The sequence below is a fragment of the Protopterus annectens genome, chromosome 11.part0 (assembly GCF_019279795.1).
Source record: "Protopterus annectens isolate FY-2018-M chromosome 11.part0, PAN1.0, whole genome shotgun sequence".
NCBI lineage: Eukaryota > Metazoa > Chordata > Ceratodontiformes > Protopteridae > Protopterus > Protopterus annectens.
The window spans coordinates 601,777,531-601,849,619 of record NC_056745.1 but is presented as its reverse complement, the minus strand read 5'-3'; positions in this window follow the sequence as shown (position 1 = coordinate 601,849,619).

Below are 72,089 nucleotides of genomic sequence, written 5' to 3'. Positions count from 1 at the left end.
TCCTGGTTTTGCAATTTCCCTTATGAAATCTAACAATGCTATTCAAACCATTGTTTAACCTAATCCATGCTTCTTTACAAATAAGATGGCACAAACTGCAATTGCCACATGAAGTGGCTGCTTTACAGATGTTAGTAGCCCTATCAACCTGTTCAAATAGTCTTTTAAAATTTTTACCCGTTTTATAGGTAAAAAAAGGTTTAAAGCCAACCACATCATAAACCTCTTTGTTTATTTTGAAAGTATTCCAATTGGCTCTAACTATATTAGTAAATGATTCAGAGAACATATTATATTCCATAACACAGGCCCCATAGAAGTTTTTTCCTTCCATCTTCCTTTCTATAGTCTTAGGAAGAGTTTGTCCCAACAAAGCCTTATATTTAGTCCCCCACCCTCTGTATACTTCATCCAATACTTCCTTTACCATCTCTGCAGGGTACCCCCTTTCCAAAATTTGTTTCCCTAGAAATATAAATTCATTAATCAAGTCATTAAACTCAGAAGTCATTCTTGCTACTCTTACAGCTTGACCTTTAATAAAACTTCTTTTTTCTGCCTGAGGGTGTTGACTAGTATAGTGAAAATAACTCTTGCACCAAGTATTTTTGCGATAAATTTTTTATTTGAATCCATTAAGTGTTTTAATAATTGTAGTGTCAAGATAATTAATGCTGTTTTCATTCCATGTGTGCGTAAAAGTGAAAAAAGGGGTACAACTGTTAAGGTAGTCCATAAATTTTTCCAAAATGCCTTTTGTTCCATCCCACAATATAAAAATATTGTCAAGGAACCTCAGGTACAGACTTATATTCTTATAGAAGGAACTGTGAAATACATACCTGTTTTCCCATTCCAACAATACTAGGTTGGCATATACGGGGGCACATGCTGCCCCCATTGCCACACCACTCACTTGTTGGTAATATTCTCCCTGGAAATGTATGTAGTTGTTATCCAGTATCACCTCCATAAGATCTAAAGTTAACAAAATGTTGTCTTTAGGAAGAGTAGAGTACGTGTGGAGACTGTCACCAAAGTATTCATGTCCTTCAATCCTGGGTATACTAGTAAAAAGATCTTTGACATCTATGGTCAGAAAACTACAACTTTCTGTCCATATGTCTTTAGTTAATTTACTTAAAAATTCTCACAAATCTTTTATAAGATGTACTATTTTAGCCACAATTTCTTTGGTGCAGTTATCAACATAAACTGCTAGAGGGTAGGTCTTTGAATTTTTTGCTGACACTATCGGTCTAAAAGGTGGTTCTCTAATAGATTTATGGATTTTGGGCACTCCAAAAATATTCGGGATAGTGGGATAGGTCTGCCTTAGATAATTATAAGTTTTGCTATCAATCCTATTGTCCCACAAATATTCCTCCAATAATGAGTCAGTTCTCCTGTATGCTATATATATATATATATATATATATATATATATATATATATATATGATTTTTTGAAACTGGAGAATATGTGGAGGTATCATGTAGAATATTCATAATGGCATTATTATATTTCTCTAACCCAAACAGTACAACCCCCCCTCCCTTATCAGGTTTCATAATGCGCAAAGTTCCTTGAGCTTGTAAATCATGTAATACATTCAGTTCATCTGTTGTTAAGTTAGAATGTCCTGCCTTCCATTTGTTTCTTGTATATTCCTCATAAATTTCCTCTGTAACTATTTTTTTCAAACATTAATAAAGCCGGATGGAGAGGTGGTTTGTATGTACTACTTCTCACCAACTCTGAGGGATCATAAATATTGTTATCTTTTTATTGTTAAACAAAATATTTAAATTAAACTTTCTAAGATACAGTTTAAAATATATTAAGAGATCAGCTATATCCCCATAATTTGATTTAACAAATTTAAATCCATTAGAAAAAAGAACAAAATGTTCCTTAATCAAAATGGTGGATGTGTAATTGAAAATTGTAAAGTCCCTGTATTGACTAAGGATACCTTCTGTGTCATCAACTACTGGTATTTCCCCTTCCTCTCTACCTTCTTCCACCCATAACTCATCCCATATGTGTCGCATATGTGGCATGGGTCTGAGGGATACCTCATCTTGTTTGCTAGTCACTCTGACCTTCTTGGTGCTAAAAAATTCTCATTTTGTTCAGGAAAAGAATCCAGTTCATTTAGGGGCCTATGAGTAACTATATCTCCTGATATATGTCTGTTCTATAGTTCCCACACAATGCTGTCATGATACACTGGCACTGTTCTTCAGCTCTAACCATTTCCTCTTCTTCTTCTTCTTCTTCCTGAGGTGCTAGAGCCCTGGGTAATTCCTTGAACTCTGTAATTCCCATTAACTTCCAGGTGTTCAGCCTAGTTTCTGTTGACCTTAGAACCTGCTCTGACCACTGGTTACAGATTATTGTGACTACCAATGGTTTATGTTGTGGGCTGACTGTTTTACTGGGGATGAATTTGCAATATCTGACTGTACCCCAACACCTTTCCTTACTAGTAGGAAGTTTACCTGACTTGCATGTCGGACACTCTTGTATGTGATCTTGTCACTGTCTCCCTTGCTGAACCATGTGTTGGCACCATTAAGCCATTTGCCATACCGAAATCTGGAATGGCTTCTCTTTCTTTGTGCCCCACCCATGTGGCCTCGGTCAGTCCTCATATCCTATTCTCTCTGTCTTCATGGGCATTCAGGTCCCCTATTATCCACACCAATTCCTGTTGTCCTGGCTTATCTAGTAGGTCCTACAACTGCTGTCTGAATGCACTCTTTCCCTCACTATCACAGCCCTGCTGTGAGGCATAGCCTGAGATTATGAACAGTGCTCTATCCTTGCACATGAGTTTGAGTGCCATGAGTTTGTCACTAGTTCTGATGACACCCTTCACTGCTGAGGTACGTACCTACCCAGCTGCAGTGTGTCGATATTAATGTACCTGCTCAGGTGTACATCTGCTTACATGACGGCACTTGCACAGCATGTTTGTTTAATTCTGTTACTTTATTTCTTTTTTACTTGTTTATTATGACAGTATGGTGGCTCAGTGTTTAAGAGCTCTGCTTCCAGGGTCTGGGGTTCAGTTCTGGCCTCCACTGACACCTTACAGGAAGCAGCACATTAACACCTCACAATGGTAATCCTCTGTGCTACCTCTCCAACAGCAGAGCATCACATGACTGGATTGAATGACATAAATAATATCTCAAGGTAAGTTTTAAGACTATGTGTGTGTCAGTTCAGGTCAGGCAGCAGCACAACTGACACAATATTTGTGTTTGTATAAGTACCCTGTGACATGCATGTTATACACATGTAGTCGTAACAGTTGGCATTTAAAACATGCATGTTATACACATGGAGCAGTAATAGCTGGCATTCAGAACATAACATGCATGTTATACACACGGAGCAGTAACAGCTGGCATTTAGAACATAACATGCATGTTATACACATGGAGCAGTAACAGCTGGCATTTAGAACATAACATGCATGTTATACACATGGAGCAGTAACAGCTGGCATTTAAACATAACATGCATGTTATACACATGGAGCTGTAACAGCTGGCATTTAGAACATAACATGCATGTTATACACATGGAACAGTAACTGCTGGCATTTAAAACATAACATGCATGTTATACACATGGAACAGTAACAGCTGGCATTTAGAACATAACATGCATGTTATACACATGGAGCAGTAACAGCTGGTATTTAGAACATAACATGCATGTTATACACATGGAGCAGTAACAGCTGGCATTTAGAACATAACATGCATGTTATACACATGGAGCAGTAACAGCTGGCATTTAGAACATAACATGCATGTTATACACATGGAGCAGTAACAGCTGGCATTTAGAACATAACATGCATGTTATACACATGGAGCAGTAACAGCTGGCATTTAGAACATAACATGCATGTTATACACATGGAACAGTAACAGTTGGCATTTAGAACATAACATGCATGTTATACACATGGAGCAGTAACAGCTGGCATTTAGAACATAACATGCATGTTATACACATGGAGCAGTAACAGCTGGCATTTAGAACATAAGTTTTAAAACTGTATCATGATTGATACAATAGAGGAAAATTGTTCACTGAAAATCATGAAATAAAATGGTTTGCAGAAACCACAAGAGCAGGTTCTGATACAGAACAAATTGTCCTGCAAAACAGAAGCTGTGTATAATCTTTGTCAACATTAAACACATTTTTTTCATTTTTCTACACAGTGTGTTGCATGAACTATCACCACCTCAGTCCCTTCAATATCACTCCCTTACCTTTTTTGACAGTTATGCCTAACTGTTACAGGCTTTTCTCATGCAATCCATTCATCCTTTGCCCAGATATACTTACCTCCCTTTGACATCTTCCATTCTCTCCCAAGTCTTCCTCACCAAACCATCTCCTGTTTTCCCGCACATGTGACAAACTACCATTTGTTCTGTTTGCCCTTTCTGCAATTGGTTCTGCAATTGGAGCTACTATGGCTTCTGCTCTGATATTGACATTTCATTGTCTGTCCCATAGTATGCATCCTACCACCTGCCTCAGACACACATTTATTTGTTTATTTATTAATTTAATTTATTTATTTTACATTTGCATACTGGGGGAAGTTTGACTGGGTTGTTGGATCATTTTCAGTGGAGGCCTGGGGAGAAAAGCTCCAAAGTATTATGACAAATACAAAAATTTTACAATTTTAACAGTGATACAGAGATTATAAGCATTTTATGACGTCAATTACATAAAGCAGTAACAGAGATACAAGGAAGGTACATTACAAAAAAGTAAAAAAATAAAAAATGCTCTGGTAAGAGAGCTACGGAGTGGATAAGTTATGACATAATGTGAGGCAGGATTACCAGTGAAAATCATAACACAGAGGCACGAAAGAAGACGCAAAAAAGCTTTACATCTACAGAGTAGGTAATAAAAATAGAGGTATATAACTGGAAAAAATGAGGTAGTGTAATTGCAGAAAAACATTATAAAGGGACAGAAAGCCAGGAAGGTTAGCCTGGCTTAGTGCAGGAGCAGAGCTAGGTGTTATTTAGGTGTTGTCTAAGCAGTATATTGAATTTAGATGAGTTAGTTGTATTGAATATGTTCTGATGCTTAATATTCCAAGGTGTTGATATTTTGTTAGAGTATAGGGAGTCACCATGGCTATTATAGGACTTGGTTACCTTCAGCAGGAGTTTCTGGGAGGACAGTTGGTATGGGGCTGAACAAGGTCCCTACGGGCTGCACAGTTATCTGGGTGATGCAGGGTAGAGTGTGCCAGTTCAACTTGATTAAGGGGGGGGGTAGATTATGAAGATCCAACCATTTAAGCTGGTGTAGGGCCGAGCAGTGGTGCAATCTGGATAGATAGCAGCAAATCAGGCTATTTTATTATAGCAGGACTTCAGGTTATTTCAGCCATATTTTCTTAGATTTGTAAACACTAGTGAAGTATATAAGAGGGTCGAGAGTAAGTGTGTTCTATAGATGGAATGTCTGGCGGTGTGAGTTAGAAAGGGCTTGATTCTATAAAGGGACCCTAACTTAAACTGGACCTTTTTATTACTAGTGCCATGAGGGTTTAAATTTAAGGTCATGGTCTATCATGACCCCAAGGAGCTTAGTGTGACTTACTGGTTCTATTAGTGTTCTGTTCGATGAGTAGATAGTGAAGGAGGGACAGTAGTTTGCTTTTTTGCTACTTGTGAAGAGCATAAGATTTGTTTTGCTGGGACTGAGAATGAGCTGACAGTCTGAAAGGAATTGTTCAGTATCTAGGAATGATTGTTGTTTTTTTTGGTGGGAGTTCAGTAAGAGAGGGAGCTGCACATATTAGCATGGAATCATCAGTATATTGGATTATGGATGCATGTTGAGTGACTGTACAGTTTGAAAAAATGGGGAAAAGGAGTGGACCAAGGACTGACCCTTGAGGTACTCCCACAGAGACTGGTACTACAGTTGAAAATTCATTTTGGCACTTGGCTACCTGTTGTTGGTCACTTCGATAGCTGGCGAACCAGGTGAGGGCAGATTGGGAAATGTTTAGGGCAGCTAGCTCATTGATAAGTTTCTGGTGTGAAAGATGGATGAGACAAGTAGTAAGTTGTTTCTATGCTGGTTGATTTTATTAATAACACCAACTAGCACTGTTGTTGTACTCTGTTTTAATCTAAAGCCATGTTGGAATGTGGACAGGAGGTTATGTTTTTGGAGATAGTCAAGTAATTATGAATGTACACATTTTTCAAGTATTTTTGCTATGGGTGAAAGAATAGCGATTGCTCTTTAATTAGTGAATTTTGTGGAGGTGCCATCTTTCTGGATGGGGATTATGTAAGAACCTTACAGAGTTTAGGGATGTATTTTTTTCTGTTATAGTTCGGTTGATTAAGATTGATATGGAGTAGGAGATGATGTCTGCAGCCAGTTTAAGGAATTCATAGTCAGCGGCAAGGGAAGGAGCTTTGAGTTTGGATAGGTGTTTTTTTTTATTACAGAAGTTTGCATCGGATTTGTGGAAAAGGAGTTGACCGTGTTTTATGAAGCTCTGATTGACAACATTTTCTAAGTTCCTGAGATATAATAATTTTAAATGATTTTCTAAAATTATTTTTCAAATAATCTCATCTATTTAGAGGGGGAATTTTATAAACAGCTGAAAGGATTTTTCAACAGAGGCAGCTTGTGCCCCCATACATGCAAACACGATAATGTGGATAGGGGAGACAGATTTTAGTTTTGTTTCTGTGCATGGGAGCTACTAGAATTATTATGATAAATGTCTATATGACATCATTAAATTTTGGAAAGACACCACAGATAAGGTTATTGAATTTATTGATTGCATCAATGCTACAACAAATGTTCTAAAACTTGCATATAAAACATAATATCAAGAGTATGAGCTATTTAGATGTCACTGTTTTAAAAGAAAATGACATATTTGCTACAATTTTTAAAAAAACCTGTGTTTATCTTTTCATTTCAGCAGTTCTCACTGCATTTATCACAAAAAAGACATTAAGTGATGCTATGTTTTAAAAGGAAAGAGTTCATATATTGTCCTTGAAAGGAGGTGTGAAGAAAAATGTCTTATTCACATCAGTGAAAACTTACTGTACCTAGGACAAGACAATCCCCGGGATTCATGAAGCTCGGCGCAAGGCCGGTGTAAGGCCTGCGCCTGCGGTGCAGAGAATAGTCGGCGTAGTAGCGCCATATGCATAGTAATGAGTGCGCGCCGCAACCACAGACACGTGCATAGTGTACGTGAGCGAGCCCAAGTAGGATGCGTCCGGAGGCGTGGCTAAGCCGGCAGGCGATGAGCAACCTAAAGTGCTGACTGCCACAGTCCGCCCATAATAGTAATAGCACCAGCCAGGGCCCGTGCAGAAGGAAACGCACACAGAGTATGCAACATAGTACCCGTCCCAACAAAACGGAGAAGCAAACACAACCCACGAAGCCCTAAGTGTACCCGTCCAAGGAACAAAGGATACGCGTAATACCGTGTTCGTCCCGCAATGCACTGTCAGTGGGCATACCCAGAGAAGGTGTACCGCAGCATGTCAGCACGCCGCACCGACATAGGAGTAGTGACTAAGGTTACCACCTGTCCCACTTTGCGAGGGGCAGTCCCTCTATGGGCAGTTGTGTCCCGATAAAAAATATTAAAAACGGCAAATGTCGTAAGATTGTAGGACATAATTATATCCCATATTTTATGTAATGGTTGCATAAAACAGTTATTTCCGTAACTAAAATACCTAAATGTCACAAGAAACAGAATAAGCAACTAAACTGCTACAAGAATAAGCTTTTATTTAGGCAAACAAGTTAAGTTCTATGCTTTGTACTGACCGTGGGTATGTGTCGGCCTGTAAAATCTGATGTGAGTCCCGAAAATGTCCCACCTTGGCCATTTGAAAAGGTGGCAACCCTAGTAGCGACATGGGCATGGTCACCAGGGTTACCAACTGTCCCACTTTGCTATGGACAGTCCCTCATTTGACAGTTGTGTCCCGCAAAAATCGAAAAATGGCAAATGACGTGAGATTTCGGACAAAAATATTCCCTCAATATACCTCTAATAGTAGCATAAAACATATATTTTGTATATGAAACACATACATGGCATAAGAAACAGAATAAGGAACCCAAATGCTACGAGAATAAGCATATATTATGGCAAAAAAGTGAAGTTCTGTCATCTCTACTTGCTGTGGGTATGTGTTGTCCTGCAAAATCCGATGTTTCCACAAAAGATGTCCCACTATGGGCATTGGAAAAGGTGGCAACCATAATGGTCACAAGCAGTAGTGAGAGTACACAGCCGGGTAGCCGTGTCGACATAACAACAGGAAGGAACCAAGATACCCTAAACACAGGCAAACATGTGCATAGCAACATGTACCACACCCAGCAACGTGGTCATCGCATACACAGGACGGCGTATGTCTAAGCGTAATATCCAGAAGCAGAACCCATGCATGCAAATGTAATACACAATAGCCCCATTATAGCATGTAAGTCCCACCCATGTACAACCGTGCACCCAACCCAGCTAGCAGCCTTGCGCAGCTACACACCTACACACAATGGGCTTACCTGAAATGTGGTAAGAAGTATCGTTTTAGGCAGTGCCACGCGGGCAAATATGTACACCACATGTCACCAACCCACCTCAGGTACAGATATGCAAATGGCTGCATGTGAATGTGTTGGCAGAATGTGTACATCCCACATGTGGTATGGACCCGTCCAAACCCTATAGGCTTGCACACGCCACGGTGCACATAACTGTACACATGTGGACAAGTCGGGATGTTGAACCACCGCACCGATGATTAGCTATGCAGACAAGTCAAACACATATAGCGGAACATGTGCCTACCAAACAGGACGTCCTAACAGGGTGCCACAGGCACAGAAGGGGAAGGTGGGACATCACATGTGGAGAGTAAGCGTTGCGGACGGCCAAACACCCACGCCAAGGTAAAGGACGGAACAACATGCATATGGCGGATGGATGTTGTTAGAAAAATATATATAGAAACACATATGAAGTGCCAGTTTAGAAGCAAAATACTATATAATGCATTGAATTGTACTGTACAATATGGCAGTAGAAATGATCATGCATGTAATTGGTGAAGCTTAGCTGCAGTGTGATCGAACTCTGACACTGGCAGTAACCAGTTCAGCAGGCTTATGTCTCTCAGCATTAATTATCTGCTGGGTTACAGAAAAATAAATGTATGTACATGTATATCTTCCTCCCTTCCACTGAGGAGGATGGCCTTGTGAGCTCTATCGAAGATAGAGTACAACTCCTTACCAGAGAGACAAAGGAACGTATTAAGAAATGAACTGACTATTGTATCGGAACAGTCCAGGGTCCTTGAAAGAGCAACAATTACAGAAGGACACTGTAATTGACCAGGTGCCTTGCAAGGCTGTGTTATTCTCATGGGAAAACATTTTAAAAGCATTATCTCAGCACCCTCGTATGAATAGAATATTGCGGACCATAGTGATGGAAATGCCCTGTGACTGACCACGTCAGTAAGGTGGGCAAAAGCTGATTGTAAACACTATATAAACAAATTGCTTCCTGTATAGAGTCAGACAAAACTCTTATACTTGTACTGTATAGTTTTTTGCCTCCCGGTGTACACTACTAAAACGTTGTGAACCTGAGCTTCCTGTGTTATTGACTGTCATTTAGAAAAGCCTACTGATTTCTACAGTCTGGTTTTAACAACTTATTTGACATTGTGGTCCTTCTTAGCTGGAATTCCCTTGGTAAGCTACAGGTCAGAGTGCATGTGTGGTTAGACATCTGCGCAGGAGAAGTTGCCTAAATGGTTCTTCTTGAGTGAAAAGACCTCCGACTGAATTGTTGTGTGTAAAGTGGCTGTCCACTGTCTGATCTGTGGCTGAAAAGCGGAAAACTGGATCCCAAGAAGAAAACGTGCAGTCATAAACGGGAGGCTCATGTAAGGAGAGTTTGCCTCTTTGTCTCTGTTGTAGATCAGGGACCAGGCTACATTGTGTTTCTGTTAACAGTTGTGATAGCAGGTCGAAGACCAATCCAAGTAGTTTTACATTTGGACATAGATCAGGGGAACACAGAGTAGAGTAAATAGTCATTGTAGACACTACAGTGGATACAGGGAAGGAGATACCATGTGGTATGAGAGAAGGGTTACGTAACAGTCGTTTAGAAGACATGGGAGATTAGTGCACTAAGAGATCGTGAGATCCGCGTTTGACGGGTGATGCGAAGTATATGCAATTGCAGAGAGCACATAATGTGAGATATTCTGCAAAATGGGGTAATAAATATGACATTGATGGTATATTAGACAAAATATCGTTAGTGAAACATTGGAATCACTTAAAATGTGACGCAGATGTTCTAGGGTTACCACCTGTCCCACTTTGCGAGGGACAGTCCCTCTTTGGCCAGTTGTGTCCTGCAAACAAACTGAACAAATGGCAAATGTCCTGATATCTTAGGACAAAAATATTTCCTATATTTTCTTTAATAGTAGCATAAAACAGTTATTTTGTATCTGAAACACCAAAATATTATAATAAACAGAATAAACAACTCAAATGCTACAAGAATAAGTTGCTATTCTGGCAAAAAGTAAATTGCTGTCCTGTGTACTGGCCGTGGGTATGTTTTGCCCTGCAAAATCCGCCGTTCCTAACACAAACGTCCCACTTTGGGCATTTGAAAAGGTGGCAACCCTAAGATGTGCAGGCTAAAAAACAGCGACAATTGGGTATCCCTCAAGCACATAGGTGGATTGAGGTAGTGAACCGAAGGGAACAGAAGACTAAAAATGCGAAAGCATCATCGTGAACAAAGAAGATAATAATACAGTAGTAGCGACCCCCCCCCCCCCCCCTCCGCTACCACATCCAGGCAATGAAGCGGGAGGGGAGGCTAGTCCCCACGTTATCCTGTGGCAACAGAGGTATCACAACGACCAATTGTAAGAGAAGCTATTGAAACCACATCCCGAACACGTAAAATACCTAGGGACACTCAACTAAGAAGAGAGTCACTAGAACAGAGTGAGGAAATCTGTCAATTAATTGAAGTACCGAACCCTCAGGCAGGACAGGAAGGCCAGGACCCAACTCCCTTAGTGTATAGACCGTGGACACCGGAAGATATCCGAAAGTCACAGAGGAATTCCCCATCCACAAAGTAATCACTATTCACCATGCAATACCCCTGTATCTCCTGATAGAAAAGCAAACGGGGAATGGCGGATGGTACAGGATTTACAAGCTGTAAATCATGTAATAATACCTAGGGTACCGATGGTGCCAGACCCACACACTATATTGAATGCTATGAACCCGCAACAGAAGTATCTTACCGTGGTACATATAAGCTATGCTTCTTTTTCAATACCTATACATCCAGATAGTCCGTATTGTTTAGCATTTACATTCAGGGTAACAGATACAGCCATACCCGGCTATCACAGGGATACTGTGAAAGTCCAACGATATTCGCACAGGAGATGGCTAGCAACATGCCGGGGTTTACTCCACCCGGGGGCAGTTAAGTTCTACTTTATGTGGATGATATCCTGCTTGCGGCCCCTACCCAGCAGCAATGTAGGGAAGATACAATAGCATTATTGAAATATTCAGCAGAACAGGGACATAAATTAAACAAGCATAAATTGCAACTACGGAGAATACAGGTCAAGTACCTGGGATATGTGGTATCCAAGGAGGGTAGAACATTAGATGACGATAGGAAGGCAGCAATTTCACAAGCACCCAAGCCAACTACCAAGAATGTCCTTCCTGGGCTGACTAACTTTTGTCGAAGCTGGTTACCAAACTATGCTTTTGAATCGGCTCTATTGTCTGCTTTAATCTTTAATACACCTATGGCAGCACAAGATATACTACACTAGATTCCAGTAGCAGAAACAGCTTTTTGCAGACTAAAACGATTGATAGCTTCAACATCTGTTTTAGGTCTCCTGAATAATCATAACAGATGTTTTCAGACTGTAGATTGTAAGCAGGGATATATGACGTCAGTCTTGACGCAACAGCATGGAAGTAAGCAATGCCCCATAGCTTACTACTCATCGCAGTTGGACCCAGTGGCATGGTCATTGCCACATTGTGTACAGGCAGTTGTTGCAGCAGCCATGGCAGTACAGGCCTCGGCATCAATGGTATTATTCCACCCTCTCACTGTGAGAGTGCCTCATGCAGTTGCGATAATTTTGCTGCAAGAGAAAATAGCATTCCTGACCCGTGCTAGACATCTTTCTTGTTTGACCATACCCCTGATTCAACATCATATGGTGGTTGAATGTTGTACAACATTAAACCCATCAACGTCACGTCCAACACCTGTGTATGGCACACCACACAGTTGCCTACAGGAAATGGAGCAAATAACTTTACCCAGACAGGATATTACTGATATATCCTTAGATGATGCAGAGGTGACAGTTTATGTGTACGGATCATGTAGAAAGAGTCCTACAGGAAAGAATCAAGTAGGTTATGCAGTAGTTATTGATAATGAGATTGTAGAAGCCCAACCCCTGCAGCATAACTTATCTGCTCAAGCAGCAGAATTGATAGCTTTAACACGTGCTTGCACTCTAGCGAAAAACAGATGTGTGGACATTTATACCGATAGTCAGTATGCTGTCTCTACAGTGCATGTTTATGCGCAGCAGTGGAAGAATAGGGGAATGATAACATCCACTGGTAAACCGATTAATCATGCGCAATTGATCTTGAATTTATTAGATCCCATTCAGTTACCTACTAAAGTGGCTAATTGTAAATGTGCAGCTCATACAAAGCAACAGGATAAGATTAGGAAAGGTAAGGCACGAGCTGATGCAGCTGCAAAACAAGCAGCCTCACACTCAGAAAGTGTCTTTTTGAATGAGGAATGACAATCCTCAGAGATTCTACATTTAGAAATGTTAGAAACAATGCAAACATCAACTACGAAAGCAGAAAAGCAGACGTGGGTAAGATGAGGAGCAATCCTTGAAGACGGACTGTACATCTCCAAAGTGAGAAAGCCAATATTAACGTCTAATTTATTCAGATATGCGGCTTTGTTGAGCCATGGGTAGAGCCATATCTCAACAGGGGGGATGGTACAGTTAGTTAACAGAATATTCCTAACATACGGAATTAGGAACCACATACAAACATTTTGAGCAGCGTGTCATATTTGCAGTAAACATCATGCACAGGGAGCATTTCAACCGAGCAGTGAGTTTCCCTACACCACCATATCCGTTCCATACTATTTGTATGGAGTTTATACAGCTGAATAAATGTGAAGGGAAGAAATACTGTTTAGTGATTATAGATATGTTATCAAAATGGGTAGAAGCATTTCCAACCAGGAATCCGGATGCAGCAACAGCGGCAAAGGTCCCAGTAAAATAAAGTATCCCTAGATCTGGCATACTGGAAAGAAGCTACAGTGACAATAGAACACATTTTGTGAACCAGACAATCCAGCAACCTGGGGGATTATTTGGGATTTCCTTGAATAATCATTGCACGTACAACCCACAGTCAGCATGACTGGTGGTGAGGTACAATGGGATCTCGAGAAATAAGTTGAGGAGGTTGATGAATGACACCCAGACGAATTGGATTTGCTGTCTACCTCTAGCATTGCTGAGCATGACAACAGTTCCAAATGTAAAGGGTTTGACCCCCTTTGAAGTAGTATTTGGAATGGCATATTATGTGCCACAGTGGAAAGCTGCCATGCCTGCAGAGCTGGAGGTCGATGGCTCATTAGCCAGTTACATGAGAGGATTGTTAACCAATAACACTGTTTTGCAGTTAAACTCTTTTTCAGATAAAGAGCAAGTGAAGCCAGACGGAGAGCTGACTCCAGTATCCTGGGTGTGTTTGACTGTTATCCAAACAAGTAACCGGACGAGTCCAACGTGGGAAGGTCCGTACCAGGTACTGTTGGCAATGCCTACTGCAGTAAAGTTTGCGGAAAGGTCGTCCTGGGTTCACCTGACCCTTTTCAAACCGGAAAAGAATATCCAGTCTGATTTACATGTTGTAGCCAATATACCATAGAGACAGAATCACCCGGGGCAGAGTGTATAACAATACAAAGCAACCCCAAAGACATTGGTTTACTGTCCTACTGATCATACACCTATTAACCATGTTTGTGGTGACTTTACTTTTGCTGGGATCTTTCCTGCATATAACTACACAGATACAAATAGTGAGACGTGATGAACTGGCCACAGATTGGCATCCAAACCTCAACACATACCTAGCCATGACGCGTGTGCATGTACAGACTATGAACATTTCAAATTGCTGGGTTTGTACTACCATACCTACATCATATGGAGGACTTCCGATGTATGCTGTCCCCTTGGGGATAGATTGAGACTTGTGAATATTTACCTTTTGATACAGGTTCTGTGAGATCACAGGACAAAGTGGCACTGTACTTACCTGTGACACAAAAAGGAATTGTTTGTTTTCATAAACATGATACAGTCCAAGTTGGTGGGAGTAATTGTAACATAACTGTGTCTTACAAATGTCATATAACAGCCAAAGATTACAGTACTAGTTGTAGCACCATTCATGATTTGTATTTAAGCTTAATGAGAACAACGTGGAAAGATGTGCAGAAACATCCTGAATTGTATAAACAGTTGTCTGTTATAGACAGGAAAATGTTACATGCAGAGTTAACCCGCATCAGTAGTAAAGTAGAATATTGTTATTTTGTTTGTGGAAAAAAAGCATATCAATGGTTACCTGAGAATTGGTCCGGCTTATCTGGCTCCAGCCATATGACATACTGCAGAATTGCCTCTGGGTACGAAACGAAATGTAAGAGATATAGCTCGAAGAACTGGGAACTCATTCGAGAAACCTACTAATCCAGTGGGTGAAATGGAAGCTGTTTGGAAAAATCATTCTTCTGCAAGAGATAAAGGAAAATTGACTCATATGGACTTGAGTGACAGTGTTATATCCTGGGCTGGAACAATCCCAGCTTATGGAGCAGTGAAATCAATCAGGGAACTGAGGAAGTTGTCAAAACCTCTCAAAGGAATGAGCAATGCAACTGTTCGCTCTCGAACTTGTGACTGATGAACTGAATGCAATGAGAACTGTTGTGCCACAAAATGTAATGGCTCATGACTGCACCCTGGCGGCGAGAAGTGGTACGTGCGCGCTTATCAAAGAAGACTGCTGTGTTTAAGTACCACATAATAAGCACGATATCAATGACCACCTAGAGGTAATACAGCAGGTATCAGCCATGGCGGAACCAGGCCCAAACCCACTGATGAACTATTTCCAGAAACCATTTGGTGGATGGGGTTCACTCATACTGAATATCTTGATTGCCATTTGTGTTGTTCTGCTCATATTGGGAGCATGTGTCTGTTGTGGGAAACCTTGTATGAAAGTATTAGTCAGGGACTCTGTTGACGTATCTGTAACCGAGACTATGTATCAAGACCTGGAGTGGGATTTGTTAATACCAAATGAAATCCTTTCTGAAATGTACAACAAATGACTTGCCTAGTTAAAAGTTCCAGAGAGGAAGAGGCTAGGGAATGAAATAATGTTGTATATGTTTCTGGATAGAATAGAAGCAATCAAAGGAGGGAGAATGTTAGAAAAATATATATTTAAACATATATGACGTGCTAGTTTAGAAGCAAATAGTGTATAATGCATATTATTCTATTTTACAATATGGCAGTAGAACTTATCATGCATGTAATTGCCTGTAGTGTAGCTGCAGTGTGATCGAACCCTGACCCTGGCAGTAACCAGTTCAGCAGGCGTAGGTCATTCAGCATTAATTATCTGCTGGGCTAGAGAATAATAAATGTATGTACATGTATATCTTTTATCCTTCCACTGAGGAGGATGGCCTTGTGAGCTCTATCGAAGATAGAGTACAGCTTCTCACCAGAGAGACAAAGGAACCTAGTAGGAAATGAACTGACTATTGTATCCGAACAGGCTTGGAACCTTGACAGAGCAGAATCTACAGAAGGACATTCTAATTGACTATGTGCCTCGCAAGGCTGTGCTATTCTCATGGGAAAACATTTAATAAGCATTACCTTAGCACCGTTGTAGGAATACAATATTGTGGACTATAGTGATGTAAATGCCCTGTGACTGACCACATCATTAAGGTGGGCAAAAGCTGATTGTAAACACAATACTCATACAGCTGTTTTGTGTATAGAGTCAGACAAAACTCAATACTTGTACTGCATAGTTATTTGCCTCCTGGTGCACACTATTAAAATGTTGTGAAACTGAGCTTCCTGTGTTATTGACTGTCATTTTGAAAAGCCTAATGCGTGTTACAGTCTGATTTAAACAACGTAATTGACAGATGTGTATGTCCTAGCATGGGAATAGGTCAAGCCAACCACCACAATCACCATGTGTACCACATACAAACAGCCAGTAACATGCAGTAGTAATGCATGAAGGCATACACGACTGTGGGAATAGCACAGGACATATGGCACGTGCCAAGTGCAGATGCGTGACACAAAACCCCAGGATGGGGCTCCCTGCAAAGAGGAACATGTGCCAACCACACCTCCCACAGATGTACCGGCAATGAAAACACATGCCAAATACACAGCAACACTACCGTCCAACCCACGCAAGAACGGAGGCTGGTCAAACACCACCATGAAGCGTGCACAAACAGGGACATGTGTAACCGTTGCCTTAACACCCCCCATAGGCCAAAGAAGAATAGAATGGACATATGCATGTAATGTTGTGAAGGATGTGTGGTAGTCCTCAGTATCACAGTGGTAGGGACACAGATACACTGTAATCAACCGTGACGTATGTGCACTGTAGACAGCATACCTGCAGGTAATACAGAGGACAATCACGTGCCACAGAAATATACACATGAGAAAGAGGATAGGGGATAGACAAGTGTAAATGGGACAAACTATGAATATAGGTTCATAGGTCCATAGGTACAGGGTAGGCTATCTACCCAAGTTCAGCCATAACCCTACACCATAGTTAGGATTCCTTTGCCAACCTTCCGGTCCGGAGATAAAATGCTTATGATATTGCCATACCTCTGTCAAACAGTGATAATGATGTAATCCCTGGCCTATATCTGCAATCCCCCATCCAACGGACAACATACCCCCGAACAAGGCTAGCAAGGATCTCTGCCTCACATGTACTGTGATGTAGATCCACAGCATAGTGAGTGTCTGGGTGACGTATGTGTCACTCCAACACATCCTATTAATGACCGCGTCAAGGTTCACGTCACCTGCCCTTGTGGTTCCGAGGGATGTAGATACAGTAGGTGAAGCATAGACATGACATATGGGTCGACATGGCCTCGTATGTCAGGCACAGGTCAACACTGAACAACAGGTATGTGACTGAATGGAGCAGGGGTCCTACAAGTGGGGCAGCATTACACAAATCCATGACACCCTGCATCTGTATGACAATTAACCTATGAGGCCTTCCCAGCTGCTGTAGGTGTCGGGTCAGATACCCTCCGAATGGGGCAATGTAGTCAATCATAGGTGTAACATGTAATGAGTACAAGGAGACAATGACCTACCCTGATCTAGATGTGAATCCCTACACAAACAGGTGGGCAATGTAGAAGTCCCACCGAACCACGATAGCAACGTGTGTGTTGAACGAATGGTGACCGACAACCTCTGTCCCCTGATCCCTGGTAATCACCCCTGCGCTCAGTGGACTGCCACCCATATGCTGGACAGGGGTGACCTAGTACTCCTCAACAGGTATGATGTTGCATTACCTTGCATTTAGCTGTAGGCCATGTCCCTGACAGCAGATATGCATATCTGGGAGGCCCCTTTGAAGGATATCCGTGTCAGATGTCCGTCCCACTATGGCACCTGTTTCGCAGTCATCTACAAACAATGTCACCCATAACACCCCTGTGTGTGCCTGTACTGTGGAAATGTAGATGTATAAGAGGAGTGGACCCAGGGAAGAGCCCCGTGGGACACCGCCTGCGACAGGCAGTAGGTCCGACATGCTGCCAGCAACTATGACCGCGTGGGCCATGTCACATAGCCAGTTTACAACCCATCCTGCGATGTACGTGTTCACATCCAAGCCGATGGGTTTATCAATGATACCTGAGGGGGGTAATGTGTTGAAGGCCTTTGCCAGGTCGAAGTAGGCTGTATGGACTGCAAGACCCCCATCAATGGCCTCGGTGACTGTCCCAAAAACGTCAACCATGCTTTAAATGCATGAACCGCCCCTGACCAAGCCAAACCGTGTTGGATGCAAAGTATGCAGGTCCCCTATGCCTTCATCTACGAGCCGCAGTATGATCCCTTCCCATGTCTTTGCAGATAGGTCTCCTCATGGTAATGGGACAGTAATAACCAGGGTCAGTGGAGGCATTGGCCCTGTGACGTGGGACTACAGTCGCCGTGCGACACAACCAGATGCGTTACCGAGGTGAGGCTACAAAGAAACAGCTGTCCTAACTGTGGGTCTAATTCCTCAATGAGATCGTGGAGTACACAGTCGGGTCACCAGCTGGTCTCATGGATGCTATGTTCACTACCCTGGAGAGAGCATGTCCCACCCGTGCGTCACAGAACATTTGGGGACCACAAACCGCCGGTACAGACATCTCTTCATGTGGGGGGGAGGGTGTGGAGATGTCCTCACTGAACCTGTCAGCCTGTATTTTGGCAATGTGTGTATGTTGAGTAAACTCCACATCATCGTGAACCCAGTCAGAGCATATGTGGGAGTGACCTCCCAGGTGTCCAGCATAGCAAATGAAGGCTGTATGATTGTCAGCCAGGTCCATGTAGATATATCTGTGGAACGTGCCCCGGACCATGTCATGACAGCCTGTAGCTCTACACATATAATGACCAAGGGTGTCATACCTCACAAGGTGTCTGCTCTGCCTTGTAGTAGCCACCTCCTCTTGTTGTACAGCTTGTGTATGGCTGGGGTACACCACACTGGATGCTTAGCATTGGTACAATGAACCACAGTTGGGTAAGGGAATGCCTGATCCATGCAGTCCTGTAGGTACCGGTAGACGGCATATGTAAGTGATGCAGTGGCTGCAGTACTGTTGACCACTGGCTCAGGGTCCTTAAAGGAGACCACAGTAGTGTTCAGAATTGTGAATTCTGCCTTTGAGAAAGCCATGTGTATGGTAACCGGCAACACCCACAGCAACGGATGTCAATAGCAGAAGCCATTGTCCAAATAACATAGATTAACTTCGGCATGGCAATATGTATTATCATACATGTATTGACACGTGTCTGCTAATTACACTTGCAAATGGCCGGTAAGACCGGGCTAAAGTGCCCGTGATTTACCTAGTCTGGAGGTGTCGTTCCAACAATAAAGTGGCGATACTTCCCAACCAGGACCTCTGGGGATCAATTAAAGCGGTTGTTAACCTGCAACATTGGATGTACACCATTTGGTTCCGGTCTCGGAAAACATGGTTTCCGTAGCACTATACACTATGGGTAGTCAAGCAGACATCCACGATTGGTGAACACACAGCAGCAGTCAAACCCACTGGCCACACGGACACAGTCCGACAAGCTCTACACTTTACATATGCACATTGGTGTCCATTGTAGGACCCAAAAATTTTCCCGTACGGAATGCGTGCCAGCCTCCGTCATCACCCACGTGAACAGATTGTCGTGACCACGTCACAGCTACACATATGCACCGCAAGCGTGTTCAATGTTGATGATAGCTGTCCATGAAATGCAGCACATATGCACAGAGATCCCCAGGGTACCGAGTCCATAGAAGTGCGTCCACATCACAGTCCCGCACACATGAAGGATGTGTAATGGGTACTGTCGACTGTTGCAGTCAAGGGATCCTGGGTATGTAGAAACAGGGCTCGGTGTCATTTGGCAGGTAATCCTTTGTCCCACCCCGTGGGAGGGATGTGGGCGTAGCACCTGCCTTACTCCCCACTAATAATGCAAAGCATCCACCGGAGAATGCTAAATGCAGGTGTGAAATGTGTACAGCCCTATACCAGTGTCCAGTAGGCAATTCTCATGGATGGACAAGCGTATGACCAAGATGGCACCCACAACTGCAAACCCAGTGGAATTACACAGCCGCGGTAAGGCATAACACAGGAAATATACATAGGGACTACAGTTGACATTCCCCATACAAAGTTGGACCGCCGTGCAAACACCGGCGTACACAGCACTCAATCTGCCAGCAACAAAATGGGGAGCACTCGCTACCATACTGCGGAACAGATGGGCGACCAGTGGAACACATACTAATGGCACACCAACAACGTCAACTAGGATATGTAAACTATGGTGTTCCCACCTATGAAGAAAACATGCTTCAATGAATACATAGGGGATCAACATGTTCCGGTGGTGTTATGTTGAAAATACAGTGACGGATATGTTCTATTGGGACGTCTGAGGTTTATTTGAAGCAGTTGCTAACCTGCATCTTTGGATGTACACCATTTGTTCACAGTTCTAAATCACCTGGTTACGTAGCACCACGTAGAATGGGTAGTCAAACAGACATCCGCGATTGGGGAACATACAGCAGCAGTCAAAAGCACTGGCCAGTTGGACACAGTCCAGCAACATCTAACTTTACATATGCACATTGGTGTCCATTGAAGGACCCAAAAATACCTTCTCACAGAACTCACTCCAGCCGTCTCCGAACAACAGACGATGCTATAGCCATGACTACGGCACAGTTAGACATATGCACCACCAGCGTGTTTAAGGTTGATGACAAGTGTCCATGAAATGCAGGACATATAAACAGAAATACCCAGATCGACGTGTCCATACATGTGCGTCCACATCCCAGTCCCGCACGCATGAAGGATGTGTAATGGGTACTGTTGAGGGTTGCAGCCATGGGATCTTGGGTATGCAGAAATGGGGCTCTGTGTTGTCTGGCAGATAATCCGTTGTCCCGCCCCGTGGGAGGGACGTGGGCGTAGTACCTGCCTTACTCCCCACTAATAATGCAAAGCATCCACCGGAGAATGCTAAATGCAGGTGTGAAATGTGTACAGCCCTATACCAGTGTCCAGTAGGCAATTCACATGGATGGACAAGCGTACGACCAAGATGGCACCCATAACTGCAAACCCGGTGGAATTACACTGCCGCAGTAAGGCATTACACAGGTAATACACATAGGGACTACACTTGACATTCCCCATACAAAAAACACAGAGAACCAGCTGAGAAAGTCCAAAGCAAAATTGAGGTACTGTAGAAACGGTCAGTGAACACTCAGAGCCCACCAGGAATTCAATGCAGTCACCATAGTTTATTGAAGCGCTTTTTGTCTGCTTCATAAGCAGACTTCTTCAGAATACATACAATGCAGTTCAACCTACTACATTTAAAACCCTTAATTGGTCAGTAAATTAGATCTGCTAAGTATTAATTAAATGCCTTAAAGGCAAACAAGCTAAAAAACTTTACTTGGGTTACAGATTCCACACAGTGAGTAAATCAGACATTGCTTCAAAAAGTATATTTTTCATAGAAAAATAAAAATATATGTATAGATATGAAAGAAGAACCAACATAATGTTTTCCAAATGTCTGAGTGTATAAGCTACATATATATGTTCTAGGGATTGTGCCAATATATTAAAAGAACTAGAGACACCTAGTAATATAAATGAACCATAATATATAGAGATAAACCTTATGATTATGACTAATGTAAAATATATCAATGAAATGTAAAGATTCACAATGTGGTAAAGTAAATATTCATTTAGAAGGTTAGTTAAATAAATCAATTCAGACATCCTTGTCAAAATACTAAAACAAGGCCAGCGAGGTGCTCTGCCTCACATGTACTGGGATTTTGTTCCACAGCATAGTGAGTGTCTGGGTGATGAATCTGTCCCACCAGCACGTTCTATTAATGACAGTGTCAAGGTGTACGTTACCTGCCCTTGTGGTTCTGAGGGATCTAGATTCTTTAGGTGAAGCATAGTCATCAAATCTGGGTTCAACATGGCCTTGTATGCCAGGCACAGGTCACCTCTGGGCAAGTGGTATGCGACTGAATAGAGCTGGAATCCTTTCAGTCGGTCAGCATAACACATATTCCTGAGACCCTGCATCCGTTTGTCGATGAACTGTTGGGGCCTTTCCAGCTGCTGCAGGTGTCGGGTCAGATACATTCTGAACGGGGCATTGTACTCAATCATAGGTCTAATGAGTGATGAGTACAAGGGGACAATGACCTCCCGTGATCTAGATGTGAATCCCTTCATGATCAGGTGGGCAATGTAGAAGGTCTACCTAACTACATTAGCAACGTGTGTGTCGAACGAATGGTTACCGACAACCCGGGTCCCCAGATCCCTGGTAACTCCCTCTGTGCTCAGTGGATTGCCACCTATATGGTAGCTAGGGGTAACCTTGTTCTTCCCGAAGGGTATGACTATGCATTTCCCGGCATTTAGCTGTAGGCCATGTCTCTGGCACCAGTTATCCATATCTGTGAGGCCCTTCTGAAGGATATCTGTGTCAGATGTGTGTCCAACTATGGCACCCAGTTTGCAGTCATCTGCAGACATTGTCAGCCATAACCCCCCTGTGTTTGCTTGTACTTTGGAAATGTAGATGCTGAAAAATAGTGGACCCAGGACTGAGCCCCGTGGGACACCACCTGTGACCGGCTGTAAGTATGACATGGCGCCAGCAACTATGACCGTGTGGGTTCTGTCACTTAGCCAGTTTGCAACCCATCTGGCGATGTATGTATTTACATTCAAGCTGACGGGTTTATCAATGATACCTGAGGGGGTATTGTGTCGAAGGCCTTTGCCAGGTCGAGGTAGGCTGTATGGACTGCTTTACCCTCATCAATGGCCTTGGTGACTGATCCTAAAAAGTCAAACACGTTTAAAAGGCATGATCTGCCTTTGACCAAGCCAAACTGGGTTGGATCCAAAGTATGCAAGTCCCCTATGTCTTTATCTATGAGTTCCATTATGATCCTTCTCCATGGCTTTGCAGATAAGGCTTGTCAAGCTAATGGGATGGTAATTACCAGGGTCAGTGGAGGCACCATCCTTGTGAAGTGGGACTACAGTCGCCTTGTGCCACTACTTGGGTACGTATCCTGAGGTGAGGCTAAGATTAAACAGCTGTCCTAACTGTGGGTTTAATTCCCCATTGAGTTCATGGAGTACACAGCTGGGACACCATCTGGTCCCATGGATGCTGTGTTTACTGCCTTGGAGAGAGCATTTCCCACCTGTGCGTTACAGATGTTCCAGGATCTACAATCCTCTGGTATAGATATCTCTCCATGTGGGGGAGTTAGCACCGAACCTGTCAGCCAGTATGTTGGCGATGTGTGTAGGTTCAGTCATCTTCACATCATTCTGAACCCAGTCTGAGCATATCTGGGAGTGTCCTCCCAGGTGTCCAACATAGCTAAAGAAGGCCTTATGATTGTCTGTCGAGTCCTTGTTGATTTCTCTGTTGAATTTCCCCTGGATGATTTCATGACAGCTTGTAGTTCTTCACATATAATGAGCAAGGGTGTCTTACCTTACAAGTATTCCATTCTATCTTGTAGTAGCTACCTCCTGTCATTGTAGAGCTTGTTCATGGCTGGGGTCCACCAGACTGGATGCTTGGCTTTGGTACAAAGAGTCTCAGTTTTGTATGGGATTGCCTGATCCATGCAGTCCTGTAGGTGCTGGTGGAAGACATATGTACGTGATTCAGCGGTTTGAGTAATGTTTACCACTGGCTCAGGGGCCTTAAAGGAGACCACAGTAGTGTTCAGAAGTGTGAATTTGGCTTTTGAGAAAGGCATATGTATGGTAACTGGCACCACCCACAGCATTGTATGCCAATAGCAGAAGCTATTGTAGGTTGTCCAAACACACGTGTCCGTACACATGGAACATCATAGCAATAAACCACGCCCGGATGTGGGTAATGCTAGATATACCCACGGCAGACGTGGCGCGTTCCCGAGTCTGACGCCCAAGGGATCACACACATAGCCGGCCTTAGGCATAGGCCAACTAGGCAGCCGCCTAGGGTGCCGCTCTACTCGGGGCACCTTTCCAGCCTTTATTTGGTGTAGGTAGACCAGGACGGGGGTAGCGGGTGATGTGGTGGTGGCACCATGGAGTCCTTCTGCCTAGGGCACCACTTGACCTAAGGCCACTCTTGCCGTGGGTAAATACAGCAGTACCCACACCCAGACGCGGGCCATTGCTAGTATGCCATATCATCTATGGAAAGAAACCATATATTCCCAGACATAATGGCACAGCATAATGCCTGTCCGCGCCAAGCGCAGACATACGGCACCAGCGGTGCGGACGTACTGCGCGAGATGTCCGTTACCAATGTCGACACTGTCTCGCTCTGTGAAACAAAGTCAACATAGCGATTCAGTACTAAACAGCGACGGAGAGCCCGATGTCCCCGTTGCTGAGCTGTTCAACCTGTTCCGCCATGTTAAATGTGTGTAGCAGAGCGGGACTGGCCCAAACTAAGCAACGGACATGTCCGTGGCTCAGTGAAAGCTGTCACGCAATGTTAAACCCATGTAATATAGCGAGACAGGTTATAAATACCGAGGGTTAGTAATGGAAATAGGTCCGTTCGACCAGACCGTGTGCAATTACTATAACAAGATCTACAATGCGCCCGGCCAATCAGCACACGGTTAGGAATAATGGGGGGGGGACATGGTATCATAGACACGGACAAACCGTGCCCATGTGACTCATCTAACATTCGTACACAGTCAGGGCAGTTCCGTACACTGGGCGGACAAGACCAAACCCAAAGCACCACAGGAACACCCTGACAATCGAAGGCCTGTATGCGTAGGGGATATAAGCCCCTGTGATCTGAACATCCCTGCGGTCACGACATATGTATCCTGGGCCATGAGCGGGAGGGAATAAGGAATGTTTAACATGTAGTACCGCACCTTTCCCAGCAGGAGAATGGATGCCTGTGGCGATGCGTGAGTGCGGGGGTGGGGTGGGGGATATGTAAATGTAGCTAAGTACCACGGGTTTGCATATTAATGAGAACAAACAGCTAACAGGTAGTCGTCACAGTAAACGGCAAACGTGAATGCAGTCCCGTTTGAATTATGACTATAGAACATATAAATGTGAGCGTGTAATGCGTCCATGCTGCAAAGACTGTTACATGTATAAAGGTGTAGTGCGTTCCGCACACATCCGTCAACGGATCAGAGATATGTTACCGGAATAGTCACAACTAACACAGACCACGTAACCACACAGACCCAGTAAACATATGTAAACAGAATACGGATATGCATGTGCGCCTGCACGTAACCCACAATTAGGAAATGCAAGTGCGCGTGTGCATGTGTGATCCACTCGAAGCAGGGAAGTTTAAGGATGTGTCCTCCACGTCAACCAGACATGTCTCAAAAATGTCAGCCTCTGAATGTATGGAATCAGGCAATGCCATGTAAAGTACCATTAGAAATAGTGAGAAACACACGCTATGTGATGAGACAAACATAGAATGTGGATAGAATAACGTATGTTTTAGTAGTATGGATTGATGACAGTTATGCATCAGTAACCCGACCCACTTGTCAGAAGGTGCCCCCGTACGAATTGCGTTCAGTTGGCTCACACTTGTTGACCGGGCTAGGCTAGCTGGATATATGTCCAGTGTCAGCAGAGGCCCGTGGAGAAATGCTCCACACACAATAATAGCACAACATACCAAAGTACTCATATATGTAACCAAAAAAGAACAACAATAGAAAGTGTCCTGAAAGGACTGGTTACACACAGATCCCAGGCGACAGACAGATATATGGCCAGTGGAAGCACATCACAATTATGGGATCAGGTCCTAAAGAAGCAAGAAGGTCACACATGACACGCCAGCGAATTGCCAGATAGACACTGGTCAATGTAACACACAGCAAGATTAAGGGCCAACCAGCCGTACACCATGCCAGAACCTGTACAGTGGAAAGGTATGGCATGGTAATTGATGTGTGTACACAGGTAATCCACAGACAGTAACAAAGAAAGGTATGAAACGAGGGGTTCACATGTATATATCTACACACAGCAGTCCGGCCCGTATATATGGCGCATGGACATAGATTTGTCACTTGAAAACAAGATGTAAACAACTACAGTTTATTCCATTTCATATTGATATAGTTATAATACAGTCATATTCATATGTAACATTGTGACTCTTATTTACATTCATATTTATACAAAATATGCTTTAATTGTACTTATTGATTCCATGCTTTGGAATCGTAATGCAACAATTATACACATTGATATACAATATCATGATCAACACACTACATTCTAAGGTTTACTCACAACAATTATCAACTATGTTTCAATATACTGATTGTATTGACCAATATTGTAGTTATATTAACACATTGTTGTTGTATTATTGTTTCCATTAAGTAATGTATGCAACACTGACTTGTATATGTCACGTTATCTTCAAGACATGGAGCACTGTCCACTTAACTATGAGCAGGTTTATTGATTAATTGACTTTAAACTGACTCTGAAGGAAGTGTATAAGGGACGACTATCTAATGTATTTCGTACTCCGACGATGCCCCATGTTAGTGGGTGAAAGAGCTCAGTATCTTTTGACTGTGGAGTGTATCGTTTTTGTCATTGTCTGTTTTGGCCTGATATATGTTCAATAATGTCTTTTATGAAGATGACCAGGACTCAAGGTTTGCTGTATTTCCGCTTACTGGCACGTGGATATAGATAGGCCAAGTAATACATAATATGGGTAGTCAAACAGACATCCGCGATTGGGGAACATACAGCAGCAGTCAAAACCGCTGGCCAGATGGTGACAGTCCAACACGTTCTACACTTTACATATGCACATCGGTGTCCATTGTAGGACTCCAAAAATTGATCCATTCGCAATATCAACCAGCTGCGATCGACCCAGACGGAGTGACAGCCGTGACTATGGTACAGCTAGACATATGCACCACCAGCGTGTTTAAGGTTGATGACAACTGTCCATGAAATGCAGGACATATGAACAGAAATCCCCAGATTGTCGTGTCCATAGAAGTGCGTCCACATCCCAGTCCTGCACACATGAAGGATGTGTAATGGGTACCATGGAGGGTTGCAGCCATGGGATCCTGGGTATGCAAAAATGGGGCTCGGTGTTGTTTGGCAGATAATCCGTTGTCCCGCCCCGTGGGAGGATGTGGGTATAGCACATGCCTTACTCCCCACTAATGATGCAAAGCATCCACCGGATAATGCTAAAAGCAGGTGTGAAATGTGTACAGCCCTATATCAGTGTCCAGTAGGCAATTCCCATGGATGGACAAGTGTACAACCAAGATGGCACCTATAACTGGAAACCTGGTGGAATTACACAGCTGCAGTAAGGCATAACACAGGAAATACAGATAGGGAGTACAGTAGACACTCCCCATACAAAGTCAGACCGCCGTGCGAATACCGGCGTACACAGCACTCGATCTGCCAGCAACAACATGGGGATCACTCGCTTCCATACTGCTGAACAAATGGGTGACCTGTGGAACACATACTAATGGCACACTAACAACTTCAACTAGGAAGGTCATAGGATGTTTCAACACTGGCGTTCCCGCATATAAAGAACATCCTTCAATGAATAAATAGGGTATACATGTTCTGGCTGTGTTATATTGACAATACAGTGGCGTATATGTCCTACTGGGCCTTCTGAGGATTACTTAAAGCAGTTGCCAACCTGCAGCATTACATCAATACCATTTGGGTTAATCATAGTAGAACATGGGTTTCGTAGCACAACATAATATGTGTAGTCAAACACACATCCGCGATTGGTGAACATACAGCAGCGGTCACAACCACTGGCCAGATGGACACAGTCCAACATGTTCTACATGTTACATATGCACATTTGTGTCCATTGTAGGACCCAAAGATGTATCCGTTTGCAATGCCAACCGCCTGCGATCGGAGACCAGATGAAACGACAGCCGTGACTACGGCACAGCTATATATGCACCACCAGCGTGTTCAAGGTTGATGACAACTGTCCATGAAATGCGGGACATATGCACAGAAATCCCCAGATTGTCAAGTCCATAGATGTCGTCCACATCCCATTCCGCACACATGGAGGATTTGCAATGGGTACTGTCGAGGTTGCAGCCATGGGATCGTGGGTATGCAGAAATGGGTGTCGGAGATGATTGGCAGATGATCCGTTGTCCGCCCTGTGGGAGGGATGTGGGTACAGAACATGCCTTACCCCCACCAATAATGACAATCATCCACCAGAGAATGCTACATGCAGCTGTGAAATGGGTACAGCCCTACACCAGTGTCCAGTAGGCATTTCCCAAGGATGGACAAACGTACGGCCAAGATGGCACCCATAACAGCAAACCTGGTGGAATCACACAGCTGTAGTAAGGCATAACACAGGGAATACAGATAGGGACTTCAGTAGAGACTCCACATACAAAGTCAGACCGCCGTGCGAATACCGGCGTACACAGCACTCAATCTGCCAGCGACAGAATGGTGATCACTCGCTTCCATACCGCGGAACAAATGGGCGACCTGCGGAACACATACTAATGGCACACCAACAATGTAAACTAGTAAGGTTATAGGATGTGTAAGCTATGGCGTACACACATATAAAGAACATCCTTCAATGAATCAATAGGATCTACATGGTTTCTTCATGTTAATGTGACAATAGAGAGACGGGAATGTCCCAATGGGATATCTGCGGATTAGTTAAAGCAATTGTTAGCCTGCATCATTGGAATTACACCATTTGGGTTCTGTGGTGGGAAACCCGGTTTACGTAGCACTACATAATATGTGTACTCGGACATCCGTGATTGCTGGACATACAGCGGCAGTCAAACACACTGGCCAGATGGACACAGTCCAATATGTTCTACACTTTACATATGCACACTGGTGTCCATTGTAGGACCCAAAGATTTATCCGTACGCAATGTCAACCTGCTACAAGCGGGAGACCCAGATGAAGTGACAGCCGTGACTACGGCACAGCTACATATATGCACCACCAGCGTGTTCAAGGTTGATGACAACTGTCCATGAAATGCAGGTGATATGCACAGGAATCCCCAGATTGTCCAGTACATAGAAGTGCGTCCACATCCCATTCCCGCACACATGGAGGATGTGCAGCGGGTACTGTCGAGGGTTGCAGCCATGGGATCGTGGGTATGCAGAAGCGTGGCTCGGTGTTGTTTGGCAGATGTCGTTGTCCGCACCATGGGAGGGATGTGGGAGTAACGTGCCTTACTCCCCACTGATAGTGCAAAGCATCCACGGCTAATGCTGAATGCAGGTGTGAAATGTGTACTGCTCCATACCTGTGTCCAGTAGACAATCGCTAGGGATGGACAAGCGTGGGACCAAGATGGCACCCATAACCGCGAACCTGGTGTAACCACACAACTGCAGTGAGGCATAACTCAGGAAATACAGATAGGGACAACAGTAGACACACCCCATACAAAGCCAGACCTGTCTGCGAATACCGGTACACAGCTCAATCTGCCAGCACCGAAAGGGGATCACAGCTCCCATACAGCAGAACAGATGGGTGACCTGTGTTAGACAAAGCAATGGCAGAATATCAGCGTCAGCTAGGAAAGCCATCACGATGGTCAAACTATGGCGTTCCCACCAATGAAGAACATCCTTCAGTGAATTAATAGGATTAATGTCAATTGACCATGGAATACACCTAATCAACATCAAAGACCCGCTGGCACCTTATGGCACACAAACCAAGACACACATAGGTAGATGAAACAGTCAGCGTAGACATTTTGTCCACGACAGGTCACATGTGGTATCAAAGGTTACTCCATAGACATGTAGCGCTATCACCCATAGGCTCCGTGAGACTTACACATAACATAGAGGCGTCCAGGCTTTATATATCCCCTTACACTTCCATGTGTTACTTTCTGTGCAAACAATGAACATGTAACCACAGCATAGAAAGCACAGGCAATGTTAACCACACACACATATGTTAACATCTCGGAAGGCATCCTATTAACACATGTATCATATGATATTGTACTATGCCGAATACTCATCAATCGAAGATTTAACACTGTATATGGAAGATATGCATAGCATATCACTGTAATACAGTGGTACAGAACTGAAAGAGTGGACAAATGTGTGCTAACCCTACATCTGTACCTGAACTACATTCCCGTTACGGGGGCTTGCTCCACCTGCCTCTCAAAAGAGGCCTCATCAGTGTTCCATCAGTCAGCCCTGGTGTGTGGCCAACCCTCCACCTACTAATCCAACTAGATCCGCATTCTATAGCATAGCTGATGAGGTCCCCCCTCTGGTATTATAACCTGGACGTCGTACAACACCGAATGTAGACGTATGCCTTGTGATGTGCCCATATCCGGCCGTAGGCATACAGCAATCCTGCGGCTGCCAGGATGCGCACTAGTGGCCACCTGTCTAGTAGGTGTGTCATGTGGATATACCAAGATGGGGGCACCATGTGCTGTGGTGGTGGGCGCCATGGGGCCCTACAGCCTAGGGCAGCAGTCGATCTAAGTCCGCTGCCATAGGAGGGGTAGTACAGTCTGCAGGTATGTGCAGACGTGTACATGAAACAGCGGTCCACAAGGATTACCCATAGTGGCGACACCTGCACAGATGGCTGTAGCGGGACACACACACGGCCATGCATACAGCACAGGTAGACATACACACACCATAACTAGGCAAGTAAACAAGGTGTATGGCGTGTACAGGTACACTGTCAGGTCAGCAAGGATAGCTGTCTGCCACGATATCCAGCAGATGTCCTTACAGTGTTCTGGAATACGGACAGTGCATGGACAATGAGTGGATATGCAACGTACCACAGTTATATGTGTCAGCCGTGCAAATATGCGATACATGGGAAAGACAGCCGTCCATGCTAGAGCAGCAGTACGGGCACAACATAGGTACGTAGATATACAATGTCAGAGATACAGATGGACACATGTGGCAGGCCCGGGAGTGTAATGTACACAGCATCACCCCACCACACCATAGCATGGTGCCGTGGAGAACTGCGCTTCTGGCGTCGCCCGACCACAACAGGCACACATGCGGTACACGAGCAGCGTGCCACCATCCACAAACACAGGGATGGCGGCAGGATATGAGTGTTCGGCGTAAAACACAAGGCAATACCGTATGAACCCATGCATCTGGGAGCATGGACACACACACACATGTGGCAGGCATGGTGATTGACCACACCCCCACATACCCAAGCGCACAAGCGTCGACACAGGTATGGAATGCGCTACGTGGGCCACTGAGCACACCACCATCAGAGGCACATGTACAGGTGGGTGACAACATCCATAAAGGAATGGCCGCTGATAGTCAAGGTATGTGTTGCGAAGCGTCTAAAAGCATGTTGCAAAGCGTCTAAAAGCATGTTCATCTGCAGAAGCAGCTGGAAACACACACACACACACACAGGGAAGGGCCGGGAGTCGAACCTATGCCTATCTACATGAACTCACTACAGCATGAAGCATTTACAGAGCAGCTACCGAGTTTACTGAGCACAGCTGTCAGAGGCATACTTCTAGGCGGCTGACATCACCAGTAAGAGAATAGCTGGCAATAGCCAAGGTATGTGTTCGCGGCATCTAAAAGCATGTTCATCTGCAGAAGCAGCTGGAAACACACACACACACACACACAGGGAAGGGCGGAGTTGAACCTCGCCTATCTACATGAACTCACTACAGCATGAAGCATTTACAGAATGCGGCTACCGAGTTTACTGAGCACAGGCGCTGTCAGAGGCATACTTCTAGGTGGCTGACATCACCCGTAAGAGAATAGCTGGCAATAGCCAGGGTAAGTGTTGCGAGCGTCTAAAAGCATGTTCATCTGCAGAAGCAGCTGGAAACACACACACACACACACACACACACACACACACACACACACACACACACACACACAGGCAAGGGCCGGGAGTCGAACCTACGCCTATCTACATGAACTCACTACAGCATGAAGCATTTACAGACCATGCTACCGAGTTTACTGAGCACAGCGCTGTCAGAGGCATACTTCTAGGCTGACATCACCGTAAGAGAATAGCTGGCAATAGCCAAGGTATGTGTTGCGGCGTCTAAAAGCATGTTCATCTGCAGAAGCAGCTGGAAACACACACACACACACACGGGAAGGGCGAGTCGAACCTATGCCTATCTACATGAACTCACTACAGCATGAAGCATTTACAGAGCGCTGCCGAGTTTACTGAGCAGCGCTGTCAGAGGCATACTTCTAGGTGGCTGACATCACCCGTAAGAGAATAGCTGGCAATAGCCAAGGTATGTGTTGAGCATCTAAAAGCATGTTCATCTGCAGAAGCAGCTGGAAACACACACACACACACACACACACAGGAAGGGCCGGGAGTCGAACCTACGCCTATCTACATGAACTCACTACAGCATGGAAGCATTTACAGAGCAGCTACCGAGTTTACTGAGCACAGCGCTGTCAGAGGCATACTTCTAGGTGGCTGACATCACCCGTAAGAGAATAGCTGGCAATGGCCAAGGTATGTGTTGCGGCGTCTAAAAGCATGTTCATCTGCAGAGGCGGCTGGAAACACACACACACACACACACACACACACACACACACACACACACACACACACACACACACACACACACACGGGCCGGGAGTCGAACCTACGCCTACCTACATGAACTCACTACAGCATGAAGCATTTACAGAGCAGCTACGAGTTTACTGAGCACAAGCTGTCAGAGGCACACTTCTAAGCGGCTGACATCACCCGTGAAAATAGCTGGCAATAGCCAAGGTATGTGTTCTTGAAGTGTCTAAAAGCTTGTTAGTGCTGCAGAGGCAGCTGGAAACACACACACTAGTGATCAGTACATCACACAGAATACGGGATGCACCACATGACAGTTTACCCTATGGAGGCATCCGAGCGTGCAGTTTACTGAGCAGCCAATGTGGCTGACAGCCACATATGGCTGACATCACCTGGATGTTCACCATGGCTATAGCCAAGGTATGCCATTGGCCATGGCTAAAGCTTGTTCATCTGCAGAGGCATCAGTGGCGACTGTCGTGTACCCGGTTTACTGGCCATGCCTCCACACCTAAGCGGTTGCAAGGGAGACAGACATGCTGGCAATATCAAGCGCGGTATGTGTTCGCACTGTCTAAAAACTGTGTTCATCTGCAGAGGCAGCTGGAACTCACTGGGCACACACACACACACACACACACAGAGCAGACATGCATACCTACATGGAACTCACTACAGCATGGAAGCATTTACAGAATGTGGACCGTCGTGTGTCCAGCCACACACTGTCAGGCATACCCTAAGTGGGTATCATGCAGAGGCAATGTTCCGATAGGGGATGAAGACAGAGTCGCATGCACCGGGTATTACCATGCAGTCGGGCATGGTGTGCACTGTCAGTGTGTCAATCTACACAGCTGCTTACTGGGCATGCTCAGACACTTAGACTCGGCACAGAGCAGACATGCATACACATGGAGCAACAGCATGGCTAATGTGGCAGAATGTGGACCGTCATGTGTGTCTAGCCACACAACAACAACCCACCATGGCACAGGCGTGGCGGTTGCAAAGGGAGACAGACATGCTCACGGGGTATCAGCGCGGTCGGGCGGTGTGCACTGTACTGTGTGTCTATCTACACAACTGCTTACTGGGCATGCTCAGACACTTAGACTCGGCACAGAGCACACATGCATACACATGGTGCGACAGCATGGGTGGCAGAATGTGGACCGTCGTGTGTGTCCAGCCACACAACAACCCAGCCATGCCACAGGCGTTGCATTGCGAAGGAATATCCAGGTGCAATTAACCATGGGTAGGACTGCCCTACAGTTTGTTGCATGCTACAGACCACCCTCCCAAACCCAGGATACCTGCACAGCCGTCCTGAGGACACTGGGGAATGTGCATGCTCTCACAACAGCACCGTATTGGGTGACATCAACCACCCATACATAGACTGGGAACATAACCCATGACACAACACCCTCGCCACAGGTCCGGGTGTTCATACACGTGACTGGTGTGAAGCAGCCATGAACCATACCCACTAGGGGGGACGTATACCAGTTCTGCCCATCACACATGGGGAGGATATGCTCCACACAGGATGTACATCCCTCAATGGTGATGTCAGACCATATAGTGGATCCACTGGTAATCCACATCCTGCACCCAACACTGGCATGGGAGACCTAAGTGACGACCTCTCCACAGCAAACCACACATCATATGACCGGTGTGGTACCCTACAAATCCTCCATGCCAGTGGTGAACACAGGCTGCACTGCCAACTCCCTTATGAATGCCTTCTCTGAGCACCCCAGGGATGTCTGCACCAGCGATCATGATAACATCAGGACTTTGTCCACCAAAGGTAGGCACATGGTCTGGTGGACCACAGCCACTGACAAACTGTACATCAACAGTTTGAGCTAATACATGACAGAGCAATATCAGTACCAGGTAAGCCATCACCCATTCATACGGTGTCAACATCGGCCACACATACAATCATCCAAGGCCGCTTGTGGGAGTAGTACTGCAGAGGGCACATGAGACAACCACAGGGCCTTCCTCAACTGTGGTAGGGACATGGGTGGGAGCGCAGTCATGGCGGAAATGATCAGAATGGTACAGCGGTCACTGCACCCACAGACATTGTCAACAAACCAGCGGACATGTTCCATGCATACATCCACCCCCACCCAGAGGGACATATCCATCCACCAGAGTCTAGCCTCGAAACATCTCATATGCCCTGGGTGATCTGATATCTGTTAGATGGTGAACACAGCACCAATGGGTCGATGGTGTCCCTGGCTGTGTGCTACCCAACCTCATTGAGGCCCTCGCCCCACACATAAGGCCACAGTGTCATGTTAGCCTTACTATGGGCTAGGTCCCCTCTGGATGGCATATGGCATCTGTGGTCCCACTATGCCAGGGTAGTGCTCTTATGGACTGTAGACATTCCCGCCCTATCAGCTTGACAAGCCTTGTCTGCAAAGCTGCGGGGAGGTCCATACAGGTGCCCATGAATACAGACAGTGGTGTACAGCCAATGCGGAACATACCCACAACGACTTAGTCAAGGGCAGATCCTGCCTCCCAAACCTGCTCGTCCTGTCTGGAGCAGTCACCAAGGCCATTGATGGGGGTACGTCGGTTTGCACACACTACCATGACCTGGTGGGAGCGTTCAGAACACACTCCACGTGGGACTCATGGAAAGGCTCACCAGCGTACATGTGGGGACATATGTCACACGATGGTTCTCAGAATGGTTGGAGGTCACACCACACAGGGTTTGTGTTCCTGGTGCCATGTCAGACTCAAAGCTGGTCTGGGGTGGAGGCCCACAGGGCTCGGTCCTGGGCCCCCTGCCGTTCGGCATTCGACCTTCAATGTGCATGCAAACATAGGGTGATTGTGGCAGACAAGGTATGCAGATGACTGCACACTGGCCACCATACCCAACACCCCATCTGACACGGACATCCACCTAGGGCATCATAGACATGGATAACTGGTGCCAGAGCCATGGCCTGCTGCTACATGCCAGAGAAGGTGCAGACCTACCCAGTGGGAAGGACATGTTTGCCCCGACGTAACATGTAGGTGGTAATCCATTCAACATGGTGGACGTGTTCATGGAAATGGGTACCACACCTGTCGGTAACCTCTGTCAACACACACAATGCCAATGTGGGTGGGAAGACATTCCACTGTGGCCACCTGGTCTGGAAGGAATCACATCCACATCAGGGGTGTTCATTGTACCCCTGTACACATCACACACCAGAGCAATGATTGCATACAATGGCACATCTGGGCTGTACCTAACCTGACACCTGCAGCACTCGGAAGGACCACAAACGTTCCACGACGGGGATAAAGGTGCTGGGACATGTGTCTCACGCTGCCGACCAAGGGGACTCGGCTGTATACCTTCCCAGCACGTTTGCTCTGTGGTGATCTTTGCCTGACATACACGGCCATGTCCGACCTGGGTGACATGGACATGTTCCACCTCCTAGGCTCCGGGCAAACACGGCCACAGAAGCAACTGTCAGACACCTCACCACAAATATGACTACGATGTGCTGGGTAACAGGGTCAACGCCCAGAGATCCCCTACAACATGGAGAGGATTGCCAGCCCATGTGAAGCAGAGGCCCTGACTGCCTTTGTCCAGGAGTAATCATGATGTGTGGATGTGTGATCATAGGTATGCGCCAGGCATCATCTCTGTGTCAGTGCTGGACAGGGGACAGGAGACTGATGGATGTGGTATCCTCATCCTAAGGGGTGTTATCAACCACACACAGTCTTGCTAGGTTTACACATGCTGTAGGGCACATAGCCTGGTACGTACATGTGCGCCTATGTACCTATGTAGGGGTCCATGCCGGTTGCGGGTACCTGTGCTATGCTGATATTGCCAGATGTGCCTGTGGGTACCCCACGACTACATGTGGGGAACTGATAACAGTGCTCCCAGTGGGCACATGCAAGTACACCATAATTGGCATACGGGTTAACTGAACCAATATGGTGCTACACATGTAACCACCACGCATACTGTGTACACAGAACAATGAATGCTGCACCTGCACTACATGGTATGTCTGCTGCATGATGTCAGTGCACGACCCACATCACATACGCACCTGTCACCTGCCATACACAACCACCACAACATACACATCACATACTATGCAGACACAGGTATCACATACACCTCTCACTATCTTGTCCACCCTGTGCATCAGAATATGTTTGCATAACCATGCACCGATGGTGTAGCTCACGGTTCTGTGGCAGAGACTTCATCATATGCACAGGGTGATATGTGTGCCACAGGCATAGGCTGTACCAATGGATGACATGGATGACATCATGTGTGTGTGTAAGGGCCTGTGCATTTACTGAGCATGACTGTGCAGAATGCATGTGGATGTGGTGGAGCCCTACAGTTGTGTTTGCTGTGTGTGGGTATGTGTGTACACAGTTCAGTCATCTGTGATGCCTACACGGGGTATACTTGGCAGCCCCAGACTGTACAGTGCAGGTGGTACGGCTCACTGTGTCGGCCTGCAGCGTGACCGTGCCTGCCTGGGGTCGCGGGCACTACCGGGTGGAGGTATAGAGTGGCCACTCTCCGATGACACATGTCCGCTGGAAGCGTGTCCATGCGGGGCCATCCAGGGCCACGTCCGCGTGGCCTGCTGTGTCCTGGTGTGGTTGGTGTAATAGCAGCTGCACTGCTGCTACTACCAGCACTGTGGGTGGGCATGGGTGGCTGCGCTGCGTTGACCTGTACTTGGTGGTGTTACTGGCCACCCACATGCCTATGCCTCACCTCTACCAGGTGTTCCAGCATGGACAGCTCATGCTCACGGATGGCCATGCCTCGGTCGAGGATCCCAGCCATCTCACCCAATCTCCTATCCAGAACATCGGCAAGATGCTGTTGGGCATTCGCCAATGACTGGATGTTCTCATTTAAGGAGGATTGCGGACCTCTGCAGCCTCTGCCCTTCCTGGTTCTGCTGTTCGTGCGTGCCTGCGCCGCCATTACAGTCTGGAACATGCGTCTGGTTATACCAGCTGCTGCACCTGTATGGCAGGTGTATGTCTAGCAGTGCTCCTACGAGCAGCACCTGCCACATGCCTGTGTGGCACTCCACCAGTCATTACACTGGCAATGTCGTGTGTACCCGCACCTTCTGCAGCCACCACACATTCCTGCTCGGTGCCAACAGGCGCTGACTGTCCGTCATCTATGGGCAACAGTGTTGGGGTATGTGTCGGCATCTGAACCGTGTGCGTGGGTGTTAGAGAATTAAGTGTGATGTTCTCCAATGGCACAGTGTCTGCCTGTGACGACCCTGCCTGTGCCTCATGCACATGGTCATCACCACTAGTATCTGTGGGGACACTAGCCTCAGATGGACGCGGGAGGAATGCACCTACAGCACCTGTAAATACAGAGACATACCGTAAGTTACATTACAGACATGCAGACACACACACACACACACACACACACACACACACACACACACACATGCGGACACACTGCGCTGACACACACAGCGGCGCACACACACATGCAGACACATCATGCATGTGATATTGCAGGTGGCATGCAGCATTCCACACCACAGCCCAGTGAATGCAGCCCAGACATTAATAGTGGCAGTATGCATACTGCCCTGGAGTCACACTACATCAGGCAGGTGTCTTTTAGTAGGCATGCAGTACACACATTCATGGTAGTTTGCATGCATCACCGTGATACACTGTGTGGCCGCAGGCGGGTTAACTGTACACATGGCTGCCGTCACTATGTCATGTACACACGCAAACGTAATGCGGTATCATGTGGACATGTCAATGGTGTCCACCACATGCACCACATCACAACGGATGTCACAGTGCAGTGTTATGTGTACAGTCTACAGATACAATGCATCTGTAACAGGATGTCTGTGCAGGTGTGGTTGGTGTGAGCTGTGTACATAGCTGTGCAGTGTGAATGCGGGCACTGTGCCACTGCGGTAGCAGGACACAGGTATGTTTCTGTGCGATCGTGACCTGGATGCATTACGTTGCCATGTCTGCAAACCAGTTCAGCTGCTCAGCAGCACGTATATAGTGGACATTGGTGGCACCTCTATTGGCTGCAGACAGTCATTCCATTTCACTGGTGTACCACATTGGATGTCAGGGGTCCACTACAGTGATGAGCCCACTATGTGTGGACAGGGTGCAGCGGTGACTACCCACTGCGGATGTACTGTGTGGCAACATGCCTGTAGGTATCACCCATGGCCTTGTTTGTCTGGGTCATCGACAATTGTGTGTGATGGACCTCGTGCACATGCCCTGTGGTGGCACATGTGACATACAACCATACTAGTCTGAGGTGTCACATTCCCTAAGGCTATGCAGACATTGTGGATGTCTGCTATGTTGTCATAGGTCATGTCATGGTGTGACAATGTTGCGGACAGACATCCACGTGCATGGGACATGTCATGTGCCATGTCACAACATGTGCGCAATGCAGGGCATAGGTCACAGTGGTAACACCTGTGCTCTGGCCAGATCACAGCTCACTATGTGGTACTGTGTTCATACTGCAGAGGCATACCAATGCATACTACACATGCAGCCATTGTGGAACACCTCCACCATTGTATGCATAGCTGACTGCACATATCATACCAATGGGTTATGTGGTGTCATGCCAGTCTATACTAATGGTTGGATCTACTGTACATGGGTGGTGTGTGTGTGGATGGTGCGACCTGTATACGTGACTGGGGCACACCCAGGTGTGCATGTCATACCTGGACACATGGGGAATATCAATACACTGTATCATGCCTTTTACTAGCAACAGACTTACCTGTGACAGACCCTTGTCTTTGCGACACGCCAGGCGATACCTGTATAGGGATGACACAAAGGTATGCACATTATCCATTACTATCGCCACAGTAAGCATTCTGCATGTTACATCATGCACCTGCGTGTTAGCATGTGCTCTGCACATGTCTGCAAACACAACATAGCATACTGTAGTATGCATCCTGTGTGACCATATACCTGGCATGTGTTGCTATATTATGTGTTGTACTATGACACCCACTCGTCGCTTATCATACAAACATGCAACACTGACTTACCAGGCAGCTCGAGCTCATTGTTTGGCAGACACCCACCTCCACGATGGACTTGAGGGTTTCAGCCTCTTGTTCCATGGGTGTCCCCAGACTGGCCAGGAGCTCCTCCGTGGCTGTGAGTGGGGGCTGGGTTGGTGGTCCACCACCTGTCCCACCTTGTTGTCTGGCGATTGCAGCGGCACGCTGTCTCGCATGCCGGATTAGGTCTGTGCAGTGCCTGCGGATCTGTTGATATGTGCGGTTGTGGCCGCAGGCTGTTCACCCTCCTGCGCATATCCTGCCACATCTCCTCCCGTTGTTGTGCCTGCAGTGGCACATGGCTAAATAAGATGTCATAATTATCATGTAGCAATGGTATGATCACCTCGTCTTCTTGTCGGCTAAAGGCAGGCAGCCGGGAACGTGGCATTATCTGTAAGACATAACAATGGTGGCAGGTCACATTTACACTGCTGTTCTGGCATACTGCTGGGAATACATTGCTATGACATTAACAACATCTGCACAGTAATCTCTGCAAGGCATCATGGCAGTGATACAGCCAATGTGTTGCCGTCACACCATTGAGCAGTGGGTGTCATTACATATCTGTGTGTCACCTCATCACACTGTACACTCACCATGTTGATGTTAGCCTGCTGTGGACATGTGTACCTGTCTGCACCTGTGTCCATATCAGTTGGCGCGGGTCCCCATGTGACAACGGTTCTACTGTTCACCTGGATGCTGTCTATATGTCAATAGACATCACGTATGTGGCCATTATGAACATCAGTGGTGGCACTGTACACATACACATGGACACCTGCACATGCATGTGTTGTGCCATGTACATCCACACAGCACTGTATGGGTGTTGGACAACTTTCCACGGCTCACCTGTGTTGCACATGTGATACACATGGGACAATGTGTAACCATGCCACATTAGCAGGGAAGGTCATGCATAGCATGTACACACGCACATTGTCCACAGCAGCACACAGCACCTGTAACACCACAGGGTGCATCACGCCACATTACTGCTGTGTATGGTTGATAGTGACAGTGCCTTTTGGCCATCGCACCATGTAGGACTGTGATAGCACATGCAGCCTTGCTGGGCAGGGCTGCATGGTATGGCAAGGTATGCCACATACATGGCACTGGGATGTGATCCACCTGGGGGTAATGATATTGGCAGGGTGGCTGTCCATTCCATATGTCATTGCTATGTGTATTTGGACATTACACATGTCTATCACCATGGTGTGGACACTGGCCTTATGCAAGGTAGGCTGCATGCTGCTTGGTGGGGGTGTCTGGTGCATGCAGGTATCACACACCCATGCATACACTGTAACCCTGACAGGTGCTATGTGCTGCGATATTGATCTACACAGTGCTGTATGTGGCCACACACTGCTATCCCGTGCACATGGATGGTTACCTGGACTGATGTGGGTACCACATATGTCTACATCCAGTGCCTGCTGCCACCCCCATGTCTGCTGGTGCGGTACACGCCATCCCTCCCTCGAAGCGTGATGTTGGGCACAGCATGCGTATCCATGTATGGGGACAGGGATGTTCACATAGCAGGGGCACTGATGGTATCATCGATCTGACCATACACATATGGCGCACCCATCACACATACAACCCATTCATTATGTTGTTCAGAACAGTGACACAGCTATACAGCTATGCGGAGACATTCACAGGCATACATACACAGATGCATGCCGTCCAGCTTTGGCATGGCCTGGACTATTGGTGTGGTTCAGCACATAGCGTGTTTGAGTGTGGCTGGCACAGAACTGTGTACATGTCTACACAGTCTGCCTGTTCTACAGTAGGCATCGTTTATGTGCTGTGCACATATCATATCTGCACATTGTGTTGGTGTCTGTCTATCCGCGGGCCAGTGGTGGGACACACAGGGCTATTGTTGAACATATATGCATGCAACCCTGTACTGCTGTACTGCTAGCTTCTCAGGTGCTAATGTGTCATACACATGCACACCATACCCATGGATGTGGTAGTGGGTTGCCACCCGTACCCATCTCCTCTTGTGGGTTGCTATCATCCCACACCCTCTTTGTATTGTATGTTCAGGCTATGCACCTGTGTGGGGCTTGTGGGCGTGCAATGCAGTACTATGTGCCTTTGCACCCATTGCAGAACAAGTCATACAGGTACACTGGCGGCCATACACTGCACAGCTTGATGTTGGCACATCACATGTTGTACACACATAACACATCTCCTGTGGGACATGGTCAAATGTACAGGCATGTCCATCAGTCACATGCCACTACTACCCTACATGACGGCTATGCAGGACATGTGGCGGTACAGCAACTGTCACATGTGCACCTACAATGCCCCCCTACCTGCATCACGTGGTACTGCCTGTGGGGTATGTGCGTCTGCACCCATGCTATGGCCATAGATGACAGTTGTACATCGATATGTGCAACATACCTCATTGGGAGTTCTCATGTGCACATGTTCAACATGTCAACGCATTGTTTGTGTCTGTCAGACAGTCATTGTTGTGCATGGTTTACATGGCAGCCATGGCGTACTGTGTCGGATTCCAGGTACTTCATTGGACTACCAGCATTGTACATTATCACGGCACATTCCAGCCATCACATAGCCATCCTAGATGACAGTGGGAGGTGTTCTGCCATGTGCACATATGTCACACAGTACGAGGGTGACTGACACACATTCTCAGGACAGGGTTCTGACTGCTGTGGATGTGTGTGATGCTGTCGGCGACCATGACTGCACCAGATGGTGTCATCTGGATGTGTAACATTCACAACACACACCTACCTTCACATAGCAACACATCATCCACAAGGATGGACATCCCTGCATGAACACTGTATGCAGTATGTCTGTATGACCACTGCATGCACCACTGGTAGCCACCAGCATGGCTGCCAACAGCGGCAGTGTGTATCCTGTGTGAACATGGGTTACACCATTCACAACACACCTGTGTCAGATGTCCCTGTTGTGTGTCACAGTGCAGTTCCACACATCATGTAACAGTATGCATCATGCACGGTATGTTGCAGACATGTGAGCGGCTGTGCAAGTCAACATATGCACACATGACACATCACCTGGCACAACATGTCTGTCTTACCACATGCTATTGTGACCACCCTGTGATGACATTGTACAGGCTACGTTGAATGGGACATCTGATGGCTCAATGGTGTATTCACCCTCTGGGTGTGTGTCTAGCCGTGTGTACAGTAGGCAGTGGTCTGCACACAGAGATACTGTACATTTGCCTACTCTGTCACTGCGACTGTTAACTATGATCATACTGTACTTATGCAGGCATGTGGTATTGATCCAGTATGACAGTCATAGTCGACCACAGTACTGTGGCACACATGACCTGCAGACATCTGCCCAGGGTGTGGGGCCCAAATGTCCATCTTCACATGCTATGCTGCCTCTGCAGCAGTGTCACATGTCTGTCACCAGCAGGGCTGTCACAGGCAGGCACGGCATGCAGTGATGTGTGACAATGCTTGCACCCCCCACTGTGCTGTACACATGCACTGCACACACAGTAAGGCATGCCTGACATTAATCTGCGGTGCCTGGGACCTGCCTCCATGCTCTACAGAGCACACCTGCCGGTCAAGATTGTACACAGATCATACCTCCCAGGCACATACCTGGACTGCAACACACACAGGTGAGTGGATCCCACATCACACAGTGATGTACACACATACTGTATGTTTTTCTAAGACAAATGCATCATAGGTACTCCATGTTCGGATACCCATGTTTGTGACCGCTAGACACATTGTGACATGTGACGGTGAATACACTGTACACCACAGGTTACATGCTGGCAGTGTTATCATACTGTACATTGCACCTCGGACAGTTGCTACTGCCATGTGCTGACAGCAACACGCACTTCCTAGTATGGACTCCATGTACCCACACATGCTTGGCCATGCACTACACATAGCTGGGTGACACATTAAACAAGACATACCATACCTACACTACCCTTGGCATGCACCATACCTCCATGTGTCTGTGTGCTATACCTACAGACATCCCCCCTCTGGTTGATGGACATATATGCTTTGCGGCCCTGCTAGCCACACCCTGGACACACACCCATTGCAGCATACATGGTACATGTGCTCAACCGGTACTACCAACATCTGCTGATGGGGTAGTTAATGGCATGGCACCCGGCAGGCGGACAGTATACATGACTATGCTGACACATATCACAATGCACTTCCGCTACATATGCGCACTGGTAGGGACCATGCTATTCCACACAGGGACATGGTGGTACTGGCCTTTTCACAGATGCCACGGTGGTATGCATGTTCCATGAACATGTGCTGTATGGGCGCATGTGCAGGCTGTTGCATGGTGGGTATGTTCAAATGTGTGTGGTGCATCACTTGACAGTCATGGTTTGTCCTCGTGGTCCATCACATACTCCACAGCTAGCTACCTACACATGACCACCATACTTTGCAGTGTGGGCCCTCACGCAGTGTGGTGGTATGTCCGTGTTGTTTGGCTACATACACATTCAATGTAGCATACGACAGTCACCCAGGCATTGCCGACAGATATGTTGTTGGCAACATGCCAGCCAATGGGTTACCTACCAATAATATACACTCTCACTCACTACAGGGTTCAAATCCATACATGGACATCGCATTGTCCCTGTGGACACATACATGGGACTGCCATGCACACATTATGTACTCGGACACTGTCCCAATGTCACCTACAATCTCCATAGCTGTTATATCCCGCCAAACTGGTTGTTATGTGTCTCTGCAGCAGCCCACTGAATTAACTGCTAGCCCATTCATGGACGTTGTGTACCTTGACCACCACACCGCATCTATCACACTACACATGGGTGGTAGTGCATTGCACGTGTGGGACTGCATTCATACAGACATGACTGCACCATTCGGTATGGCACTGGGGCACATCCTCACATACCTGCTTCGCACACTCATTGACGACTTCCATGCCTTTACTGGCACCCTTGTTGGGCGTCTGTGTGCCACACACCACATCCACATGATGGCCACCTGTCATACCATTGCATGGGTGGTTGGTGTAGTACAGAGGGTAACAGATCAGACACTATCCCACATTGCCCTTCAGCACCATTCCACATTCTGGTATTGGCAATGTACACATCCACCATCACATCATACCCTGTGTCTCAGGATGTTAGGCTGTGTGACTCCTGGACAGGTCACACAGTGGTGCAAGCATATCATGCTACCTACGACATGTAAGGTACATGTGGCATTACACAGTCCTCAGTCATGTTCACTATTTGCTTACATACACAACATGCTGTCACGGAGTAATGTCCATGTCTACATGTCCCACATCTACATACCTGGCAGCATTCTAGCTCCAGCAGCTCATACTGCTAACATCCATGCAGGTGTCGGTGTGGCAGATATATCGTGTAGATGTCATTGTGTCAGATACATCACGGATGGTGCATACACATCACCTTTGCATAGCGACAGTCATCCACTGGGTATCACATGGATACTGTCCCTATACATGCATATCACATTGTACATGGTTGCTGTACACACATGCACCACATGGTGCTGTGGTTGCCATATTCCACTGTGGCGTGGGTACACATCTGCAGGGCCACACATATCTGGACTATGTGTGTTGCTGGGACATTGGTAGCCTTTGTACTTGTGCCATATACACACATCTACACACGGGCAGGGGTTACTATGACACAGTCGTGGTGTGTGTTACACAATGGCTACAGCTTTCCATGTCACAGTATAGTCATGCCGATGTATACCCAGGCTCAGACAGTTTACATATGCAGATAACAGACAGGGAACACATCTGTACTCATCTGCATAACTTACACCAGTGATGTCATGTACTCTGCCATGGGCATTACTGATGCATGTAGTACTCCTACATGGCGTTTGCAGTACTCCTCGGAGGTGCATGCAGTCATGCATATGTGCCACAAGCCATTGCTTATCCTGGGCTTCTGTTTACCTACACAGACTAGACACACACCATGCTGTAGAACATGGGTCCTGTGCATCCTACAGGGACACACTGTGGCACTGGTCATGTGATAGCTCCCTTGCTGATAGGGTGACACACATGGGACCACCACAACAGCAGTACTGTGTAGACATGCAGTTGACATCCACCTTTGCTGTCCAGTGGACAGTGCCATGGGGGTACGACTGTGTACATTGCACATGTGTTTACACATGGACCTGCCAGACATCATTGTTGCACACATTGCACCTGCTACAGATAGCTTGGACATAGTTACTTGATGTTCCTTCCATTTTGGGTGGCTATTCTGCTACTGCTCTGCCCCATATCTGCAGGCCATACATATCCTGTTAATGTACATAACACTAGGCCATACGTCCATCATGCATGCTATGACTGTGATACTGTGTATGATGTCTGGATGTATCCATCATGATAGCTTTACATTATACATACTTGACATGGTCACCCCTACTGCGAGGCATAGGTGCACGTCGTGCACACATTACGTATGACATCGACAATATCTGCCCATACACATGTGTGTTGTGACACTATACATACATGTCCTATCCCCTGCTGTGGCACTTCATTGTTGGACATCCACTGCCAGCATCAGCGTGGGTGGTGGCATTGCTCTGTGTTTTAAATCACGATGGCACCCCTTGGCCTATCAGCTGTGTACATGATGTCCCACTGCTGTGCACGGTGTCCACAGTGGTTGGTATACTCAGCAGGTTAACACTACATAACCACCTTTCACCACTCTCTCCTTTATGGACAGATATCTTTACTGACAAACACCGTTCACATACGCTGCCGATTCGTCATACATATCATGCGTTACACACCAGTACATCTCGTGGGTTCTACATACCTTTCCTGTATTGCTTTCCGTATTCCGTTTGTGTCTCGCTACTGACAAGTGATTGGCTCTTGTAGGAATAACGTATTTGTTCGGTATGAACATACAGTTTGACTATCCTGGGAGTCTTCCTTATATCCGTCGTCACCTGCGGCATGTGGGTTCATCACACCAATAGCTGTTCCTCGGTGTGTACTTATGCGCATATCACCTGTGCATCTCCTCCATTCGTACGGTACTCGTCGGAACTAGGCCATGGTTCATTCATCGTCTGGGCGTTGGTTATCTGCACTACCTTCATGGGGATGGTATGTATTGTGTTATATTATGTGTGACTACAACCGCTATGTGTGGCGTCAGGTACATTTGGCTGTGGTGTTAGCCCTGGATTGTGTGTGTTGGGTATGGTATTATGTTCCACATGTGGGTGTCCGTGTCCTGCCGGCGTCTGTCGATGGCGTTTTGCATTCTGATGTGTAACATAGCTCTTGTATTCCTGTACACAACGGATGCAGGTATGCATCCGCTGCTGATAGTGGTTCCCACGGGATGTTGCGGGTATGCGCTGTCATTAACTGCCTGTATGTTTGTGCTGCTATTTGGATTGTATCCCTTTGACATGTGCGATGGGGTATATCAGCGGCTGTGGGTGGCCAGTGCGGGTTGTGGGCCTTGCATTTGTACATACGGTATGCTTCTGTGTGTGCTCCATCCCTGCCTGGGGAGTTACAAGTTACCTGTCTGTTGTTCTAGGAGTGTAGGTTTTGTTGATGTTGTCTGCTGTCGGTACCGCCTGCTTGTGTGCTTCCTGCATGTATTCCTCCATCACATCGGTAGTATATCTGCAGCTGTTCGTAGGTGCCGACTATCCCTTGGCATTTTGTCATGGATATTTACGGTCATTGTGGTCCTGTAGTTGGGACGGCCTGTATGCTACCGGTTGCCACCTATTCGGGTGGCGATTGCTTGTTTAACACTCGTAGAACACACAGCGGTGTTTACGGGACGTTACGTGTCCACGATCGGTGCCGGGGTAGCACATGCGTATTTCCACGGTACATAACTATTGCTGCATAACATTGCCGATATCTCGTATTGGAATTAACATGTCGGCACCATACATACGGTGATGGTTTGTACATGCGTCCTTTGCATGTCATGTTGGCTATACTCCTGTGGTACATTCTGGGACATTTTCGATTTGCATCGTTTTACGTCGCCACGCGCCTAGCCAGTGAGGAGCTCTCAGTACTACTTTGTGGGTACTGCTATACATACGCCTGTGGTTCCTATACTGTATCCCTACACGTTATTCCACTCCGCCTGTCACATGCCACCTACATACACATTTTATAGTGTCACACACATTACACTGGCACAGCGGAACACATGACACCCTCACCTCACACATGCACATACTGCCGCTTCGCGGGGCGGTTGCACACAGTACCTCACGTTGACGCGTCGCCGGGCGGTGTCTACCTCCGCCCTCATATCCTCAGAATATTACGCGCACATGTCCTGTTACTGTATCGTGGCCTGGCGATCATCCCGAATGGCAAATATGCATTTAGGTGGGTTGACCTTTCCATGGGTGGCGTTCCCTGCTCTGTCCACCCTCCCGGATAGTCGGGTTGTCGTTCAGTATGTTTACTATGTTGAGAGTTCGCATCTTACTGCATCTGTAACCTTGCATCCCTGTGATTCCCTGTTGAACTTGTTGTACTTTATATCTGTGTATGTGTACATATATTTCTACGTGTGTAATGATATCTATATCCATATTTGCCCCGAACGTGGCAGCATACGGCTACGCCGTCTGCTGTCGGACCCACGTGCGGTTGAGGTGTTGCCGTTCCATGCTCCGCTGGCTGTTGGTTGTGCAGTGTTTGGGTGCTACCTATGTTGGAGTCACACATGGGACCGCCCATACAGTACACATTACGGGCGGACATGTTTGTGTGCCGTCCATTTCACTGTGTGCGCAGGTAGGGAGGTGTCAGTCCATGGGGCCTACGCTGTCAGAGTATGTGCTATACGTTCCCTCTTTGCCAAGGCATAGGCATATTGGGTACGCCTCCGTCTGCCTACTGGGGCTGGCACAGTGTGTTCATGGTGCTGAATGCCCTGTGCCTGTGCTTGCCTTGCCAGTTGTGGCGGGCTTGGTGGCCCTACACCATTATGTCCCTGCGGCAGCTGTTTCCGCAGGATCATATTATGTAGCATAGCACATACTATGAATATGTGGGCACATGTGCCTGGAGAGTACTGCAAGGCTCCACCAGATGTATCCAAGCACCGGAACCGTGATTTCAACATCCCAAACACACGCTCTATGATTATTCTGGTTTGTGCGTGTGCCTCATTATGGCGTTCTTGCATGTGTGTGTGTGCATTTCTGATGGGTGTCATCATCCACGGCTCCAATGCGTAGCCAGCATCCCCCACAAGGTGACCTTGTGTGATGTCCCCTGGCAAATACCTGATACAGCTGTGAGGCATGCCAGATATGGGGTCGTGGTAGCTTCAGGGCTGCCAGCACACATCCATGATAATGCCCTGCGCATTGCACATGACCTGGCAATTGATGGAGGAATCCCTTGTGGTTTATGTGGCGTCTACCCTGCTCACGGGTGGTGACTTGATTTCTATGTGCGTACAGTCTATCGCTTTTAGTACCTCCGGTATTGTGCCACACGGTGGAAGTGGCGCATATTGCTAGCCAACTCCTCCTGAGATCTGGGGAAGTAAATATACTCATGGGCATGTCGTAACATGGCATCCAGAAACTGGTGTAGTACCCTGGATGCTGATGCCTGTGAGATGCCCATTATATCCCGGTTGGCCTTTGAAGGTACCTGTTGCCAGTATTCGCAAGCTTACACATACCTTTGTGTCCACTGGGATGGGCTCCCCTCTGTTGTCTCTTGTTCTCAGGCTTGGCCGGCACAGCTCCACTATTTTCTGTAACGTGTCCCTGTCCACCCTGTAACGGCTCTACTATCTCCAGGTCTTGCAGCCCCTGGTAGGTCACCCTTGGTCTGAACACTCTCCTTCTCCTCTGAGGCCTCCGGTAGTTGTCGGCACCCTCCTCCACAACTCCGTCTGTCTCTAACACATGCTGATGCATCACGGCCACGGCAGCACCCAACATATACATTTTAAAAGTTCCCCGTGTGTTTACACCGTAAGGCGCAGCATTTGGGAATTCGCTGTGTGTTGTGTGCATTCCCACTTTATAGTGTTCGCTGTACACCCGGTGATGTCATTGGGTGTGTCTCTGCTGCCGTATCTGTGGGCTATCTACCGTGTTTTACCGTTGGCACTGCAACGCTGTTGCCTTTGGTGTTACATTACATTTGCCTGCATTGGTTTAGCTTTACATCTTACTTTACTGTTTCTGCACGTTGCACCTACTATTTACGGGAGTGCATCCTGCAGGCACATGACATGTCATTCACTTTGTTTTCCGCTGCCGTTATGCTAACTCTCTCCTTGGCTGTGCTGTATCGGTTCTTCGCTCTTTGCATTTCTGCAACATCCACTACTTTCTTTGCATTCATATTCCTCCCCTTTCCCGTTTTGCAGATTTCTGCATGCAGAGTTGTCAGCTGCCGCCGATTGCCTTCCGTCGGTTGATTGGTGTTAATTGCTCATTACGACTCCAATTACACTGCTTCCGCATTTCCTCATGTTCTCCGCATCACCTTCCTGTATCCATGGTTGTTGACGGGGCGGCCGTCACATGACTGGTTTGGGGAACGTAGTCATCCTCGTGCACATGCATCTGTGCGTGCATTGTATACTCTCACGCATCTATTTCCTCACGCCGGTCCTGATGCTGTGATGTGCATTGTACAGCCCAGGTTTGCTGGGCTCCAATGTGCTTCCTCCTACGGCGGCACACCCCTCTGCGATTGACAGGTGTTCCCTCTACGCCACTCCTCGGTGTTTTACCGCTGTGCCGTTTGGTGCAGCCTTACGCCGGTGGGGTTTTGCGATTCGGTATTATCTGCCTCATTTGCATGGCATTGACTACTAATACATGGTTACGGTAGCCGCGACACCGCCACTCCTTGGCAACCCTTGGGCTGTGGTTGTGGCTTTCCATTCATACTATGGTGTATTGTGGCTGTGATGCTGATGTGTCTTATACTGCTCTTTTATGGCATTGTCATATTACTTCATTGTTCCTCACCTTCCGTGGACATGTCCTGGGGTTCTGCTGTGGTTTCTGCATACATGACATTTATGTCGTTATTTACATTTTCTGCAGGTTTTCCTTTGACATTCTCGATTTCTTTCCACATTGCCATGTTGCACCACTATGACACATGACGTTGGCAGCCTTCCGTTACTCCTATGTCATGTTTGGATATATGTAAACCGTTTTTTTTGGTTTACATTGCCGTGCTGTTATGCTACGCCAGCGCCGCCGTGAATCGCTACTTACCTTCATTTGCATGGTGCAACACCGCACATGGGGTATTTAACATACCCTCGCGGGCGCGCAACTCCGGCGTACGCCGCTGATGCACGTGGGTTTGGATCGTACCTGAATCGCTCGGCGGCCATGTCTGGCGTTGTGGTGCCTACGCCATGCGTGCGCCTGGCGCAAGGTTCATGAATCCCGGGGTAGGAATATTTCCATTCAAGGATTGTAGAGAGCCTCTAAGAAAACAAAGCACAACTGCAAGTCAGGACTGATTAGTAAATGGCACTAATGCAACAGAAAATTGTTTGTGAGCACACCTAGTTAGGATATTGGGTCTTCTGTTTTGTTACAACATAGGTTCTTTTTTGATCTTTTTTTTATTTTATCAGCAATTTGGTACAACATGCATGTCAAAGGAAAAAAATTCAAAGACCAATGCATGTAAGGTTCAGTTAAGGCACTTTAATTTACTTGCAGCAAGGAGACAAAAACATGCAAATACAAGGATTTGTCTAACTACTGACAGGAAGTATGTTTATTCTTATACTGTTTTACAAGATATGGCCTTCTAAACTGACGTAATCAAACACAACTTTCAGTATTGTTCTACAGCAAATGTTACTCAGATTTTCTGCTGACATGACTAGATTTGTGAGAAACTTTTCAGAAAAACAACCTGGCCTTGGTGACTATTAATCCGCTTACAAGCATCTATTGTACAGTGTTACATTTCAAGGTACTCTTCTAATACAGATACAAGTAAATGCTGATTGCAGTTCATATTTTCAAGCAGGCTTTGTACTAATTATCTATAACTTCTACAGCTGTGTATTTTCTCATGGCACAGCGGAACTTCTTGTCTAAGTTTCATACAAGTAGTATTGTTCTATTCATTATTTTCCTAATGCAAGAAGAAATCACCTGCTTCTCAGTAAATTTCCAAGGCACAAGCAAGATTTTAGCTAACAGTGCAAGGTCAGAAAGCAACTGCAGTTTGTACAAATTTATGCAGTATGAAATAGAATAAATGTGTTAACCCTTTTCTAGCTCTATATTGCACTAAGCATATTGCTAATACACATTAATACATATTTTCTAACAATGCACCACCTGAGTTTTACAGATGAGATAATATCAGGCCAGTTTTATTTTTTGGGTGGATTATTTTAAAATCCTGAGCATTGAGCAAATGCAGCAGCAGACATGATCACTGATTCTGTTACCATTCAGAACCTTTTACATTGTTGGAATCTTGAATTTTACAAATGAGAAAACAGCTGATGCATACTTTCTAAATGTAATTTAAATAAGTATGTTGTATATTTACTGACTATCTTCACAGGCTTGGTATCAGAGTACAGTTTCTGGTGAAGTATGGACCATTATTACCCAGTGCAATGAGTGCCCCAGGTAGAAACAATCAGTGATTGTATATCTCACAGGAAGAGCATTGTAAGGGCTAACAGATATCTTTAAATTAAGTACAACCTTGGGCTAGGTCCCCTGTCATGTGAGCTAGGAAGATTATATAAGCAAATGGAAAAGCATCAAACTTTGACTGTCTGAATACAACAAAGCAAATTCACAGTAACATGAGACTAAAATTAGATGGACTACATATTTTATAAATACATATAAAATCTAAATAAAAATAAAACAAAAGTAGTATTTTATGCTGTTGGCAATCTCCCTCCTTCCCTGAACTATTCTATTGCACTAATATGAAGAAGTGAAACATCTCCTTACTGAATGAAATCACTGTCACTGGGTAATTAGAAACTGCAGCATCAGTGATTCTGAGTAAATCAATACCAAAACCATTAACAACAAACTTACAAAACATATCTCCCATGCAACAAATTAGTAACCCATTAAAAGCTAATAAGCATTACCTTCAACTATGTGAACATTCATGTGTAAGCCCATTCTGTCTACTGTGCATTTGCTCAATAATCTACATCAAAAGATATTCAATCTATTGACTGTACATTATTTAAAATTACACATATAAGCAGACACCAAAACCATAGTGAAGGCTAGTAGAGGCCTAAAGGACCTGCTGCTACTGAACAAGTTTTACTGAAGAAGGGTTTTTACCCAAAAGCCTTGCATTCTGTATATTATATTTTATTAAATGGTTTGACGTTTCTCAAGTCTGAGTTTTACTGCTATAGTTTAGCAAACTGCCAACAAATATTTAGGCCTGGAGGAGAGCATATTTATGCACAGTGTGCCCTGAACTGCAAAATGGTTTTCTCCATGGCAATGCTTCCATGGATATGTTTGGGGTAGGGAAGTATAGTGAAAGTCAATGTAGAAATCTGACACATACCACAGTGGATTATGGGTATGAGCTATTAATTAACTTCTTCCTGTAGACCAGGATTTGAGTCTCTTAGTCTCCATTTGTCTGTTGTATTGACTTTGTGTAAGTCATAGCAGAGCCATGGTTTCCATTTGAGTCTGAAAAAGATCCATGTGAATCAATGATCTAGCCTTCTTAACAAACATAAATAAAAAAATAAATAAAAGTCAAGAGGAGGGTATGAGGCAAAGCTCTTTTTAGACAGCAATCTCGAGAGTACAGCATATTCAAACAGTAGTTCAGTAATCAGAGGTAAAAGAAGACAGACCAAAAAAAACAGTAGTGTGTAGATGCTCCAGAGACTAAAAATAGTACAGTTCTTTTTAGAAAATAGGAAACAGCTGAGTTTGGTCAGGCAAACCATAATGCAGGTTGTACTCCTTGACTCAGTGTTGCTTTTCTTTGTCTTCTGTAATACTCACTGGACAAATATAAAATGTTTAGCCCCCTGGTGCTATGATATACAGATTTTGGCCTTGACATTCCAGATTCATACACACTGAGATCAGTTTGGGATGTTAATTTGTACTTCACACATGCATTTAGTTCTGTGGAAACACACTGGGGCTAATATATTCAGGGGTTATTACTACTTTATTTATTCATACATGACCCTTTCTGTCACTCTCACACATCCTGCAACTTCACAGTTCAGGTTGCTACTTCTAGGCTTTGTTCACATATTAGACCTGTGGTGATTCAAACACTTTCCAACAGCCTCACTTCTGTCATGATTCAGCATTTCAACAGGGGATAAATCACACATGTGACTACCTCAGATTCTGAAGCTGTACTCTGGAGACTACTGCAGGTTATACTACATTTAATTAATGGTGGGACATCTGTATTACAGCACTATTTATTTCTATAAATTATTTTTCCAGTCACACTTGCATAATGATGAACTTGTTGTGGCCATACCTGCAAACTTTCAATTCTTGCTTGCACATTAGATTACTTTTAATCAATACACTGCAGTGTTCTGATACATGCTACACTATAATATTTATTTACAAGTACTAGATGGGGTTACTAACCTGCATGGTGGCGCCAGCCAGTCTGGTCATGCGTCTCACGGTTTGCAGAGCGGACACCTGCAGCTGTAATACAAAGGAAGTAATATTGGACTACACATCTCCATGGTATCAGCTAGTTGACATCCTTACATACATGAGTAAAATGTAACTTACTCAGTAGTGGGGCGTTGGGCATATCCCAGGCCTCCTGGATCCATTGGGTCAACTGGTCTTGCTTACGCCGCTTCAGGTCCGCATGGTGGTGATGGACCTGCTCACCAGTGTGTGGAATGCCAGTAGCACTGGTCAGATCACGAGCCAACTGGTCCCATGCCTCCGCCCTGTACGCTCCCCATGAGACCTGGCCCTGCATGAGTTGGGCCTCGTGATGATGGAGAAGGAGCCAGACCATGTATCTGGACTCCTCAATGCCCCAACGCTGTACTCGAAAGCAACGTCCCTCACCTACTCCACTCATTCTGACGGCAGGTCTGTTCTACAATCGGTTATGGTGTGTATTCCCGCCTATGGGGCTTATATATGCTGCTTTTCCCGCACATTTCTCTGATTGGCCGTTTTGGAATTGTATCTACTTCACTGAAAATGCTTTATCATGCTCCATTCTGTATTTTATCCCATATATATGCTATTTCTGCATTTCTAGGTATTGCTGTCATGGCTTAGTGGTTTGGTACCTTGACTCTAGTGCATGGTATCGTGGGTTCAAATCTAACCACAGATTTTTAATTTTCCTGACAGAAATGAGTTGAGGACCTGTCAATCAAACATGCCATAAGCACTTTTAAGCACTTAAAAGCAGGTCTGCGCTTGTTTGTACGGAGCTAATGCATGCGCACTGGCAGCTATCTTGTGGGAGTGGCGTGCAAATGGTATGCGCTGGGATAAACCTTAATTGGCTAGTGACACACATGTTGAGCTAAACACAGCTAGTTGCAAACAGTTTCAGCCTGTTAAACCGCTGCTTAGCAACGGGCATACCGATTGCAGCTTTTTAAACACTACGCAGCTACAGGCACTGTGTCTCACAGCAGCTTAGCTATCAGTACATTTCTAATTATTTTTATTATTGTGTTACTTCAATATATATGCTCCATTTCATTCCATTTTACAAAAGGGTATACTTTTACATTTGGACAATACTGTCAGGGGCTTTTTTAGTGCTTATTTACAAAAAAAAAAAAGGTTGTTGTGTGGGCTCGAACCCTGCCTGCCTACTCTTAAGCTGGCAACTCTACCGCTAAGCTATTTCTTCTTGGCTTACTTTGCATATTTAGTTCTCATATCCTTTTCCACTGATTGCTAACTGCAGTTGCGCTAGTAGCACACCCGCGCTGCGCATTAGCAAACATTTACGGGTTTAAAAAATAAAACAGTTTTATTTTCATTTTATAGCCTCTGTTCACTTTGTACACTGATGGTCTGTGGGGGAATGTGTTGTGTAGTGTGTTTGTTTACATTTCCATGGCCTCTCTCGTGGCTGTTTACTTTCAGCCATTATACACTTACCGGGGCGTGTCCGCATGCAGGGCTTAGCCTACGGACACGCCCCCTACTCTATTACACGGACCGTGTAAGAGTTACAGTGTGATTCAGCATGCCTCATGCACCTCATGCATATGCATGACATGCTGACATCACACCGTTTAACTGCAGCCTCCGTGTAAGAGTTATAACTCTTACACGGAGGCTTCCTGAATCTGGCCCAGGGTCTGAACGACTGCATAGCTGCTTGCTGGATCACTCAACTTGCCTCATTTGCATGCATTTCACCTGCTTATGAGGTGAATTGCATGCCACGGACACCTCCATGTTTGCATGCTCGTGCACGCTCTTCTGCTTCATTTACTGGATCACACATTTGCTTACTTCCATGTAAGCACCGTGCCACTATGCCTACATGGCAAATAAGTCTGTGTAGGCTTTATTGAATTCCCCCCTCAGTGTTTTCTTAGTTAGATGCCACACTTGAACAGATCCCCAGGGCCTTAATGCTTTATTTCTAACATTTTTCACTATTACTTTCTAACATTTTTCATTGTATTTCCACCTTAGAAATTGGAGCTATGGTTTTCAGCTTACTTAGTTGTTCACTTTTAGATTTATACACATGTTCATTAATATCATGATATGTTTTTATGCGCAAACCTGATGAAGTATTTATTTGGTATGAATGTGATCCTTGTTAGAAGTGTTTCAGTTTATAAGTTACAAATATTTATTCTGATAGATGTTTAGTAGTAAATCTGTTTGTTAGTTAGTCATTTTGTTAGTGAGTTGGTTTCTTAATAAAGTTTGGATTAATAAAGTTTGGATTAGTAGGTTAGCCTTAATAAGATGATCTTATATATTTTAATTTGTCTCTAGTTATTAAGTTTCAGTTCTAAGCTAGCACAGTCTCAGATGACACTATGGTGTTATGGGGGAAGGGGGACTTGGTTAAAGGAATGAGTTTAATGCTTTTATTGCTCCTAACAGAACCACCCTCTCTAACCATTCCTTTGCTCCAAATAACCTGATTTTATATAAATTAATGAATGTCTTTAATGCTTTTCATTATATTCAACTAGGATCATTTGTTTTTGTGCTTCGATAAAGAATATTCCATTTTAACTCAACTGTGGACTACCAACTATTTTATTATTTTGTAGTACATATTTTAAAGTTCAAAATTTATTAGTGAACTATGTGCATAACATATTTCAAGGAGTGAACTTCACATGCTTCACACTGTAAAGTTTCTGCTTGGTTTGTTTTTGATCCAGTATAGGTTGCATTCTGGGTTTTCTGAGACTTTGAGGGATACCACAGAGTTTCTTTTTTCAGTTGTACACTGTGAGGTCTTTGCAGTGTTTTTATTCATTCATTGGACCCCTTGGACTGCAGTGTGTATGATTTTTTCCACTACTGGGACAGGGAAAGCAGCAGACAACTGGACTTGTTGGCAACACCTTTCTGGGAGGAGAAAATTATATATTAGAAAATTGAATATGAATGTTCTATATCATGGCAAATCTGATACACTGAGGAAAAAAGCTATTGAAGAAACAATAAAAATAAGTTACTGGCCCTCCCCTACACCAAACTTTAACAGGCTTTGAGGTCAAATGTGAAATGGACATCAGCAAAGTACTGCAAAAACCAGCATGGAACATGAAAGAACAGGTACATTTTTAGATATGGTGCTTAGCTACACTTTTTTTTACTTTTAATGGAAATTACTATAAGCCAAAGACTGGTATAGCCATGGGGCAGTTATGGCCCCTAGCCTAGCCAACATAGCCCTAGACAAGTTCGAAGAGGATTATGTTTTTAACAACATAGAATACATGCAACATATCACTGTGTATCTGCACTTTATTGATGACATCTTTATTGTGTGGAAAGGAGATAGTGCTAAACTGGAAGATTTTGTCAACTATCTGAATCAATCCACCAGCTTGCTGCTTTTCACTTCTTCCTACAGCCTGCCCTCAGCAGGCTTCTTAGATATGCAGATTACTAAAGTCATGGACCAAGGTAAAATGGACAAAGATCTTCAAAGAAAATCTACCAGAGTAAACCTCCTGCTACATAATAAGAGTATTCATCCCATAAGGATAAAATATAATGTTGTTAAGTCCCAGGGTTACAGGTTGGCCAGAATCTCCACAAAAAATGGAACCCTTCCTTAAGAAACTAAATGATGTTGAAAATGACTTTTTAGTGAGGGGATATGAAAGCAATATGTTAAGAAGCATTCTGGAACCTATAATTGAATTAAGAAGCATAAATTTGCCAGCACTTAACACTCCTTATAGGAGGGTTTTAAAGAAAGCTATGGACAAAAAATCTAAAGACAGATGTATCTTGACTTTTACTGTTGATTATTACTGCATCATTCATATTACTGGAGAGAATTAGGCCATAATTACTGAAAGCTTGCATCTTATGGACATCTTTGGAGAAGTTCCTTCCTTTGTGTATAGGAAAGATAGAAACTTCAAGAGCTAGGTTGAAGGTAGGCCTAGACCATTGGATACATGCACCAATAAGTGTGGAGCCAACTGTATTTTTTGACAGCACATACTGGAGGAAGACATGTCTTTCTGCCCTTAAGTAAATTGATTAATACCAACACAGGGGGTGACTGTAACTCAATGTAGGTGGTTTGCAGGGCAAGCTGCAAGGACTGTGAAGCATTTTATGTGGAGAAAATGCTCAACAGACTTAAAAGAAGGATTTCTGGCCATCTTTCTGAAATTAGAGGTAAGTGCAAGAATAGTGCACTGGCTCAGCACCTACAGCTTCACAAAAGACATACTGGCTTTACATTTCAGATTATTGATTGTTTTGACATTTTGCAACTGGAAGGAGACATCCCTAATGTTTTAGAAAAATGTGAACTACTGTGGCAGCTGAAACTGAACTATTTTAGAAAACCAGGGCTTAATTATTATTGCTCCATAAAAAGTATACTAGAACTCAGAAAAATGACTCACTTTTTAAAAGACCATTCTAAGTCTGATATGGGACTGATTAATGCTGACATGACACGTTAATATTATACATGCTAATATTGTTATAAAAATATTAAAATTTGTAAATATTTTACAATGAAAATAACTGACATTGGTACTGTTTTCTTATACTTTTACTAATTTAAACCAAGTGCTTTGTTAGTTAGAAACCAAACTTGAACAGATCCCCAGAGCCTTAATGCTTTATTTCTAACATTTTTTCAATATTTATTTCTAACCTTTTTCACCGTATTTCCACCTTAGCAATTATAGCTATGATTTTCATCCTAGTTAGTAGATTTATACATAAGTTCATTAATATTATGATATGATTTTACACACAAACCTGGTGAAGAGTTTATTTGGTATGAAAGCGATCTTTGCTAAAAGTGTTTCATTTTCTAAGTTACTAATATTTATTCTGAGAGGTGTTTAGTGGTAGATCTTTTTGTTAGTTAATTAGTTAGTCATTTTGTTAGTGAGTTGATTTCTTAATAAAGTTTGGATTAGAAGGTTAGCCTTAATAAGATGTTCTTATAGTATATATTTTAATTTTTTTCTAGCTTTTAAGATTCAATTCTAAGGTAGCACAGTCTCAGTTTACACTTTGGTGTTAAGGGGGAAGGAGGACTTGGTTAAAGGAATGAGTTTGATGCTTTTATTGCTCTTAACAGAACTGCCCTCTGTAACCACTCCCTTGCTCCAAATTACCTGATTATATATAAATTATTGAATGTTGTTAATGCTTTTCGTTATACTCAACTAGAATCACTTGTTTGTGTGTTTCAATAAAGGATATTCCATTTTTAACTCAACTGTGGAGTACTACTATTTTATTATTTTGTAGTACTTTTTTTTAAGTTCAAATTTTATTAGTGAACTAGGTACATAACAAATTTCAAGGACTGAACTTCATACCCTCCACCCTGTGAAGTTTCTGCTTGGCTTGTTTTTGACAGAGTATAGATTGCATTTTAGGTTTTCTGAGACTTTGAGTGATACCACTGATTTTTCTTTTTGTATATATTTTGCTGCACCTGGAGCTTTTTCCTCAGGCCTTTATTGAAATTGGGTACTTTTTGGATCAGTTGAACTTTCCTGGCAAATACATTTAAATAAATAAATAAAATAAAAAAAAAAGAAGATGGGAGTTTTTTTGTTGTTGTTGTTGTTATGATTCTTCATTAGAATGATGTAAAATTAGATTTTGTAGACTGTAATAATCTATTGCTGTATGGATGAAAGAACAAGAGAGTTAAAGTAATTTCTGGATTGTTGTTAAAACAGAAACTGTGATTGGCATTTAAGTAAGGCATATTTTGAGTCGTTTGCCTCATTTTTTCCCGGAGCATCTATTTCATGTTTGAGAATAAAGATATGAAGATGTCTTAAAGGGTTAAAGTGAATTTGTAACATCCCAAAAGGTTTATTAAGTAAGTTGCTACATTATTAAGCAAACACATAGTTATTGATGGATTTCAGTCCTGAGTTGGTTATTTTTTATTTAAATTTTGTTTTTAAGTGTCCGAAATATAACAGAGGTTCCATGGATTGTATGTATTTGGATGGCAAAAGTTGGGGAACTACTGATAATACTTTTAATTGTTATCCATATAGTGGCTTCATTGCTATGGAATAAAGAAGGTACTTGGTTTATTTTAGCTTCTTTTTTAGTATAGTTGTAAAGCCTAGATGTCAAGATCACTTTGAAAGATAAAACAAAGAGATATATATCTCAATGTGAGAATAACTTTTTGTGATGTTTCCCAGACAATACTAACAACTTTTAACATATGTCTCACAGACAAACATGGGGGATCAACTAGTAAAGAAGTAGTTTTATATGCAGAAAATAATTCTTTGGCAGTTGCTTACAAAATATTTTAAGTACTTCTCAAAGGCCAGCTTTTAATTATGAACCATTCTTTGCTTGGTAAGTAGAAATTTCATATGGTAAAATATCAACAGATATTTTTTTATATAGCTCTACTCCAAGCTCTGCTGTTTTGTGAGACCTGGCAGAGCAAAATGTGTTATGGTTAAGAGGAGAGACTTCTGTGTTGTTAACATGGAGTACTAGAAATGTTTCTGTAATGGTAATGGTTGTCAGATAAGTAAGATTATATTCAGGCACTGTCTGTTGCAGTTTTATAGCATTGGTTTAGGCTCCATAACTGTGCTAATTTGATAGAACTGATGTTAACAGATCTTGTGATGACACAGAATGAAATGATCAGATAACTTTGAATATAATTTCTGACTAAGAGTAATATTTTATTGAAATAATATAATATATTTATATGTTTTAATTTCTGGGGTAAAGCTAGTATTGTTAATGTGAGGGGAAGTCCTTTTAATCTGAAAATGAAAAAAAAAACAAGATTGATAAGTATTTATACACAAAACTGTTTTGTTCTAAAAAGTGTTACATGGCAAGTTTTGTGAAGTTTCTGTAGACAGTAAAATTGACTGTTAATGGTGGAAAAGGTTGGTATTATTACTAATATACAGAAGTAATGTGTTTAGGGAGGAATTAAATGATTTGGGGCATTTCAACAATTAAATACCAAGAGGTGTAGGATATTAATAGCAAAAAGGTTTAGATATCATTGAAAATGTATATAAAGTAGGTATCTAAAAATGTGAATTTGATAAGTTCATGTGGGAAAGTTGTAGATAGAGATAGGATTTAAAACAAGGTTGGCTCTTAGTGGCTAAGGATGGATCCTACTAGGTCTGCATCAACTCAAAGGGAACTACCAGTGTTTTTGGACTCTCATTAGATATTAAATGTTTATAGTTCTGGTATTCCAGTAAAAAAAAGACAGACATTGCAGGCAAAATCTCAACAAGTTGTTTAATTACTGTCCTCCTATCTTCTGTTAGGTATTAATCATACTGAACCTTGTGATCAAAATGTTCCACTGTAATTAAATGTATGACAGTGTTGAGGCAGATAATAGTATAAGGAATTATTAATATTAGAAACAGAAGCATCTACATTCTAAATTATTTTCAAGAGAGACAGAGAGAAAAAACTTTTAAAGTAATGCACCTTAGGAAGTATCTTGCAAATGACTACACATATTAATCTGTTTTAAGGGTACAGTAGTAGTTGAAATGCACATTAAAATTTAAGAAGTGAGATAAAAATCTAGGAATTGATGTAATACCCAGTATTCAATGATTCACCAGCAACTCTAAAAACAGGAAAACTTACTATATAGTATAATTTAGATAGACTAGGAATATTTCCATTCAAGGATTGTAGAGAGCCTCTAAGTAAACAAAGCACAACTGCAACTCAGGACTGATTAGTAAATGGCACTAATGCAACAGAAAATTGTTTGTGAGCACACCTAGTTAGGATATTGGGTCTACTGTTTTGTTACAGCATAGGTTCTTTTTTGATTTTTTTTTTATTTTATCAGCAATTTGGTACAACATGCATGTCAAAGGAAAAACTTCAAAGACCAATGCACGTAAGGTTCAGTTAAGGCACTTTAATTTACTTGCAGCAAGGAGACAAAAACATGCAAATACAAGGATTTGTCTAACTACTGACAGGAAGTATGTTCATTCTTATACTGTTTTACAAGATATGGCCTTCTAAACTGACGTAATCAAACACAACTTTCAGTATTGTTCTACAGCAAATGTTACTCAGATTTTCTGCTGACATGACTAGATTTGTGAGAAACTTTTCAGAAAAACAACCTGGCCTTGGTGACTATTAATCCGCTTACAAGCATCTATTGTACAGTGTTACATTTCAAGGTACTCTTCTAATACAGATACAAGCAAATGCTGATTGCAGTTCATATTTTCAAGCAGGCTTTGTACTAATTATCTATAACTTCTACAGCTGTGTATTTTCTCATGGCACAGCGGAACTTCTTGTCTAAGTTTCATACAAGTAGTATTGTTCTATTCATTATTTTCCTAATGCAAGAAGAAATCACCTGCTTCTCAGTAAATTTCCAAGGCACAAGCAAGATTTTAGCTAACAGTGCAAGGTCAGAAAGCAACTGCAGTTTGTACAAATGTATGCAGTATGAAATAGAATAAATGTGTTAACCCTTTTCTAGCTCTATGTGCACTAAGCATATTGCTAATACACACATTAATACATATTTTCTAACAATGCACCACCTGAGTTTTACAGATGAGATAATATCAGGCCAGTTTTATTTTTGGGTGGATTATTTTAAATCCTGAGCATTGAGCAAATACAGCAGCAGACATGATCACTGATTCTGTTACCATTTCCAGAACCTTTTTACATTGTTGGAATCTTGAATTTTACAAATGAGAAAACAGCTGATGCATACTTTCTAAATGTAATTTAAATAAGTATGTTGTATATTTACTGACTATCTTCACAGGCTTGGTATCAGAGTACAGTTTCTGGTGAAGTATGGACCATTATTACCCAGTGCAATGAGTGCCCCAGGTAGAAACAATCAGTGATTGTATATCTCACAGGAAGAGCATTGTAAGGGCTAACAGATATCTTTAAATTAAGTACAACCTTGGGCTAGGTCCCCTGTCATGTGAGCTAGGAAGATTATATAAGCAAATGGAAAAGCATCAAACTTTGACTGTCTGAATACAACAAAGCAAATTCACAGTAACATGAGACTAAAATTAGATGGACTACATATTTTATAAATACATATAAAATCTAAATAAAAATAAAACAAAAGTAGTATTTTATGCTGTTGGCAATCTCCCTCCTTCCCTGAACTATTCTATTGCACTAATATGAAGAAGTGAAAAATCTCCTTACTGAATGAAATCACTGTCACTGGGTAATTAGAAACTGCAGCATCAGTGATTCTGAGTAAATCAATACCAAAACCATTAACAACAAACTTACAAAACATATCTCCCATGCAACAAATTAGTAACCCATTAAAAGCTAATAAGCATTACCTTCAACTATGTGAACATTCATGTGTAAGCCCATTCTGTCTACTGTGCATTTGCTCAATAATTTACATCAAAAGATATTCAATCTATTGACTGTACATTATTTAAAATTACACATATAAGCAGACTCCAAAACCATAGTGAAGGCCAGTAGAGGCCTAAAGGACCTGCTGCTACTGAACAAGTTTTACTGAAGAAGGGTTTTTACCCAAAAGCCTTGCATTCTGTATATTATATTTTATTAAATGGTTTGACATTTCTCAAGTCTGAGTTTTACTGCTATAGTTTAGCAAACTGCCAACAAATATTTAGGCCTGGAGGAAAGCATATTTATGCACAGTGTGCCCTGAACTGCAAAATGTTTTTCTCCATGGCAATGCTTGCATGGATATGTTTGGGGTAGGGAAGTATAGTGAAAGTCAATGTAGAAATCTGACACATACCACAGTGGATTATGGGTATGAGCTATTAATTAACTTCTTCCTGTAGACCAGGATTTGAGTCTCTTAGTTTCCATTTGTCTGTTGTATTGACTTTGTGTAAGTCACTTAACGAGCCATGGTTTCCATTTGAGTCTGAAAAAGATCCATGTGAATCAATGATCTAGCCTTCTTAACAAACATAAATAAAAAAATAAATAAAAGTCAAGAGGAGGGTATGAGGCAAAGCTCTTTTAGACAGCAATCTCGAGAGTACAGCATATTCAAACAGTAGTTCAGTAATCAGAGGTAAAAGAAAGACAGACCAAAAAAAACAGTAGTGTGTGAATGCTCAGAGACTAAAAATAGTACAGTTCTTTTAGAAAATAGGAAACAGCTGAGTTTGGTCAGGCAAACCATAATGCAGGTTGTACTCCTTGACTCAGTGTTGCTTTTCTTTGTCTTCTGTAATACTCACTGGACAAATATAAAATGTTTAGCCCCCTGGTGCTATGATATAACTTTTTACATTTTCGTCTTCTTTAGTTAAATGACAGTGTGCCTGAGTTCGTTAGCAGAATTTCCATTTATTGGTTACTGTCAGGCAGTTAGTCTGTTACCCCCTGCATAATGTTACATCAAACTTGGGGAGTACGTGAGGTGGCAGGTCTAAGAGGGATTTTGAGTTGCATCCACAAGGTAAGCAACTTTAATCTTCTGATATGAAGGATAACAATGACAATATGATTCTTCCTCCACTTTTTCAGAACTCCATCAGACTTACTGTGAATTGGCATTTCCACCTATGACAAAGGTTAGGTTAGATAAACTTGGGGGAGAATTCAATAAAGTCTACATAGAGTGATTTTCCATGTAGGCATAGTGGGACAGAGCTTACACAGAAGTAAGCAACCATGCCATCCAGTAAACAGAGCAGAGAGGTGTGCACAAGCGTGTGGATATGGACATGTCTGTGGCATGCAAATCACCTCATCAGCAGGTGAACTGCATGCAAATGAGGGTGCTGGAGCAAAGTCCTGCAGACCCCATGTTGGTGTCTGAAGTGTACACTTGTATTTTTATTTATTTATTTTACATTTGTTTACCGGAGAAGTCTGACTGGAACAAGGTCCATTTACAGCAGAGGCCCAGGAAGAAAAGCTCCACATCAAACAATATGTACAGTGGTAATTATACAATCAAAAAGATATATCATGCAAGCAGTAGTAAATGTACAATGGTTTGTTCCAAGCAAGCTAAATTTACACATAGTAGACCCTGGATGGCAGTATTTGGGAGAAAAAAAAACTCCACATTAACCAATGCAATCAATAGAGACATCACACAAGACATAATAATTTACACTTTGTAGGCCCTGTATGGCAGTATTTGAGTACTGTATTATAGAGAAAGTAAGCAGAGAAGAGAGGAAGGTTGGAAGAGTTGGAGGAGAGCAGGAAAGCATTTACGTGATGCAAGGACAGAGCCAGGACAGCAAGAGGTGTGACTTAAGTGACTTTTTGAACATTGAGATAGATGGTGCTGAAGAGATATTCTGGGGGAGGTTATTCCCATTTTCTAGTGATGGTATGAGAGAAAAGAGCTTTCCCTGCAGTATTGTTGGCTTTGGATATACAGAGAAGGGTTTTGTTGGATGAGCGCAGAGGACGGTTTGCTGAATATTGGTTTAGTAGTTGGTTTAGGGCTGGAGTTTTATGGGGATTCTTTAGTATGTTGAAGTTGAGCACTAGTTGGTGGTAACTAATTAACTGGGAGAGTTCTAATCACTGTTGCTCCTTTTGGGCAAGACAGGGATGGCTTCTAAAAGTAGAGTTATTGGCAAATTTTGCAATCTTATTGTAACATGATTCTAGTTTGTCTAGGTCTGTTTTCCTGATGTGGGTTAGGATTTATGATGCATACATTAGGGTAGACAAAAGGTGGGTTTGGGCTATGGTGATTCGTGTTTGGTCTGATAGGAAGTTTTTGTGTTTGTATAAAGTTCCTAATTTTTTATGTACCTTTTTAATGGTTTGAGAGATATGGATATCAAAGTGAAGATCCTTATCTATTTCAACACCAAGGAGCATAGTATGGGGGGAGGGGGGATTTTGGTGCCATTTTTGGAGGTGATAGTGAAAGAAGGAGGTGTGGTTCTGGATTTGTTGGGGGTGAAAAGAAGTAATTTGGTCTTGTTGGGGTTTAGAATCACTTGGATATCAGCAATCCATTTTTCCACAGAGTAGAAGGATTCTTGGGTAAGTTTTGAAGAGTGGTTATGGATGGGGCTGAGCAGATTAGGGTTGAGTCATCTGCATACTGTATAAGTGATACATGCAGGGTGGAGGCATGTAGTTTGTTGGTGAAAATGGTGAATAGTAGAGGCCCCAGTAATGATCCTTGTGGAATGCCTATGGTAGTTGGTAGTAGAGGTGATAGTACACCTTGCCATTTGACTGATTGTTTTCTATCAAAGAGATAGTTTTTGAACCAGGCAGTAGTGGAGGGGGCAAAGGACATGGTGGATAGAGTGTCTAAAAGTAGGTTATGTGAGACCATGTCAAATGCCTTAGATAGATCTAAGAATATGGCTGATATGAAGTTGTTGTTGCTTCTACGTTGGTTAACCTGGTTAGTAAAGGAGAGAAAAGCAGTAGTTGTACTATGGTTTAGGCGGAAGCCATGATGTGTGAAGGAGAGATTATGTGAGGTTAAGAAGTGCATCACTTAGGTGTGAATACATTTCTCCAGGAGCTATGAAAGGGGGGATAGGATAGCAATGGGGTGGTAGTTTGATAGCTCATAGGAATTACCGCCTTTGTGTAGGGGAATAATATATGACATTTACATAGTTGGGGGATGTAAGCTTCTTGTGTGGAGAGGTTTACAAGAATTGAGACAGGGTAGGCTAGGGACTCCGCAGCTAATTTTAGGAAATTAGTGGGTAGACTATCTGCTGTGAGAGTGGTAGGTTTCAGTTTTGAGAGTCGTTTTTTTAACTGTGGAGGTTGGTACAGATAAGAGTGTAAAGGAAGGTATATTATTGTGATCTATAGTGGGGGTGAATATAGAGTTATTGTTTGATAGCTGGGTAGATAATGACAGAATAGATTCTGTGAAGTGGTGGTTAAATTGAGAAGCTATGATCATTATTAGTATTGGTATTGAGAGCTGGAGTGGTAAAGGAAAGTAAAAATTGAACAGGAGCTGTAAAAGCCCATTTACAAAGTCAGAAATTGCATAGTAGGCACAGATATGTGCAAAACTATGCCCTGTGTATCCAAAAATAATGCAAAATAAAGTAATATAAATTTTTTAATACCCGTATTATGTTTGTGTAGTGTGCAGCAGTGAGCAAACGTGCAATTATGCAAAAAAAATTAAAAAGTTTAAAAATGAAAATATGTGAGAATAATGCATTATAGGGCCCTGCATGGAGTGTGTAGAATGGTAGATTTCAGTGGTTGATAAGGAGGCAGGCTCCAGAAGAGTGTAGCATCCAGATTGTGTGCAAGGAGCTGTATGCAAATGAGCTGAGGTTACTGAATAGCAAAAAAAGGGCTACTGTGTCCGTAGATAAAATCTGTGTAGCCCCAGAACCATGTTGGTGTCCACAAAAGAGCTAGCTGACATCAAAAGGTGTTGTGTCACTATATGTTTAAGCATATTGGAGCTCAGCAACATCACTTTGCATGCTGCTGAGCTTAGCTGAGCAGGGGGGTGTTTCCAGTGCTGTTAAGATTTGTTTAGCTTCGAGGGTGCATGTTTTAGCTGGAGTGAGCTGTGCTGAGCATGCCCATCCATGGGGTTGTGTCCATTGACTGCTGAGAATTGTTTATATCAATGGCATAGGTTTGCACTCCGCAACAAAGTGTTTAGCAAGGAAGGCAGTTAAAAAAAGTAAAAAAGGAAATTGCCAATGAAAGCCAATCATGTACAAATGACTGATAGCCCCTGTTCCACTTACACTGGGCCATTCAAAACAATTATACATACAGCCTACAATCTGATTTCTCCCCATACTCTGCACCATTGGAGTAAAGACCTGGGAATTTTAACTGACAGAATGCTAGGGGCTGCTGCTGCTCTGCTACATCTGTATGTGCTAGATGCTGAGGTCATTTCTGATGCTGCTGCTGACAGTAGGCCTAGACTGAGAAGGCGAAGAGTGTTCAGACCAAGGATAACCTTCCAGGAGCTGGAGATTGTAGAATGCTACAGGGTGGACAGGGACATACTACAGCAACTCACTGAGCTCTGCCACACTTAACTCAGACCCAGAGCCAACAGAGGGAAACCCTTCCCAGTGGAAACAAAACTATGTATAGCCCTTAGAATACTAGCTACAGGTACTTTTCAAAGACCAACTGGGGACATGATGGGGGCCTCACAGGGATCAGCATCCAGGGTACACCATCAGTTTCTGGCTGCCATGCGAACATATGCCAATGAGCACATTTATTTATCCCACACCCCTGAGGAGAGGGCCAGCAGTATACATATCTTCTACTGTGTAGCACACTTCCCTGAGGTAATGGGTGCCATAGACTGCACTGATGTTCACATCAATGCACTGCCCGGTGAGGAGGGTAGAGTCTACATCAAACACAAGAGGTATCACTCCATCAACTGTCAGGTTGTGTACAACGCCAAGGGCATTATAATGAATGTGTATGTTGGCAGCCCTGGCAGTTATCACGACTGTCTTATCTGGTATGCATCACAGCTGCACCAGATGTTTGCCGGGGGGATATCCTGTATGGTCATCTACTGAGGGATGCTGACTTATGCACTGGAACCATGGATGATGACACCCATCAGAAATGTGCACACATCTACTGAAGATGCCATAATGGGGCACACACACATACTAGGAACATTATAGAGCATGTGTTTGGGGTGTTCAAGTCATGGTTCCGGTGCCTCAATATATCTGGTGGAGCCCTGCAGTACTCTCCAGCCACATGTGCACAGATGTTCACAATATCTGCTATGCTACACAATATGATCCTGTGGAAACAGCTGCAGCAGGATCATCACAGGGAAGGGATATACAGCCCCCCCCACCACTGCCAAGGTCCCCACAGCCAAACACACAGGGGGACTCGGAGGAGAAACCCCCTGAGACTGTCCCTGTAGGCAGATGTAGGTTTTCCCAGTATGCCCTGGCCTTGGCAAAGAGGCAATGCATAGCTCATGACTGGCAACCTAGTGTCCTAGGGACTGACACCTTACTCCTACTCTCATACATAGTAAAAAGGATGCCAGCTACACAACACAACCTGTACCTCACCATGTAGTGGCTGTGTACTGTGTGCATCAGACAGAGTCAGCCCTGCAACACAGGTATTTCAACTGCTGCGGTATTTCAACTGCTGCATTCACAAGATAAGCCAGTCTCCTTTACAATAAATGTATGGGGTACTACACTATGGTAGCATATGTATGGACCTGCTGCATGTATGCAAGAGAATAGAGTGAGCTACTGGGCTACTTGCAGAAAACTAACAGCTATCTGGGACAACAGGTACTCTGTCCAATACTGACTGCCCCATAATATGCACTAGGCCACAAGGCAGCAAAACCCACTGCAGTATGCAACAGAAAAACCAAGCAGCGAGATCATAGGGCAAATGCACAACTGTCACTGTTAGAGTCCCCTACCCCCAAAACATCAATGTTCCCATACAACTGCTGTAACAGTATATTTGCAGGATATATCAGCACACCACAAAATCCCAGGCCTGTCCCAAACAACCTGGCTGCATATTCTAATTTCCAGAATATGCATGGGTCAATGTGTTATGTCTATCTGCTGCTGATAGTGTGAGGAAGTAATCCTCAAGTTCTGGTGGCTGCTGTGGCTCAGTGGGCTAAGTACAGTAGCATTGTTGATGGTGTTCATGGTTTGAAGCCAGCTGCATCTACAACTTTTGCATGTGAGGTACTTGCATGGTAGGAGTCTCATAGACTGTCAATATGCCATAATCTGTTACTGCAAGACAGTTGGACAAAGACAGAGACCATGGAGGGATAGAGGGCCAAACCTGCACACATTATACATGCACTGAGTAACCTAGAAGGTGGCTAGTATGACAGCAGGTTGCAACAGGTCAGAGTAGCAGCAGGATGTAAAGGCCATCACTTGACTGTACTTACACCAGTTCAGTGGGCTCCATTTAGTAGTATAGTACTAGAAAACACAACTGTATGAGAAACAGAACAGGCATATGGGGTGGAATGCTGAACATCCTGTTAAAACATGTACAGTGAGAGGTGTGAAGACTGTCACCCTGTGTGTGGTGTGACATCATGCACCCCAGTCACATCATACCTACAACCACTTACAGCAGGAAACATGGACAAAGACATGAACAGTAATGGGGCAAACACCCAAATATAAGGAGAAGGATTAACTACTAGCCAGAGAAATGTAGAAAGTGCAGAGAATAGCAGGTCGTGTAGTAGCATGGGTGTCCTGGTGTGTATGGAGTCATTAACTCAAATGTCTAGCATCATTTCCTAACATCAGTCTATAATGATTTGTCACTGCTGTACTGGAAAATCACGATGCTTTTTAAAATGTACCATACATATGATGCAACAGTCTGTACAGTCTATTACAATCTGTACACTCCATAGGTATGAGTCACATAATACGTTCAGCACACAGCTGGGGAATCCCTTGATCAAAATATCAGGGAAGTGCTGGACTGTTGAATCAGGTGCAGCAGCCAACTGGCTGCAGCACACAGCCAGAGATTGTCTGCATCTGTTGCCTCTGGGATTCAGATTACTGGCTAAGGCTTTTGCCACCCCTATAGTTCCTTTTTTAGACAAAGTTCAAAGGACAAAACCACCACCGTAACAGGTACAAGCATGCAATTTCTGAAGGTAATACTACTCAATGCTAGAAGTCTAAACCTCAAAATGCACCTTCTCGAGGCACTCCTAAAAATGGAGAACATCGATATCTGTGCAGTAACTGAGACCTGCTTCAAGGCTCCAGAGAGCACACCTGCAATACCAGGCTACAACTCTTACCACACTTTTCGGCCACCAAACCAGGACCGAAGCATTAAAGGTAGAGGAGTGTCCATATTCACCAAGGATCTTCACACCACCAGGCTAGTTGCCCAACACAATGCATCTGAAATTCTCCAGGTGCAACTAACACTAGGTAAAACTACAATCCAAACTGTAGCTTGTTACAGATCCCCCACCATGCCCCAAGATTCTCACTACACCTTTCTAAACATACTGGAAAATATTAAGATATAACCAAACGCCCTAATACTGGGTGATTTCAACTACCCTACCATTAAATGAGAAAACTACTTGTATACCAATACCTTTGCCTAATGGTTCTTGGAATTCATAAATTCCAATGCCCTGGATCAACTACGCCATA